This window comes from Arachis hypogaea, chromosome 8 (assembly GCF_003086295.3).
Source record: "Arachis hypogaea cultivar Tifrunner chromosome 8, arahy.Tifrunner.gnm2.J5K5, whole genome shotgun sequence".
Lineage (NCBI taxonomy): Eukaryota > Viridiplantae > Streptophyta > Magnoliopsida > Fabales > Fabaceae > Arachis > Arachis hypogaea.
The window spans coordinates 36,075,896-36,137,896 of NC_092043.1; the positions used below are offsets into that span (position 1 = coordinate 36,075,896).

At 30.8% G+C, this 62,001-nt stretch overlaps 2 protein-coding genes across 3 annotated transcripts; both read left to right on the forward strand.

Moving 5' to 3' along the window:
- Nucleotides 1–14,613: 14,613 nt before the first annotated feature.
- On the forward strand, nt 14,614–16,918 carry LOC112707249 (uncharacterized). Of its 2 annotated transcripts, XM_025758918.3 has the most exons (6): nt 14,673–14,859; nt 15,126–15,223; nt 15,382–15,481; nt 15,928–16,110; nt 16,306–16,352; nt 16,652–16,918. In XM_025758918.3, the coding sequence occupies exons 1-6, from the start codon at nt 14,803–14,805 to the stop codon at nt 16,659–16,661; spliced, it is 495 nt and encodes a 164-aa protein (XP_025614703.1). In that variant the 5' UTR covers nt 14,673–14,802; the 3' UTR covers nt 16,662–16,918. The 2 variants fall into 2 exon arrangements, with proteins under 2 accessions (XP_025614702.1, XP_025614703.1); XM_025758917.3 differs by lacking the exon at nt 16,306–16,352 and having other exon boundaries at nt 14,614–14,859.
- Nucleotides 16,919–40,070: 23,152 nt separating this feature from the next.
- LOC112707251 (gibberellin 2-beta-dioxygenase 8-like) lies at nt 40,071–45,161 on the forward strand. The gene is made up of 3 exons (XM_025758919.3): nt 40,071–40,557; nt 43,345–43,681; nt 44,812–45,161. Exons 1-3 carry the CDS (start codon nt 40,106–40,108, stop codon nt 45,046–45,048), a joined length of 1,026 nt encoding a protein of 341 aa, XP_025614704.1. The 5' UTR covers nt 40,071–40,105; the 3' UTR covers nt 45,049–45,161.
- Nucleotides 45,162–62,001: the final 16,840 nt, after the last annotated feature.

A 62,001-nucleotide genomic window follows, 5' to 3' on the forward strand; every position in this document is an offset into this window, starting at 1 on the left:
ATGTTATTTCAAATTAAATGACTTATATAATGGTGATATCATTTATTATTATAAATGCTAAATTGAATAAGTCATTATTACTTTTGATGTGAAATTAAATGACAATAAAATCAGATATTATCTTTTGTTCCTTAGATAATTATCTTTTGGATTTTAGATATATTATCTTTTGGACTTTGGATACTATTTTATTTGGACTTTAGGATTTAATGGGTGCCATGCTCAAATATAAATAGGTCTTCAGGGTTTCGGTTCCCAATATACCAAAGCCGCTTTTATTGCTTTTTTCCATCAAAAGAGTTATGATTCACCCTCCTAGGAATACACCACAAGACTGAGTCTTTCCATCAATTTCTAATTTCTATGAATAAAGGTACGCTTCCGCATTTTGATATATTTTTGATGATTCAATATGGATGATCTGGATTAATAAAATTATTTATTCCAACATTCCACGCACGGGGCGGTGTGTGACGGTTGTGCAACTGGGGCAGCAGCACAATGACAAGTAAGACACCAAGAGTAGGGTGTGAGTTGTGGGTTATAATTAGAACGCGATATGTCGCGGTGGCACAAGAGAGACGTCGCAGCAAGGGAGGGAATAGGAGGTTACGGTGTCGCAGCTTATGAATTGGAGTATAAGGCTTGGTATTTTAGCACAATTTTTTTTTAGAAAAGAACAAATAGGTCATTGACCTTTTAGTCTGCGGACATTTAACTCTCCGAAGATTTGAAAATATATTTAAGTTTCTGACCTTCTCAAAACCTAGACATATCGATCTCTGGGTCTAATTTATCTCATTTTAAAAACTTTTCTACGTGTGCATCTGTATATCAGCTAAATCAAGACAACGTGAGTCACATTTGATTTTTTCGTTGGATCTGACAGACCCAAGTGAATAGAAGGATCGATGTGTCCAGTTTTTGAGAAAATCAAGAACTTAAATATATTTTTAAATACTCAGAGACTTAAATGTCCATAAACCAAAAGATCAGACTTATTTGTCATTTTTCTTTTTTTTTTTAATTTTAAATTTAGAATTTCAGAAGTTAGTTGAATTAACGTGGAATGAATTGGTTACATAGATCAATTTTTAGCATCTATTGAATTGGTATTTACTAGTGTATTAGACAACAATATTTGAGCATAAAAATTTATTTATCTAATTATGTAAAATATTTTGCATTCTTTATTATTAATATTTGAATTTGAGTCTTATTTAACATGAATTCAATAAGTCTCTTAAAAACAATATATATTTCAATTTTTTTCTATTTTCAGATTGTTAGTTAGATTTTTTTATTAGTTTAATATTAGTTGTAATTAATTATAGTAAAAATAAATATAAAATACATAAGGTATAACCATCAAGCAATTAGTTTTAGTTTTTAGAATGTATAACTATTTATCCACCTTTCATCTATAAGCTACTTTTCGCACACTCAAAATAAATCACTGTAAAAACTGAATATAAATCTCTTGCTGATGCTACTTATAAAGCTAGCTGATTGTCTATCTTAATGAATTTCTTAATTTAATTTTTTAGTGGCAAATTAGAGCGGCAAAATTTCCGCTCAATTAAAACCGAAATCCATGGCGAATCTCCAAAACTACTACGCTCATGAATGGCCTTTTCCACCAGTGAGGAGCCAATATCCCCAACAAGAGTGCAATGGACTCCATCACGCTTGAGTGAGATTGTGAAATCACTATGGGTTTCAAGAGACTGATGAGTTTTTCGGTTGAACTGATAATCACTTTAAAAGTTTATCACTCTATTATGTGACAATTTGTTAATTTTTTTTACCAAAATTCTGTCATTATTTCTATTAATATTTGCAAATTAGGATAGTTAGATTTATATAATTATAGCTTGTGGGAGGGTGTCTAAGATCATTTTTTCTTAATTTAATATTCATTGTAATTAATTATAATAGGAGTATATAAGGAATACATCAAGCGTAACCACCAAACAATTAATTTTAGTTTTTTTATTCGTTTCAAAAAAATTTTGAATGAGAAGAAGTCATTTTTCTCCTCCTCTAAACTTTCACTTTTTCTCTCTCTCTTTTAGTTTATCAAACTATTAACATCACAGTTTGAATAGCTTAGAGTATAAAATTTTCACAAATCATACATGAAATTAAAATGTCCAATTAAAAAATCAAGAATACAGATATATAATTATAACTAATTCTACATTTAGTGATGAATCTAAAAAAATTTGACAATAGGGATAAAATATATATAAAATAATAATAATTTTTTAGTTTAGTATACTTAAACTAAAATACGTATTTTATTTTTTTTTCTAAGATAAAAGTGATTTTATTGCACTAGAAATGAAGTTCACAGTCCATATTTTGACAACAAACAAAGGATAGTATTAAAAATGTTTCACCAGCAAAAACAAATTATATTACAAGAAAAGGATAACGGTTTCAATAGAGAGAGATACATCTTCAATGTTGGATTTCATTGAAGACCCTGTGAGGTTGTTGTGCAACTAGGAGGGGGCTTCTATTTTTCTTCAAAAAGAAATGTATTTCTAGTCTTCCAATTCAACTAAGTTGTAATAGCTACCAAGTTCCTCTTCTTTTTCCAGTTACCGTCTCTGAACCGTTCAAGAAATTTCAACCATCACTGCCATAGGAGTTCCGTGAGAGATGGAATAGGGAGGCCGCTTGCATCCAAGCTTCAACCGCATCAAGGCACATCCAAAAACAATGAAAGACCGATTCTTTTTCACTGTCACATCTTGAACAAATCAGTACTACTGATTAAATTCTTTGTTCCAATTTATGGCTCATAGGTAAACCCTCGTGCATTACTTTTCACATAAAATTTTTAATCTTCGATTGACAATTGAGGTTCCAAATAGTTGTTCATAATTCTTTCTTTCTGCAGTGTTCAGGAAGAAAATCTATTGAAGGGTGAAAGAATTGAAAGACCACACCTTAACCAAAAGTTATTGTATATATTCCAGATTTTTTCTTCATCCAGGTAATTCTATCATCCTCTTGGTAAATTGTTGAATTTAGAATAGAATTTGCAATTGTTGGATTGAATGCCTCTCAAATTAGTGATTGGTTCCATGTGCTGTCCGGTAGCATCAAATTTGAGACCTATTTTAGTCTTCGATCCTTTATGGTATCTTAACAATAGGTCTTCCCGAATCCTAACAGTACTATTTCAACCTATTTTTCATAGAATTTCTTTTTCTAGCACTTTCTGACCCTTCAAAATACTTCACTAGCCCCAAGATGGGTTGTTTTCGACCTTCGCCTTTAAAAAATTTGAAAAAAATATTTACTCTTATACACCTTATAAATTGGAGTGTGGTTTAGTTATCAGTCTTTATCCTTGCTTTGCCAGCATTGCAAGGTTAAAGGCTTTAAGATCTTTGAAGTTAAGACCCCTTGAAATTTAGTTCTACAAGAAATTCTCCATCCTATCCATTGCATCCTTCTCTCCGAGTTTGTTGTCCCACCAAAATTGGAGTATGAGCTTTTGAATTTCATCAACAAACATCTCTAGTAGTTTAAAATAACTCAGAGCATATATTGGAACTATCTTTGCAACCACTTTTATTAGTACTTCTTTGTCGCTTGAGGATAGCAAATTCCTCTTCTAGTGCTGCAGTTTCTATGACACTTTATCCTTGATATACGCACATGTGGCTCTCTTAGATCTCTGAATTACCACTGATAGCCTAAAAACCTTGTTCTGGTTGCTAATGTGAGAAACATGTAAGATGTAAGATAGATGATCACGAATGTTCATAAGGGTATTTCTGCTAAAAAATACTGAGGACTTGTCCAAATTCTCTGCTTGACCACTAATATCTTCATAAACCTATAGGATCCGAAGCAAATTTTGGTACCCTTCTTCTGTAGCTTTGTTGAATAGAATTGAGTTATCTGCGAAAAATAAATGGCTGTCTTTAGGACACCGTGGGTTAGATCTTAACCCTGTAATCTCTAGTCTCTATTCTCCTCTATGGAGTAGATGGGACAATCCATCTACGCAAAATAAATAGATAGGGAAAAAAGAGAGTCACCTTGATACAACCTTTTACATGGCTTAAAAAAATCATGAGGCTGACCATCCACAGTAATAGAATATGAAGCCGTTATCACCGGTTCCTGATTCTATTCCATCTATCTCCTACAAAAATCCAACCTCCTCATAACCTCCCAAACGAAACTCTGCTCTACCCTGTCATACGCCTTATTCATGTCTAGTTTCAGCACTAATTCATAATCATCGTATCTCTTATTCTTAAAAAAATGCATAAATTCATGAGCAATTAAAACATTATCACTAATCAACCGCCCTTTAATAAAAGTACTTTGTGTGTCACTTATGAGTCTATTTATCACAAATCGAAGCCTTTGCACCATAATCTTTGATAAGACTTTATAAAAAATACTACTCAGGCTTTTAAGTCGAATCTGTTTCATAGATTTTGCATTTGGAACCTTTGGAATAAGTCAAATATGAGTGTGATTAAATGATTTCATAATTTTACTTCCCAAGAAAAAACTTCTAGTTGTCTGAAGAATATTTCCTTTAATCGTTTCCCAAAAAAAATGAAAGAATTTAGCAGTGAATTCATCTTCTCCCGGGGCCGAAAAGGCATTGATAAAAAACAACTTTCACTTTTTTCTGTGATTTGTCTAGTTAATACACGATTGGTAGCAGCATTAATTTTTGTTGGAATACTCTCAATTTTTGTTATCAGATCTCTTAGGTTATTTAATGTAAAAAACTCTTCAAAGTACCATTGTACAGTGGATGCAATGCCTTTAGCCTGGTGGCTACATTCCTTTCTACATCTTCTAACTCTTGCACTTTATTTCTTTTACTTCTAGTTTGAAATTTAGAATGAAAAAATTTTGTATTGCAATCTTCCCATTTTAGTCATTAGACTCAATATTTTTTCTTTCAATATCTTTCTTCTAATTTAAGTGCACCTTCTAATTCAGCCTCCCATATCTTTATAGTTGCTCCATTTGCTTGATTGCCCTTAACTGTCTTCCCTGTTCTTTCTCTAATTTCTTGAATTTTCTTTTTGAAATGAGAAGAAGAATTTCGCTGCCACTCTACTATACAGTGTCTAGTTTTCTTAAGCTTCTTAGCCAGTCTAAACATAGGTGAACCCCTAATGCCTAGCGCCCAAGTATGCTTAATTAATTTCACCACCTCTTCACTCTCACACCCTATGAAAATTAGAATCTTCTCTTCGTTCTCCTCACCTCCCTATCTGAATCAATAAGGAGTGGTTTGTGATCCAAACTCATTTCTTCTAGGTGCATAACATAGCCATTTGAAAATTCTACCCTATATTGTATTGACACAAACACTCTATCCAACCGTTCTTTGATAAAATTGCCTCCAAATTTCCTATTCGACCATATGAACTTATCAACTTCATAATCTAAATCCACCAGCCCTCTTGTATTAATAAAGTCACTAAAACTTCTTATAGATGATTATGATTTAGGTTTGTCCCCTTCCTTCTCATGGTAAGCTTTAATAGCATTAAAATCTCCCATAATCATAATCTGGTCTCCACCATTCTTAATCAGTTGTAGTAGCTTTGAGTATTGTTCCTCCCTAATAGCTTTATCCGTGTGCAAATAGACCTCTAAAACCTCCTACCTCAAGTTACTTTGCTGAATCTCTAGTTTAAAGTAAATCAAAAAATTCTCTTAGTTTAAAACCTGAATACTTACTCCCTCTTTTCATGCCAATGCTAAATTTTTAGATTGACCAATAGGATCCATCATGTAGACTGATTTAAATCCTACTCTCATTATAACTCCCTCCACTTTCAAGGTGCTATTTTTACTTTTGCACAAAAACAACACCTTGAGGAAATGGGATTTATTAATCCTTTTAATGTTGTGAACTGTCAGGAATTTTTCTAAACCCCAATAGTTCTACGATAGCATCTTCATACCTTTTTGGGTGCTCAATTTTAGGTGACACTCTCCTACATTGTATCTGTCTTCCGTCCTCCAAACACTGTTTTTTGGTTGCTAAATTTTCTTCCACCTCTATCGTAATTCATTTAGCACCCGTCACATGTTTGTGATTCTGCCATTCCTAGCTAATTTCTTCAAATTCAGCTTCTTCTCCAGAACTTCCCTTGTCCCTTCACACACCCCAATTGAAAAGATACCAAATGATTTATTATGATAAGAATGGTCTATTTCTTTCCCTTTTCCTCTCCTTATTTCCTCGAAAACTCCTCTAGCTTTAGATTTCGCTTTCCCTGAATCTCTTAACAGTAACGCCTTATTCACATTTTGGACTTCCTCTTCTTCTATCCTAGCTTGCGAGCTCCTATCATTTACTGAGAGATTGACAAAATCTCGTATGAGGCATGCCAGAGTTGGCTTTTTGTATCTAAGATCTCATGTGTCAGTGCTGGAATTATGATTTAGTTTGTTACTCTCCTTGTCTTCAACTCTTCGACCAAATTGATCTGCTCTAAACCATGTCCCTCATCCTTCCTCCTCTATTTTTCTTGCCACTGAATCCTCCAAATAACCATTGCAAGCTCTGATTTCATTACCAGTTCCTCCACAATAGTGGCCGAAATTGTCAATTTTTTCATATTTGAATTGCACCTCCAAAATCTGGTTATTATTGCTTGAAATCTTCATAATTGTACGCAAAAATTTGCTAACAACAAACTACACCAGTATCTTAATAATACAATCTTCTTTTTCCCTCTTCACAAACAAGTACGTATCTGTAACTTACCCTAACGATCCTCCAATTCTCCTCCCGAGTCTTTTATTTTTATATTTTTTAGTAAACCCCATAACTGGATCCATATCGGAACGCAAGAAATTCTTTTTCATCAATCGAAATATCCTTTCCCAACATTTGAGATGCAGAATATAGTTCTTAAACAACCATGGTCATCCTTTTTCTACCCTAAACATATCCATTTTACTGTTGAAAAAAGAATTGGAATAAGTTTTTCCTATGGTGCATCATCCGAAGGCCTTCTGGTTGCCTACATATTACATAGAGAGCTGCCTCCAACGTTCTAATACTAAATTTTCGATCCGCCAACAATCTCTCGATCAAATTCCTATTGTACTTCCCAATACTCTCCTGAACGTCCTCATCCTCAAACTTCAATACCTCATTCTCTTCTCTTTCTAATGCACATGTGCCACGCCTCAGAGAGACGGCATCCATTGTTGAAACAAAGTCACTCACAAAAGTTAAAAAAAATTATAATTAGAATTTCTCTTAACCTTAGTAGAGCAGAGTAAGACGGCAACCTTAAAAATAGAGCACAATGTTTAAGTACTTTATTAGTTCTTATACTTTATCAATTTTTTAGTTAAGTTCTTATAGTTTGAAAGTTTATAATTAAATCATATTAGATAAAAAAAATTAATTAGATCTTGTAGTTGTCATCTTTTAGAAAATATACACTAGTCCTAAAATATTTTGTTTTTAACTTATTTTATAATTCATCTTATATTAAATATAAAAATAAATTTTAAAAAAATATTTAAAAAAACTAATTGAAGAATTTTATTTAATATAGAGACTCAACTTAATGATAAATTTTTAAATTATAAAGATCTAAATAAAAATTTCATAAAATTATAAAAATTAATAAAATAATTAAACCTAATTTTTATAATTATATTCTATAATTGTAAAATATAATTAATTTTTAAATTTTTTAACTAACAAATTAAAATACTAAAATGATAATTTAAATAGTAAAATATACTTTAGAATTTGATTATTCTAAGTTTCATATTTAAAAAAATAGAATAATTTTTTATTGTCAATATACTTAAATATTTCTTTTGATATATGTTACCAAATAATTATTTAAAAATTCATCTCTTTTACCATCACAAAATCGGCTCTTTATAATATTCATAATTTAAAAAATTATTTCAACTGATATAGTTAGTTGTCACGACAAAATTAAAGCTAACTTAAAAAAATTATGTACAAATAATATTCTTTCAAGTTTTAATTAATTTTTTATAAAAAAACACCTATTTTATATAAGTTTAAAAATTAATAATAAAAATACATATTTAAAATAAAATTCTTAAGTTCACTATTAATTACTAAAAATTGAATAAAAAAATTCTAATAGAATTAAATTAATAAATTTAATAAGAACGTATAATTGTTATTATTATTATATATTATTTAAAAAATTTTAAAATTGTAATAAGGACACTTGTCCCATATCCTACTACATAAATGGTAATCTCTGGTGGCCATTCTTTTTCTATGGCTATAGTGGCTAGAGCCATTGAATTTGTCTCAACTTGACGCTTGGAATAGTGGAATGTTTGTTGACCAAGTTTTATGACCTGTTAACAATCGAAAGGCATTCTAGGTACTAACTTGAAAATGTCACCACCACTCCTCCCCATGCTGCCAAAGACCCGACCCAACCCGCATAACACCCAGAACCTCAATCTTAGGACACGCATCCCTGACCGTCATGGCGACTTAGACCCCGCGACGGTGGTTTGGCTGGAGCTTCATCACTCGCCGCTTTTATTATCTGATTTATGCTCCTCGAATTTTGCTTTATTCGGTGTCGCCAAAGTTGCGCTCTCTATTACTTTGGTTTTACATAACTTGTAGTATTCATTCTCTTCTCTTTTTCGCGTTCTCTATTAATTTCAACGATTGGCGCAAAATACGATCACATGTCCCAGAGCTGGTTCCTAAAAGAGCGCCCCTTTCTGACCTGATTTACCTTAGGTTCGAGGTATCAACAATGCTGCTCCATGGCCACTACTCTCAGAAATGCAATCTCCATCATTCCCATCATTTGATCACTTCACCTTGTCCATTGCCATGCCCATTTTTCGTTCGTCATTGCCTATCCTTGTTCGAGACACTTCTTCCCTCTACCACGCTGGCCAGGTTCTCATTTAATTTGGGCCTAACCCGATTTTGCATGCTAAACTCTTCATACCACTGATGAATAATAAGAATACTTACATCCAATGATGTCAGGTGTTGCTCTTTCATTTGCTAGTCAAATTGTGGCCACCTGTAATCACTGCTTGCAAATCCATCAGAGTCATAGCCTACATAAATTTTTCTCTGTCTACATTATTGTTATATATACAAATTTTCGTTGTACAAACCATTATTATTTTTAAAACAATATTAGATCACTAATAAAATTTATTATTTTTAGTTAATTAGGATTTAATATTTAAATTTTAAATTTTAATAATATTAAAAATAAAATATTAGCAAAAATAACCAGCAAAGCAACACAACCACCCCATCCAGAGTACCATCAACCACCTTACCCCCTACTTTCTCCAGGTACCTCACGTGCAAACCCTTCAGTATCAAATATCAATTCTTCTTATATAAAAGTATGCATGACAATGAATAAAATAGAGTAGAATAAGGTAGAATTTAGAGCTAATTCTAATTTTAGTTTTATTTGTGGATCAAAATTTTTGTATAAATTTAATCTTATTTTATAGTTAAAAATATCTCAATTCTAATTTTACCTGTTCTTAACCCATGAATACCTGACCTTAGGACCAATTTGATACCGATGGATAAAGTGTATATTGCCGCTCCTATATAAAACACCAAACTCAATACACCCTCACCCATTTTATCAATCATCCTCACATACCACACCATAAACATATGACCAAAGTTCACGGTTCTCCATGCCCTCTTGGTCACCCTCCTCCTGGCTACATACACCCCCTCGCCACACATGATCAGCATCAGGAGGAGTTGTGTGACTGCAAGAGGAAAGTGGAAACCACAAACCTGGGATCCTGTGGGTCCTATCAGGCAGATAGAAGAACCAACATGGGGGAAACCAAGACACGAGGCAGAGTTGTTGTAACGAGCTCGGTCGGTTCCAGAATAGCGACGCATGCATGTGCGCAGCGTGGCAGCGAATTTTTCACACCGAGGTGGAGAGGGTGATAATCAAGCCTCATGCAGTGCGACGTATATGGGCTTTGCTCCCACTTGTGGGTTTAGGGCCCCACGCACATGCCGACTCAGTGCCTGACACCTGTACTAGAGAGAAGTGTGGTCATAGCTTATAGTAAATTAAAGCTATCTATCACTCATTTAGGGATGACAAAACTCCTCGAGATGCGGGGATCCCTGTGGAGACTGTCCTGAATAGGGATTTGACTGTAGAGAATTTTTTCTGTGGGGATGGGGACGGGGGACAAAATTCTCCCGAGGTAGGCACGGGGACTCGAGCGGGAATCCCCGCCCCATCCCCGCTAATCCCCGAAGTTCATAAATTTACTAAATTGTCCTTAATAGTTTATTTTTCATATATATTTTTTAGTCATTTCACATGCATATATATATATATATATATATATATATAAACCCAAAACTCCTAATCCTCATTTGCATAACTCTTCTTCAATTCAGAAATCCCTAACCTCTAATGTTGTCCATACTCCATCCAACCTCTCTGTAGCCATCCTCTTGCCGCTCTCCCTTCTCACCACATCGTCACACCTCACCGTACCATGATCATCACTGCGTCGTGCTCTCTATTTGCGGCGTTTCTTTCCGTAACTTTGTCGTCGTGTCCATTCTCCTCTCTGTTGCCACGTCTCCCACTTTGTCCACTTCTCTATCCTCTGGTTTGCCGTTGCATTCCTCCTCTGCGTCATTTTGAAAGAAGTCACCATCTTATTGTTTAGATTTTTTGTATAAAATCTTGTTATTTTTGCATAGAATGGATACTTACACCTCTATTCATATGGAAATTAATAATTAGTTAGAACTATCAGATAGATAAGGAAGGGGTCTCCATGAAAAATGGAGTCCTATGAAGAATGGAGATGGGGAGCAATATTCCCCCACAATAGAGAACGAGGGCGGGGATGAAAAAAAAATCTGAGGGCGAGAATGGAGAGCAGGGAAGCATTTCCCGCCCCGCCCTCTCCCATTGACATCCCTACACTCATTAAGTATGGTTCGTAGTGATAATAGTAATAAGAATCATTATCATGGCTGTATAGATACATGGCTTACAAAAGTTTGTTTTATTTATTTATATTTCTACTTAGGAAAAAAAAAATACGTGTGTGTGTCAAACAGTAATAAGTGAAATGAGTGATATTCATATCAAAGTGTGTTAGTGATAGGTTTTTTGTCTTCTATGCACGTGCTATATTCTTAATGAATGCTTGAAATTTATTAACTTTTTTTAACGAGAAATGTATATAAACTTGTTCAGAAATATTTTATGACTTTTCGAATTGAGGAATTATCGAAATAGAATTATAAATAATAGGTTTAAAATACAAAATAATTACCATGATTCCTGTATTTCAAGGTTTTAATATTCCAAATTTGTCATTTCTATGGTGGAGATCTATGTTTAAGGATTTCAATGTTCAAATTAGGATGTCTTAAAAGATATTAAGTTAAAGAGTATTTCTGAATATATATATATATATATATATATATATATATATATATATATATATATATATATATATATATATATATTTAAAATAATGTACATATCATTGAGTTATGATATTATGAGTTCATCATTGTATCTTATGTAATTATGAGGTCATCTATGGTCTTTTAAATTTAGTTGATCTAAAATAATGAATTGTTCTTTTTATGACATATTAAATTCAATTTTTTTTTATGAAAATAATTGTTACAATATATCGAATTATTCAATATTAAGTTGAATGATAAAAAATTATTATTCTCTTTTATACTTCTTATATTTAACGACTTTTTACAATTCGAGATAATTCTTAATCATCAGACTAAATATTTAAAATTTTAAATATGAGTAGATATGTCATATAAACGTGTACCAGTGGGATTTTTTTTTCTATGCTTAATTAAAGCTTGAAATTAATAACAAATTTTTGGTAAGAATGAATGAATATTTTTAACGAGACAGAATTCAATTAGGAAGACGGTTCTTGTTTTTTTAGCAACAAGTTAGACTGGTTTGGAATCTAGCCCAGGTTCTGGAATGAGCTTTAGATGATTAGATCCAAGAACAAAAAGGCGTTTATTAGATCCAAAGCATTCCAAAAACGGAAGGGAAAAAAAAAAGAACAGAACAGAACGTAGCAATTAGGATTTTTTTTTCCGTTATAAAAAAAATATTTTCCAAAAAAATCATCTCAATTTTAATTTTTGAGATAAAATTTTTGTTTTTGACATTTACATTAAGATTTGGTTCGGTAAAACTTTTACTTTTTCGAAAATAGCTTATAAAAGTTATTTTTTAAAAGATAACTTTTTAAAAGCTGCAGCACTTTGTGTTTGGTAAAATCAAATTAAAAATGACTTTTAATAAATATAAGTACCACAATTATGTTTGGTGAAACAATTTTTAAAAATTAAAAAAATTATAATAAATATATTTATAATGAAGAGTAATTTCTTTTTTCAAATTATTTAAAATTTGATATAATATTTTGAAATAAAATAATTTTAAAATAAAAAATTTATAATAAACATAAACATAATAAATAAACTTTTTATTTTTTAACTTTAAAATTTTATATAAATATCATAAAAATTTATTTTATCTTAAACATCATCACTAAAAATACTAAATTACTTAAATTACTATAACCTAATTTTTTTCACCAATCAAACTTGATGCTATATTATTTCGGATCATCTGTATAGGATAAATTAATTATTACTTGAAAGAAAACTAAGAGAAACAATGAACTGATAATATGATCCATGAATCAAATTTTGAAGTTCTAATTGAATCAATTAAAACTTTATTTTGATACTAACTCAAATTTTAGAGACTAATAATTTAAATATTTACATGATTTACTGTCTATACTAATATAAATAGAGTTATAATTAGTCAATAATAAAATTTGTATGAAATTCAATATTTTACCCGCCTGTATATATTGGCTCACCTGATCACAAAAAATGGGACATATATCTCAAGTAAACCACATTTATGATTATATATCTATATTTATATATGTATATATATGTTATTATAATTTTAAATAGTGTTCATGCAGTTAAGGTAGGAAAATTTTATGATTAGTTCTCATAAACCAAACCAAGTCTCCCTCTTCACGTTTCAATCAACAGAAAAAAACAAATAAACATAATAAATCTACTAAAAAAATACAAAAATAAGGCATGAAAAATAATATAAATAGATAGAAGTTCATACTTAATATGTGATAGAGATGTATTTATGTTGGAATTTATCAAGATTAGAGTGAAAATAAAAAATATATACAAATTATGTTAGAATTTGTGAATGTTAAGGTGAAAAATTAGAAATATATGAGGATTCTAATGGTAATATAATAGCAGAAAATATGTGCGGAAAAATAAATAAAATTTGGTGTTAATAATTAATAAAGATAATTTTGTATATTTATTATTATATAAGGTTATATTAAATTTTTTAAATTTCGATAAGTACAAGCCAACTTTGAAAAGCTCCTTTTTAAGTGTTTTTAAAAGTACCCATAACTTTTTAAAAGCCACAAATATAAGCACTTGGACTTTTTAATTTATCAAATGCAAAATGAAGTGCTTGTACTTTTCAAAAGAACAAGCACCTCTTCAAAAAGCTTTACAAAATCCAACCTAAATTCACTGCTTGTACTTTTCAAAAGAACAAGCACATTTTTTAAAAGTTTTACCAAACCCAACCTAAGTTCACCGCACCCCCGATAAATCATATTATTTTAGAGTGTGGCAAACTTGATGTAAACAACAATAACAATAATAATGAAGTATTGTTTTACTAGATAGAGTCGACTATATTATTAATCTCTATCATATATCATATTTATAAAGACATTGTTTGTATGTAGATCTTATTTGATTACCTCATAGATAATCTTCTTAGATTTTTCTCTGTTTTTCTCTCTTTATCCATCTTCCATCTTATTTATTCTCTTAACTAGGTGTTCTTCTTCTCATATGTCCAAACCAGTTGAGACACAATTCTACCATATTTTTAACAGGTGTTACTCCAACCCTCTCTCTTATATATACGTTTCTTATTCTATCCAATCGCATATGAACATTCATTCATCTCAACATCTTCATCTCTACTACACTTAACTTATGTTTGTGCTCTTTTTTAGCCGTCCAATACTCTGTACCATAAAGCATAGCTGATAGTCGTGCAAAAAAAATTTAGACACTTTTTTGTTACATATAAGATCAAACGCACTTAGTCATTTTGACCAACATGCTTGGATGCTATGATTTACATCATGTTCAATCTCTCCATTATATTAGAATTTTTTTTCGGTGATCGAACTTACATCTCATATATTCCGTCCTGTTGCGATTTATGTGCAAACCAAAAAAATTGTATCTCAAAAATTAAAATTGAGATATTTTCTTTAGAAATAAAATTTTTTTTATTAGACTTTGTTAGGTAAACAATAACTTTTATGAATAATATGAACAAAAAATTTTAAAATTGGTCAAATAAAATAAAAATATGCTACACTCCAAATTATTCACCTAAATTTTAATATTAAAATAACCATCCACACATCTAATAAATTGAACATTTGACGTATCAATCAATTGTTCATGTTTTTTAATATTTTGATTTTTACATATACTTTTCCTTTTTTATTTTATAAGAAAAAAATCCTAGCAATTGGCATAGCACAAAACTTTCTAGAAGCTTCGGAACCCAAGAGCAGATCGCAGGCATCAGCTTAGATCGCACATTCTCACAGTGACAGGCAAAAGAAGCTCGGCGAGGTTCTACAATGCCGCCCGTTGCTCCTCGATCCGGCGACTCCATATTCGCTAACCTCGAGCACATGGTAACTAATCTGTTAACTCCCAAAATATTATTCGTGTTAGTGTAACGGATTCTCAATTCATTCTTCTTCTTTTTTTTTCTCTTCTTCAATTTCTTGTAATGTGAAATGTTTCCTACGTTTTCTGCCTATCTTAGAATCAGGATCCGCTTTGAATTTCGTTGAATCACCGTTTTCGTTCGCCGGCGTCGTTTTCTGAATTCGCAAATTGCATTCATAATTTGCAGTTACAAGCGCTTAATTAATTGTTTACTATTTGTTTTGTGCAGAACGCGGAGCTATTTACACTGACATATGGTGCGATCGTGCGTCAATTGATTACCGATCTGGAAGAGGTTGACGAGGTTAACAAGCAGCTTGATCAAATGTGCAATTTCACATTTTCCTTTTTTCTTTCTTCTTTTTTAATTCTTAAGTAAATTTTCATTCCATATCTGAAAGAATTTGCATTACGTTGTGGTGTCTTATTCTGTCAGGATTTATTTTATTTTTATTTATTTATGTTTGGTTGACTGGGTGTTTCAGGGGATATAACATTGGGGTGCGTTTAATTGATGAGTTCTTAGCCAAATCTAACATATCAAGATGCGTTGATTTCAAAGAGACTGCTGAAGTGATTGCTAAGGTATCCTAGTGCTTGATATCTAGAATTTTGATCCTTATTCGTCCTTAAAACTAAACCTGACATCTGTAATCTTATGTCATTTACTTGATTCGCGGTAGTTTCATATTGTCACGCTTTCCCTTCAAGAATTTGATGGTTACTGGGATCATTGTTGTGTCGTTTATATTCTCTTTGTTTATTATCTGAAGTAAGTTTATTATATGAAGTCTTGAAAGGTTTGTGAAGTGGCCAAACTTAAATGTTTATATTATAACTTTGACCATTCGAAACTAACTATTAGTAGCATTTTTATTGGAATGAATTTTGTAAGTGGGGTATAACACATTGGCTTACTAAAACAATATATATCAATTGATTATATATCTAGAAAAGCATATTTACTTATTTAGTGAACAAGTTAAAGTTTTATTTTTTAAGTATCAACCTTAATAATACTTTTTATACAGGTTGGTTTCAAAATGTTCCTTGGTGTTACTGCTTCTGTGATTAACTGGGATGCTGATGGAACATCTTGTAGTATTGTGTTGGAGGACAATCCCTTGGTAGACTTCGTTGAACTTCCTGATAACTGTCAAGGGCTACACTATTGCAACATCTTAAGTGGCGTTGTTAGAGGAGCTTTAGAGATGGTGAGTCTCTATTCTTAATTTTTAACCTGAGAAACCTCCATATTCTAGCCAACTTTAGCTGGCATATGCAGTTAAAATCCATCACTGAACTGCATCTAGTTAAGTTGGGAAACAAGTAACTGACAGTAAGAAAGTTCATTCTCCTGGAGGAAAATGATGCATGACATGCAATTGATAGTTTCCTTCTTTCTTAAGATGCATTTGGCAGCTGTAGCTGGACACAAATATAGAGATAAAAAGAGGTACAATGCGCCCTTAGACACATTTTCGGTTTTACTATTTTCTGTCATTCTATAAGGCAGAAACAGATGGGGGAAATCAAATTTCCTATTGAGAAAGTTTAGAAGACCAATACTTTTATTAAAATTTGGCCAGTACTTAACCAGCAAAAGAAAAATGAGTAATCTCACACTATTAAAAATACTAATGATGGCTAATTGATGGCTACAAATCACAAAATTTGCTGACTCCCTAGCACTCATCTTTTCTATTTATCAAATGTATTTATGTACTGTATAAATGATCAAATTTATAATTTCAGGTTTCAATGAAGACTGAGGTGACATGGGTCCGAGATATGCTCCGTGGAGATGAAGTGTATGAGTTGAATGTAAAACTTATCAAGCAAGTTCCAGAAGAGTATCCATACAAAGATGACGAGTAACATCTGAATTTTTTTTTAATACAATTTGATTCTTTTGTTATTTCAAGTTTCGGTTTTTTTTTTTCTTTTGGTGTATGCATGAGGAAACTTTATACACATTGTAATAAAAGTTTGAAGCATCGTAAGAGTGTTCTGATTTTACCATCCACAAGTTACACCAGTAAATTGCTCTGAGTATCTAAAGTTCCGTTTGGTTGATGTATAGAATGAGACATAGACACAAAGACATAGATACTAAAGACATAGACATAAAATATTTGTGTCTATGTATTATGTTTGGTAAAAATAATGAACAAGACACAGATATTTAAAAAAGTTTGAATTGCCCTTCATTTAACCACAAGATTTACCAACACCGCTACACACCCATCACCTCAAAGGCTACATGTCATAACCATTAAATTTTTATTTCTTTCCGTATTTTTTTTTCTTTTAATATCATCTCAAATTATCATTTAAATATTAAATATATAAATTTTTTTAGAAAAAATAGAAAATCAAAGTCTGAAATTTATCAAAGATTAATTAAATTCAAATAAATAAAAAATTAAATGTATAATTTTTTTTAAGAAAACAGAAAAATAAATTTGGTTGTAGATTTTAAAGGAGGAAGTAAAAAAAAAAAAGAAATATTTGAGGAGATAAGAGGATAAATTTTGAAAATTTACAAATTGAATAAGGGTAAAAGAGTAAAAAAGTAGTGTCTCACAAGTTGTGTCTCAGTGTCTCATTAAATTGGAAGTACACTAAATTAGTGTCTCCGTGTCCATCTGTGTCTTCCTGTGTCTATCAAAAATTTGTGTCTCATCAAACCAAACAGCAGATATGTGTCACCGTGTCCATGTCTTATTGAGACATGGACATCAACCAAACACTACCTAAGATCACGAGATAATCTTTTGACTAGATTTTCGTTATAATGTGTGTTGGGATTTCAAAAACAAAAATGATTATTGAGCAACCGGGACAAACTATCTGATGCTAAAATCTTACATAGTTGCATCCATCACCCGTTCCAACCGTCAGTAGAAGTGTTGAACCATGAATCGACAACAAATCCAGTTGATCCATTTCAAAAACCATCTAGTTCAAGAATCGGTTGACAACTAGAAAACTGGTCGAGAACCATGAATCGACAACAAATCCGGGTCAATATAAAAAGCATCTAGTTCAAGAATCGGTTGATAAATGGATAACTGGTTGATAGGAGCGGAGCTAGGTTGGTCAATATAAAAAAGCATCTAGTTCAAGAATCGGTTGATAAATGGATAACTGGTTGACATGGACGGAGCTAGATTAAATTTTAGGTAGAGGCCAAATAAAAATGTACAGTTAACAAAGAATAAAATAAAAAATTTTAAAGGAGGCCAACTAAAATTTATATATAACTTGTAAGAAAAACTTGATGATTAGGAGAGGCAATTGCACTCCTGTTGCTGGTTGAGAACATGCGAATTTGAACAATTCGAACCGAACTGGTTTTTAAGTTAGGACAAAAACTTCGTTTTGTATTCCAAAAAATAAAAAATAAACAAAAGAATGACGAAAAGAAAATCCTAAATCATTAAATCATCCATTCTTTTATTCCAGCTGCAGGTTTCATGTTTCATTGCTTCCACCCAACTGCCGCAAGTCCCACTCATTGTCATCTCCTTTCCACCGTCATCATTGGGGCTGGCGCCTTCTGGTCAGCATTGAGACTCTTTCTAGTCACTGTCATTGCCTTAGTTCCGGTTGGTCCTCTCTTTGATCCCTTGTGTTGCTCATTGTTGCTTATTGTTGCTGTCGTATTGTTGAATTTTTCCGCTATTGAATTTTTCACTTGTTGATCGTTACATTAATACATGAATAAAAAAGCAATGGGCTCAAGAAAATAACAAAAATATTATTGGTACACTAAAATAGTCAGCTCATTCGTCTACGGTTAGCGATAAATTTTTAAATGAAACTCAGATTTATGATAAATTAGTCTTTGACTCTTTGGCCTGTTAGGCTAGGGAATACTGTGAACAACCAAAAATAAAAATTAGTCATTACAATGTATTTGTGTATAAATATATATGTAATTTAATTTATTTTTAATTTATATTTATATTTTAATATATATTTTATACTGATAGCTAATTTTAATAGTTGATTTTAGTATAAACTTAGCATAATTGAAAAACTAAAAATGGTAAAAGCACACAATTTCTATGTTAAGAAATTATATTTTAAGTGTTGGAACTAATAATGTACTTCAGATCAAAATTGGTCACTCGCATGCATAGATTTGAGGAATTCAGACCCCCAAAGCAAGGGTAATTAATATTTTCAACAGTGTTGTATTTTTCATTAGTCTTTTTAAGATTCAGAATATATTTATATTTTTATATGTTTATGTATAATTTTATATATTATTTTATTATAAATCAATTATTATAATAGCCATAACAATTCCATGACTTGTTCGATTTACAAAACCTTAGCTGTAACATGTAGTTTTAAATTGTTTTGATTGGTTATGGCATAACTGTTTTCCAAACAGGATTTGGATCTATAATTTTAAAGTAAAAAATTAATTATTATATATTTATATATAAATACATATATTATTTAATAAAAATATTATATGTATATTAAAAATTAGTTATTAAATTAATTATTAAGTATTTGTGTATAAATACATAAATTATTTAACTTATTTTTAATATATATTTTATATTCTAAAATATATTTTATATGAATAATTAATTTAATTATTAATTTTTTGTGTATGTATAACATAGTTAATAATTTAATTTTTTTTAATGTGTATTTTATATTTAAACATGTATTTAATATAGATGGTTGTGACTAATATTTTATATATACAAATTACTATTGTTTTAAATTTGCGATGTGTAGTTTAGTTTTCTATACGCATGAATTTTTGACATATTTTTAGTCCAAAAATGCTATGTATTTATAAAAAATTAATCACTAACACTTTGTTTGGATGTTGGAAAGAAAATGAAAAGAAAGAAAATGGAAGAAAAAAAATAAAAGAAAAAGTTGAATTATTTGTATGTTTTTTGGATGAATAGAAAATAGATGAAAAGAAAATAGAGATAAAATTTTCCTTTGTTTGGATAAAAAAAAAGTGAAAAGAAAGAAAATCATAATTATATAAAATTATATTAATACCCTTATCATAAAATAAAGTATAAATATTTTTATTTATTCATATTTTATTATATTTTATAAATATTATAAAATATTATAATTTTATATATTTGATTTAAATTATTTATCTAATACATATAATGTTTAAATATAAATTTTTATTATAATAATATATTAAAACTAAATTTATATTAATATTTATCAATAATAATATAACTAAGAGTAATATTAGAAATACAAAACTATAACACTTTTTATCTTGTTTTTTTGCTTGTGATGGAAAGAAAATTTTTTTAGTAGACCCACACAAAAAAAAATTTTCTTCTTATTTTTTTTTTTGATAACCAAACAAAGAAAATATCATTTTTCATCCATTTTCTTTTCATTTATTTTTCATCAAATCAAACATAGTGTAAATCTATTATTATGTATTTGTATCTAAATATATATATTATTTAATTAATTTTTAATATATATTTTATATAAATAACTGATTTTTATGTAAACCTTATATCACTGTATTAACTTTTATTTGAGCACAAATTTCTCATTCTATTGTTGTTTTCAACAAGACCAATGTAAAAAATGGATAATGTAGGTGAAATAAGTTCCAGTTGTGTTAAAAAGAATAATAAAAATTACTAAAAAAATTGTAAATTTAAAATTTAAACAATATACATCTAAAATCCATATTAATGTTATGTTTTTGGTATTTATTGATGAATATTCGTAAAGCATTTTTATTTTTATCCACAACCATTGCCGTCTAACTCTAACCTGGGTTTCCCGCCTCGGCCCACTGCCACCAGTTGGCCGCTTGAAGATGCAACAAAGCCATCACTTCAATCAGGTAGTCGTCAGTAGTCACTAGTCACCTCACTCTTCGAGATGGACCACCACTTCACTACCCACCACCAATTTCATTGCATTGTGTCTGGCAAGATTTCAAGCTCAGTTACCGCGCCAGTCATGTGCATTGCCAAATTACCTGTGATCTTTGTAATTCAATTTTTTTATTAAATATATCATAAAATCACTTCTATTCAAAATTTAGATTAATATAAAAAAATATATAAATAATTATATCTGTAACATATTTTTTATATAATAATATTTTTATTTTATATAATTTTTTTATAGATTTTTTTTATTTTGTATTATGCTAATATTTTTTCTTTAGTATTCAACAAAAATTAAATTATAAATGTTTTAGTTATAAAAATTTTGTTAATATATCATAAAATTATTTATTCTAAAACTTAAGCCGATTATATTTCTAATAAAGTAGTAGTTCACTTTCATTGCATTTAGCGATACTTTTAGTTCATATACTTACGGTTTAAAAGTTTATTAAATTATAACTATGTTATTAAAATTAATTATTAGTATAGATCAATACATATTGAAATATAAAATATACATTAAAAATAAATTGAATTACATATATATTTATATAAAATATAGGGTTAACTACCAATTCAGTATCCGAAAGATTTAGTCGTTGACAAAAATATCAATAAAATATGTTATCGACAAAATACCTCTCGAATGATTTGAAAATATGACAAAAAGAATCAATAAACATTTTTTTTTGTAAGTAACAAACAAACTTTATATTTAGCAAACTCTTATCCATTATATCTAAATTTTTGTGGTAACATTTGAATAAATATTTAGAAGGTGCACAAAAAAATCGAGACAAAATATAATCTCTAAATTTTTTTTCAAAAAAATATAGTTATTCATAATAATTTTTTTTAAAAAAATTCATTTGACAAAAAATACCAAATTTTAAGGATAAAAATATCTTATTTTTTAATAATGATTACAAAAATTTACATCAAAATTTGATTTCTAAAATAATTTTTTAAAATATATTTAATATTTAATTTTTTATCGTAGTTTTTAATTTTTTAGAGATTTATTTATCATTAACATCTTTTAAAATTCTTTTTGTCAGTTCTACAAATTTTTTAATACTATTTTAGTAGTTTAATTTAAAAATATATAATAATTAATTTTAGTTATTAATTTTAATGTATAAATAACATTTTTTATTACATTATTATACGTAACTACTTGCAGTTGCATCTCAGCATCCTCCTGAAGAATGCATGATCTCAAATTAATTAATCACCTATAACTTATATTTGCTCGCCATTTGTTCATTTTGCATTTTCATTTTTATCATAAAAAACAACAGTCACTATTATTCTTCTTCACTTTTGTTTGTTGTTTTCTAAGAATATTTGATTTATGAAAAGAAAATATCACAATTATTCTTTTTCTTTTTGGATAAACAAAATTGAAGTTTTTGAATCTTAAATAAATTTGTGATGGGCATAAAATTTATAAAAAAAAATACTATATACATACTAAAATTAGTTCTTAAATAAGTTATTATTATTATTTATGTATAAAAATATGTATTATTTTATATATTTTTAATTTATATTTTATATTTAATAATATATATTTTATACAGATAATTAATATAAAATTATTTTTTGTCCACATAATATTACTGAAAATTTATTTTAGTATTTAAATTTAGTTTGCTTTAAATATTGATATATCAAATTAAAATATGATGTGATAAAGTATCACATTAATATTTAATCTGTCATATCAAATTTAATTGAATAAAAGAAAATAGACCATTTGAAAGTTTTACTTATTCAAGTTAAAAATTATTAGCGATTAAAACCAAAAAACAAATAACTTTTTATGAATAAAAAAATTATTTAAACCAAGCTTTAATTATAAAATGATTGATAAAATAAATTTAGAAATATGAAAAAATAAATTTAACTAACTTATGTTCTACGACACATTTTAAAAATATAATAATAAATCTTTTTTAATATTTTTAATATTTTTAATATATTCAAAATGTAAAAAAATTAATTTTTATAAAATATTTTTTTATAATATATTTACCTATGTCTTTAGGAGATAATTAGAAAAACAAAAAAAAATGATGATGCGAAATTGTTACATCAAGATATAACAGATGATGGATTGATTGATGAATTATTAATGTGAATTATTAGGAAGCTGAAATACATTGCTATAATGCTATTCACTGACAGGAACTTTTTGTTGCCGACCATGTCAAAGCAAAATCATGATTCTGAGGAATGCCGCCGTCGTGGCACCATTCAAGCGATGAAATCCACGGGGGCCTCTTCCATACTCCATAGTCCATAGGGCTTTCCAAATTTGGAGGCAAAAATATGACTTTAATAACGGTTAGCTGGAACTGGAAGAAAAATATAAATTGAATTCAGTCAATAAGGTTTGCGTATGCACTTTGTAAGATTTTAGAATATTTGTATCTTTTATAATATTTTATATTTTATCTTTAATAATAATATAAGTTGTGAATGAGTTATAGTTCAAATGACATAGTCTTTTATACTCAACTAATTAAGAGGTTGCGGGTTCGAGTCTTCCTATTTTTAATAATATATATATATATAAAAGACAATGCTGATTAATTATAAGTTAAGAAAAAAAATAAGTGTAATATTAATTATATTAATTAATTTTTTGGTAAAGACAATGCTGATTATACATATCTTTTTAGAGTAATAAGATAAGTATATTTTTGAGAATTTTTGGATGGTGTTTTAGACAAAATTAATACTCAAGATTATGATTAAATGAGAAAATTACGTTATTAGTTAACGTACATGTTACGTTACTAGTTAACGGGGTATGTTATTAAGTTTAATAAAGTCATAAAATTACGAAATCGTCAAATTATAGCATTAAACACATACATTAGAGATAGTAAATGTCTAAGCCGTTACCTCATAAAGTACAAATATAAGGAAAAAACAGAAACTTGGCAGGTAGCTTCTTCTCAATATACTATCACCTAAAATACTACTGACTTAAGCATTAGAGTGTTTTGCAGGTTGTCCTCACGGCCTTGTTCCAACATTGTCAGGATCTCTGAATCTCATTAGCTCGTCACCTCAGCAAAATATACGAGTATTTAGTATTGTCTGTGGGGATCTTACGCTGTTGGTTCTATGGCTAATCACAAAATACAATTAGTAATCAACCCAAATACTCCTTTCAAGGAACAACAAAATCAAGATGATAGACATGAAACTGATATCACCCCACTTACCAATTAGGAACTACAAGTTTTTTCAGGATCTGAAAATCGTGAGGTTCAGAACACTGGAGTTCGTCATTTCACTGGTTTGCTGGAAGGTGATTTTAAGAGATTCTTGACTTTCAAGGGTGTGAAGTTTATGGAGAAAATTCATTAGACTGCCTTGGAATATATGCGAGATGAAGAAGTTTTGAAGGTGGTTTCGACTAAAAGAAAAAATCCAGCTTCATCATCTAATGAGGCCGAAAGTTCGGGACAATCCTCAACCCCAAAATCATCAACACCACAAGTTGAAAAGGAAGACAATAGATGTAATTTTAAAGGACTCAACAACTTACAATATGATTGAAAAGGAAGATAATAATGACTTGTGAGTATTTATACCAACAAATTCTGTGATGAAGTCCTGATATCTGAAGATCGTGTAGCCACTATTCGAGGAGATCAGGTAGCTGCTGTTTATACTAACAAAGTTATGTGATGAAATCTTGACATCTGAAGGTTGTGTAGTCACTATTCGAAGAGATCGGATAGCTGTTGTTATACCAACAAAGTTATGTAATAAAGTTCTGACATCTGAAGGTCGTATAACTACTATACGAGGAGATCGGGTAGCTGTTGTTTATACCAACAAAATTATGTGATGAATTTCTAACATCTGAAGGTCGTGTAGTCACTACTCGAAAAAATCAAGTAGATGCTTTAAAGTGCAATAAAATAAGTTTGACCTTAAAGGATAAAGCCAAAGATTCCATTAGAGTATTTTTAGTGGATTTGGACTCGTCGAGACCAAAATCCAATAAAAATTTGGAGAACCTAGTTTGATATTGCTACTTAGGAATTCCGATCATTGTATGAATCTTGACCTTATTGATGAAATAAGGTTAGCAACCAATTTAGCTTAACAAACTTTAAAACAACGGATTATAAAGAGATATAACACTAAAGTAAGTCTAAAAAACTTTCAATTCGGAAACCTAATATTAACACAGGGTGACGTTAGTACTTCGAGAACTCAAGGAATGCTGGCCAGAATTGGAAGGGACCTTTTAGGGCGGAAAAGAAAAATCTCAGGAAAGGGACATACAAGTTAAAGAATCTTGATGATACTGAAGTCCCAAAAATGTAAAATGTTGTTCATCTCAAAAAATACTACTCTTAAGAAGTATCGATGAAAGAATAAAGTATATTCTTTTTTTATTAATTTAGATTTTTAACAAAGCCCCGAATTCTCATTATGTTTTCAATTATAATTCTCATTAAGTTATATTTGAATTTAGCATTTGATTTCATAACAACTTTATAATGCTAATTTATTTAAATGCTTTAATGTCATTATTTCAAACGTTTTTGCATAATTCAAAATGCGTTAATATAAAAAAAATGGTACAATAAATTAAAACACAATTATAACGAAGACAATAAAGTCTATTAGACTTAGCCTAAATAAAAAAAATAATCAAAGGCAACTAAGTTTATAAGATAAACTTACCTCATACAAAATAAAAAATTCAAAATATTAAGCACAATAAATGTTTTAAATACAAAATACTAAGAATAGAAAGTGTTTTAATCTCAAAGTATTAAGTTCAAAATACAAAAAAGTAAAAATAATTGAGTTCCATAAACTTAAAAAAATTTTTTACAAAAAGTAAACTAAATCGTTGAAATAATTTCTCTATTCTAAAAAGCATCAATCCTCAAATGGTGGTATTCCCTTCTTGTAAGGATGTAAGAGAAGTATTGTGTCTCTAAATCTAAGTTGTAGAGCTCTTAAACTCATTCTCTTTATTCACATACTCAAATAAAAAATTTGATATCTCTTTCTCAGTATCTCTGACATAAGTAGCTGAGCAAAGGAGCATCCTTTAAATTCGGGATAAAATATGCTAAAGAAGCAACTAAGCCAACCCAACTCATTTTTCTCGATCATTAAGTATTTATTGATAAACACGATAAGCTAAAACTTCCTCATCAAGAGAATACATCCAAAAAAGATTGGGATCTTGAGACGTTCCCACTAGTTGAGATCGGAATGTTGGAAGACGAAGCCAACCTCCTCTCTTATACAAGACCGCTTTGAGAATAAACTCGGTTTATCCAACGAATTTGGCTACTCTTGACTAAGTGAGAAAGTCACGAGATCCGAGTTGGTACTATTCTGGAAAATAATAAAATCCATTAAATGCTTGTAAAGTAAAATTATTATGTCGTGAGCTCGTTAAATTGAAAACTGTTCTGAACAAGAACAAAACTCATTAAATGCTCATTAAGTGAGGTCATGAAGTCATGATTCTGTTAATATAATATCGATTCAATGGTAATCACAAAAAATATTGTTAAATAAATAAGGGGAAAAGAGAAACTTGATAGGTAGTTTCTTCTTAATACACTATCACCTAAAACACTACTAATTTAAATATCAGAATATTTTGTAAATTATTCTTTCGACTTGGTTCTAATATTGTCAGATTAGAATCTCTAAATCTCATTAATTCGTCACCTCAATAAAAAGTATGAATAGATAGATATATAAATCCATACGAAAATTTTATATTCAATTTATAGATTTTTTATTTAAAAAATATTAATCTCAAAAAATTTGGAATACTTGTTGTTCCTACCTTATATCGAAATTACGAATTTAAAAGATCAGAACTCAGAAGGACTAGAGATCCTAATCTAAATAAAGTTGAAATCAGATAAAAAAACTAACTTGCAAGAGACCAAAATTTAAGTCAATAATTTTTTTTAGTCTTCGAGAATGTTCTGTTCATACCTCCTAAGCTCCCTTTCCTTTTATTCTCTTTTTTTCAGGGTAATGGTTTTTTATTTATTTAATGGGTTTAGTGTCTGTTTAAGGTTCTTGATTTAACGATTTCGTAGATTTACGCTTTTATTAGTCTTAATGACACATCTATTTGTTAGTAACATAATATTCTTACTTTATTATGATATGGGATGGTTAATCTTGTCCAAAACACTTGTTTTATATGTTTTTGAAAATTTGCAATATTTGGCTAGATTTATCTTAAAGAACTATAGGTAAGATTCTCGTTACAAAATTTTAAGGGTAAAAAATCAGAATCCGCCAATGGCAGGCCGGATATACGAATATAAGCCAAAACCAAACTCGTTTCAGTAATGAGCCAAACCATATATTAATATAAATCGAATCAGCCTGGTTCGAACTGCATCCATGAATAATTCGAACCAGTGCACTTCGAATTACAAGGAAAGCGAACCAAATAAATCGAACCTGGTAGGTTTGAACTAGCAACGCACGTAATTCGAACCAAGCTGGTTCGAATTAGAGAGAGAGAAGCTGCATCAAGTAATTCGAACCAGGCTGGTTCGAATTACAAAATCCCTAATTCGATGAAGGCTGGTTCGAATTAGTGGGAGACAGAGCAGTATATATATGGTTGTAAACGTGAGTTGCCCTCATTAGAGGGTGTAAGATGGCTAGTGAGGAGAGTTTTGTTGTTTTGGTTCACCACAGAGGATCCATTAAGAGAAAAACTCGTTCCGGTGTGAAGTTCACAGATAAGGATCCTCTCTGTATTGTCGTGAGTCCTACGACGAGCTATGATGACCTTGTTAGATCTGTGCTGATGAAACTTGGTCAGGAAGGTGCGAAGTGGGTTAAGAAGTTTTACTATCGCATTCCAGTCACGGTTCTCCAGGATACCGTGAAGTATGATTCTTTCACGATCAGTAGTGACGAGGACTTACATGTCATGTTTCTTTGTCAGCGGCAGTTTCCCGAGGTAAGGACACCAGAATTGTTGGCAAAGCTGCTTGATGTGGTATCCAGCTCAAGGGGTTCAAACCGGAATACCACAACTTTAGCCACGGCATCCGGTTCTAGTTCCAAGCCTGCCGTTGCTTCTACCTCTGTTCCTGAGTACGAGCCACCGGTCCAACCTGTCGCCTCCCCCTCTTTTGCTGTTGATCTCAATGGCAGTGGAGGGGACGAGGTAGGAGCATTTGATATTCTACCGAACGCTCTACAGGGCGTTGCATTGCTTGGCGTTGGAGACGGATTGTTGGGTGATGCAGAGGAGGATGACGTCGAGCCGGATATGATTGACGATGACAGCGGGGATGATATTGGAGCGAGTGACCCTGCATTGGCGGTAGGTGGGTCTAGCTCTGGCACACAGCAGTATCCACCACATTTTTCCACCTTGGACTTGGATGCCATGAGGCAGGAGGGGGTTGTTGGGCACTCTGTTGGATTTGGAGCTAGAGATGCGGAAGGGACTGCTGGTCTGACAGAGTTCCACGTTGGTCAGCAATTTCAGGATAAAGATGAGGCCCTGTTAAGTGTGAAGACTTACAGCATCCGGCGAGGGGTACAGTACAAGGTAGTGGAGTCTGATTATCGCCGGTATGTGGGCAAGTGTTCAGAGTTTGGGAATGGGTGCACATGGTTGATTTGACTGAGTCTCCGGCAGCGCAAGGGCATTTGGGAGGTCAAACGGTACAATGGACCTCACACTTGTCTTGCGACCTCCATCTCGAGTGACCACAGGAGTTTGGATTATCATGTGATATCGGCGTTCATTATGCCAATGGTTAGGGCTGATGCATCCGTCAGCATCAAGGTGCTCCTGAATGCCACGGCAGCACACTTTGGGTTTAGGCCGACTTACAGGAGGGTTTGGATGGCAAAGCAGAAGGTTGTTGCCCTCATCTACGGTGACTGGGATGAGTCATACAACGAGCTTCCTCGGTGGGTGTTGGGAGTCCAGCTGATGATGCCTGGAACTGTTGCAATCCTAAGGACGAGCCCCGTTCGAGTTTGAGGACAGGTGGACGAGTCTCAAGCGTATTTTCACAGACTTTTCTGGACTTTTCCTCCGTGCATCGAGGCATTCCGTCATTGCAAGCCGCTAGTCAGCATTGACGGCACACATCTGTATGGGAAGTATGGGAGAACGTTGCTCATCGCGATTGCACATGACGAGAACTCCAACATTCTACCTGTTGCATTCGCACTAGTAGAGGGTGAGAATGCAGAGTCCTGGACTTTCTTTCTCTCACACCTTTGACAGCACGTGACACCACAGCCGGGTCTGCTGGTTATATCGGACAGGCATAACGGCATCAAGGCTGCGCTTGAGGCTCCTGACGGAGGTTGGTTACCTCCATCTGCGTACCGTGCATTCTGCATTCGACACGTAGCTTATGAGCAACATCATGATGTACACACGGACATATCGCCGCACAGTCTCGTCATCGGCTCCATCGGGGCACTCACCAAAAGTCTCCTGAAACCAGCTGCAGTTCACTGCGTACTTCTGAACCTGGCTGGGAGGTGGAACCACTCCAAGCAACTCCTGGAATCACACCCATGCTGGACTGGCAAACCCAACTGGTATGCCACGTCCTGAAGTGTGATCGTGCACTCTCCGAACGGCATGTGAAACGTGTGCGTCTCCGGACGCCATCGCTCGACGAATGCACTGACAAGGGCCTCGTCTAACCGGAACCATCTATCGTTCAGCCTTGCAAGATGGTATAGTCCGGCCATCTGCAAGTACGGAACGTATCTGTCATCGAGTCACATGTTCTGCTGCCGCCGCATGCTCCTGATGCATTGCTGGGGCTGCACGTGACATGCACCGCATTGTTAGAACCAGCTTCATAACCAACAACAAAGATAACCAAAACAATAAAGCACCAACTAAACATCATACTAAATAAAACCGCACAAAATTCCATGAAGGAGAAGCACATGCGAAACAACTAACATGGACCACACAGCTAAACCACTAACATAAAACAAATAACACAAACCACTAACACAAAACAACTAACACAAACCACTAACACAAAACAACTAACACAAACCACTAACACAAACCACTAACACAAAATCACTAACATAAAACAGCTAATATAAAACAACTATACCATACCACTAACATAAACCAACTAACATAAACCTCTAACTAAACCACTAACATAAAACAACCAACACAAAACAAAACCACTAAGTCACATATACCGCTAGCATAAAAAATATTTCCGTACTAACCTCGTCGTTGATGACCCCGGCTATATGAGCAACTCCGTCCAGGCGATATAACCGTGCCGGATCGTCCCCCATCAGCAGAGTATTCTGTTCAGGTCTTCGTCGGAAAGAATCTGGGTCGTTTTCTCTGAGATTTGGTGGGATAGGGGAAAGGAAGAATGGTTCGAATGAGGCTGATTCGAACTCCTTATATAGCCGAATCACTAGTAATTCGAACCAGGTAGGTTCGAATTATGAAGGAGCCACGCTAAGGGTAATTCGAACCAGGTTGGTTCGAATTACATACGTTGCAAACTTGGCTATAGTTCGAACGAAGCTTGTTCGAATTACGTTGGATTGAAGTTCGAACCAGGTAGGTTCGAATTACATGCAAAGTTTTCTCAGCCTAATTCGAACTAAGCTGGTTCGATTTATTAAGAAGTCTATTTCGAACCATGCTGGTTCGAATTATATAAAGATAGGACTTGGCTCATTGCTGAAACGAATTTCACTTTGGCTTATTTAAGTAATTTGCAACTTACCTTGGCTTATTAAGGTTTTTTGCCCAAATTTTAATTTTAATAATTTATTTAGAAATTTATAAGTCTATTTAAAATTTTCTTAAAAGTTTGTATGATATTTTTTCTTTAAAAAAATTATAAATTTATCTCAAAAGTTCTCAGAACGTACCAGTATTAGTACTTGTTCTTTTGTCATTATGAATGTGTGTTTTTGTTTACTTGAACTGTGTGATTTTATTTTAACAATAATTTTGATCCAAAGACAGTCATTTTATACTTTAACAATGCAAGATATGCATATATCTACTATCATAAATTATGAACATCGTATCCGATTTTTAAAAGTACTGACAAAAATATTCTCTAATTTTGTATAACAATAAAAATATCTTTAGAATGTTATAAAATACAACAAAAATAATAAAAAATAATATTAATTTTGTATAAATATGGCTAAAAAATTTTGTATTTGGTCAATTGTTTATGTATTTAATCTAAAATTTTATAAAAATATTTATATAACTATTTAAAAAGTATATAAAAAAATTAGATAAAAATTCAATTTCTAAATCTTTTTTTGCCATTAACAAAAGTAAATTGCAAAAAACAATATACTTAATATAAAATTATTAAATTTTAAAAAAAAATTTAATTATACTTACAAAAAATCACATTAAAATTTTATCTCTAAAATATTTTTTAAAAATATATATTTAATATTAAAATTGTTGTCACATTTTAAAATATTTTTAGAATATTTTTTGTCGTTAATAAAAGTTAGAAATATTTTTGTTAACATGTTAAAAATTTGAAAACAATTTTAGTAGTTTATTCTATCTATCACCTTATATATTCTTCAACATTAAATTCTCGTAGAAACTATAACCTTCGCCATACCACTATGGATCCACAACTGTCATAGTAGTTTCTACAACAATTGAGATTTTTTTCATCTAGAGTTTGTATTTGCAATTGCAACAAGTGAACAAAAAATCATACAATACCATTGCTTCTAAATAAATAACTGAACTGAAAAATATCGAAGTATGCAATACATTGATTATAGAAATATATCTAAAAACTAAAAATATCTAAACTTATGGTTCCACATCATCTCATTAGCATTTACTATTTAATGGGGCTAAACTTTGACCAATAATACATTATTCATATGAACCCACGGTCAGTGATTTTTCAATTATTTTAGGAATACAACAAAAATTAATTATAAAAAATAAATTATTTATATAAAGTATATATTAAAATATATAACATATAATAAAAATAAATTTAAAAATATATATAATTATATACAAATATATATAATTTAGCAATTAATTCTTATATACACTTAATATTTTTATTAATTCCTACATCATTATATTGCTAATATAGTTGAAATTATGTTTAAGTGGCAATTTAAAATAAGGATTTAGTTAATATTTTAAGTTTTTTAATTGAGTTTTTAATAAACATTTTAAATTTTATTACAAATTAAAATAAAAATATTAAAATTTTATTAATAATAATCATAATATGTATGCTAGGAATAAATATTAACTAAATAGAAAAAATTGTTTATGGCTGATTTTAGATTATAGAACACTAATATATCAATATATATACACTAACATACCTATTGATTCATTTTTAAAATCCAATTCGACTCGTATCAATTTTTACAAAAGACACTACGATATCTTATAAAAAGAGAACATAATATTTTAATTCTCAGCATTTTTTGGAAACAATTCGTATCTTCTATTAAAAAATCTGTCAATTTTCATAAAAAATCACTTTTATAGTCGCCTTCATTTGTAATATGTAAAAAAGGGTTGAAGGTTGTGGTAGGCTTAGAGAAAGGGATTGAATTTACGCCTTCTTTTTAATTACTAAAATGACCCTTTGAAATAAATTTTTAATTCTGCTTCTGTTTGAACTTAGCAGCGAAAAATTTATGAGACAATTTATTTTTGTCTCATGAATATCAGAAAACAGAACACAGCAGAGAAGAGAGAAGCTAACACCAGCATGTATCCTGATTCGGTTGTCTTGTGCTATGCAACCTACATCCAGTCTCCTCCACAACTATGGAGGAATTTCCACAATAGTTAAAAGTATTACATACACTAATTCCACATGATTGACACAATTCTTTCACTTTCAAGTTCTAACCTAACTTGACATTGGCTATGCTAATACTTAACTCTTCACTCTTAGTGTTCACCCAACTAAGAAAGGGGGTACCTCACTGGTACTGGATACAAGACACGTACATACATAAAGAAATTTGAAAATAAATCTAGGCTTTTCTCTCAAGTGTATCACTCAGCCTTTTTCCACTCATGGCTTTTACTTGAGCTCTCTCAATATGCATTTTTCACACAAGAAATTACAGAAAAATAAACATAGAAAAGTACATTACAATCTGTAAAACATGAAGGAGATTGACTTCATCAATAACCTCTTTGCTATGTGATAAACCAGATTTGCAAGTCTCTGATTTAGTTTTTCAGTATTGGCCGAATGCTTTTTTGAAAGAAAATATTATCCAAGTAGAGGAACTTCTTCAGGGAACTCTTCACAGAACAAAACCTCAATAACACTGGTTTACTCTCCTTGGCTTCTGAATGAACAGCAAACCTCTTTTATCTCCTTGCATGTTGCTTGGTTTCTCTTCCTAGTTCAACTTCTTGAGCAGTGTGCTTCACCAACCCCATCCATTCACTTTCTCCCATTTTTACTTAAGTTTGGGACTTTGTTTCTGACCTCTTTGGTTGACCGAAAGCCACAAGTCACCATAAACAAAAGTTTCCAATGGTAAAACCTTATCTCAGTCCTTAAAAACTAACTTGGTCCCCAAGATATGTTTGAGACCGTGGATTTATAGCAGAGAAGAACAGACATCATCTTTCCCATGTATCTCATAATGGATAGGCAGAACGTTAAAGATGAAGAGAAGAAGATCTGATGCATGTAAAAGGAAATGAGTTACCTTTAATCTTTTCTTAAGCTTGATTTGGTTTGAACTCGCCGATTTGACATTTGCCTTTCAAGTCTGACCTTCTCTTTCTTTCCTCTTCTTTGATTAGCTTAGGAACTAAGGACTTTCTCTTACTTCTATGATTTGACTTGGACAGAGAAAAAGGAATGTTGCTTTGGAAGCAAGTTGGAGGGAATTGCTAAATTCAGATCGAGCTTGGATCGGGTTCTGCTCAAGTTCAGCGCATTGGTTCCTTACCTTTGCTTCTTGAAGAATTGAGCTTGAGATGGATGACTTGGACTTGGATTATTTTTACTTACCATTCAACCCATCAGCAGATTTCTTTTGTTTAATATTGGGCCGCTACAACACTTATTTTGGCCTACATCACTTAATTAAAATAATCAAAACTAATTGGGTGATTCCAATAATAAAATGTTTTGTCATCATCAATTATATTAATTAATTTCTTAACTCAACAGGGGTTAAGTGCTTGTTTGGGCTATTATTTTGAGAAATTGTTTTTATTAAAAAAAGAATTTTTTATTTTTTAGCATATTTGACAAATTTTTAATAGTAAAAGTAAAAGTACTAGAAAAATAAAAAATATCTTTTTTGAGAAGCTGTAATTTATATTTTTTTAAAAGATTTTTTTTTAAAAAAAGGATGTTCTTCATATAATAAATAAACAAAAAAGTACTTTTATATTATTATACCAAAATATAATTGATAAAAAAAGATTTTTTTATATAAGATATTCAAATATAAAATTATTTTTATTTTTTCATAAGATCTTTTAAAAAAAATAACTATTTTTTTTTTAAAAATTCATCTAAATAAGTCCTAAATCCCCACAAACGGTTAATAAATTATTTTTTTAAAAAAATTCACCGATAATAATCTAGTAAAAAAGGACCATTTTTGAAAATGATATCACAAGAAGAAATAAAAAATTACAGTATAAATATTTGTTAAAAAAGTAACATCGCACAAGAAATAAGAAAAGGGGATGATAATTTTGATAGTGTTGATGTTGGTGTAAAAGAGATAATAATAATAATAGTAATAAAGTATAGTAGCACAATACGAATAGTGGATTTTTTATTTTAATAAATAAATTAATTATAATAATTATTAAAATAAATAATTTAAAAAATATTTATTGAAATATATTTTTTTATTTCGTCTATACGGTAAACGAGATATATGTATTTGTAAATAAATAAATATAATTTTTGAAAAAATAAAAAATATTAATAATTTAAATTAGACCAAACTCTTAAAAATAGAATATTTCAAATAATAAAAAAGATAAATTATCTATTTTAAATGATAGAAAAGATAGACTGTATTTAAAATAAACACATTAATTCGTAATTGCCACTATTAACAACAGAGATGGACTAATGAGAATCATCCAACTAATTAATCCATTTTCATTGAGTTCTTTTTAGAATAATATTATTTAAATTAAATTTCAAATTTTTATGTAATTCCATGTGCAACAAACGAAATTTTTATGTATATATATATAATAAATGAAATTCTAAATTTTTATATAAATCCTAATAAAAAATTGTCAATGGATGGAAGAAACAATAGTATTATTAATGGGTAGTTAGAAAAAAGATAACAGTATTAATAGTGGGCAGTTTAACGGTGCACTTACATGTGCTTTCACTTGAAAACTTATTTCAACGGTTAAAAAAATAAATGTGATAACTTATGTTAAGTAGTCCATCTTCCCTCTTATTTAAAATAGACTATTAAATAGTCCATCTTCTCTCTTATTTTTTTTTTTGGTGACTCATCTTCTCTCTTATTTAAAATAGACTATTTACTTTCTCTTTCATTTTTTTATTATTTGAAACGTTCCATTCTTAAGAGTTTTGCACAATTTAAATCATTAATATTTTTTTATTATTTTTAAAAATTATATTTAATTATTTATGAATATATATATCTCGTGTAAAGAAGATAATATGTATCTATGAAAATTAAAAAACTATACATATCTCATTTATAATATAAACGACATACATACAAAATTATCTCATTTATAATATAAATGAGATAAGAAAGGAGTATTTATTTCGATAAATATTTTTTAAATTATTTATTTCAGTAATTGTTATAATTAATTTATTTATTAAAAAAATAATAGAAATAAAAATTATATAATAAAAATGAGAAAAATGATAATAATAATAGTAGTAGTAGTTAATTTTTTTTACTAAATAAAAATTTATAAAAGTATAAAATTCCCACATATTACTCCGCAACAAAATTAAATTTTTAAATATTTAATATATTTTGTAACGAAGGATTTGCATTATTTTAAAATAATAATGTTGAGATCTTTGTGTCTCCTGTTGTTTTGTGTGAAAATAGATAAATATCAGATTGAGTGTTTACTCTTTCCATTTATTAAATATGTATAAAAGTAATTATAGTAAAATTAGTTGAAATGGCAAGTGACTTATAACTTTAATATATATTTTATACAAATAATTGGTTTAGTTACTAATATTTTGTATAGATGTAATATAAATGTAGATAAGAATAAATGATATTATATATACAAGTATTTTTATAATCAAGTCTAATTAAATTGTGTAAAATTTAGAGAAAGAATGCGTGCATATATTACTATTTCTTTTTTTTTGCGATTTTCGTAGCACACAAGTTTTTGTTGGAGAGCACAAAAACTTATTAATATAACACACAAATTTTCAAAGCATAACACATAAAATTTTGAACATAACACAAATTTAATTATCGATATAGTATAAAATTTTTTATTTATAGCACACATATTTTTACAAATAGCACATAAATCTTTGCACATAGCACAAATTTTTACTGTGAATGTATTTTGTTAGTTGGATGACTCAATATTTTGAGTATGTAATCCTCCAAAAATATTTACACTGCACATAAAAAATTATATACTATGTAACAATATTTTTGTGTTATTTACAAAAATTTATGTGTATGTTGTGCATATTTTATTGGTTGGGTGTGGACATGTGGTCCTTAAAAATTTTTTGTACTGTATACTAAAATTTGTGTGATGTGCATTAAAATTTATATTTTGTACATCAAAATTTTTGTATTCTAGTTTTCTGAACATTTATAAGAGAAAAAGAAAATTAAGACGATAAGGATAATGATAATGCTAATAAACTAAGAGAAAATGAGGAGGAAAAAAGAGAAAAAAAAACAATAACATTAAGAAGAAGAAAATAGCGATGGTAACAGTAACGATGACGACGACAGTAGCGACGTAACAACGATAATTACGTTGAAGAAGGAAGAAGGAACGTAAGAAGAAGAATAATTATCGATAATTGTTAAAAAAGAGAAAAGTATTTGCATACCAACAATTTATTGGAATTAATGAACCGTTGCAAAATTAAATCTCCACTTCCTAATAAACAACGTTTATAGAACCGTTGAAATTTCGTTTAGCAATAGTTTAAAATCGTCACAAATTTTTAAATAAACCGTCACAAAATACCAATTTTATTGTAGTGATTGGCATATGAATATATATTTTTTAAATAATTTAGTTAAACTTAGTTATTCAAAATACCTAGACACTTAACTTTTTTTTATAAAAGTACAGATATTTGTTTGGACAAAAGAAATGCAATTTTTATTCTGTGAACAAATTTATCTTAAATTTTTAACAATATATTTTCTTGCGTTATATAAATAATTTAGATTTATAAGATTGAATTTTTGTTCTAATTATTGACCACATTTTTTAAATATAATACTTTTTATAATAAAAACTTAAATAGTATTATCTATTAAAATTTGAATATTTAATTTGCATATAAATATTTACGTACTATATAAATATAAAGAATATTACCGTCCTTACTTTTCTAGAGCGAGCACATTAAATATTTCACATATTATAATTGCTCATCGCATTTTTATTGATTATATTTTATTTAAAACAATAAACACACACAAAAATAGAATTAATGATTAAAGAATTTGTAAGGAATAGAACTTGAGAAAACAAAAAATTCTGATTTTTTTTATAAATAAGTATAGATAAAGTTTTAATAGAAAAGGCAAATGTAAAAAATATATTAATATAATAAAATTTATTTTTCCTATTTTTATTGTTTTGATCAGCATTCTTAAAATATTTATTTATTAGCTAAATTCTAAAGATAATTAAGTTGGAGAATGATAAATTTTAGGTCTTAGGATAAAGAAAAAAAAAAAGTCGCCTGTGGATAGATAATGGAGTAAAGGACCCGTGACGGCGTGACCACCACAATCAAATCCACGATGAAAAGAAGTGAAAAGATGGATTTTTTTCCCCTTAAAAAAACCACACAACCAGCACCTCCTCAACCCCGGAATAAATAATACACAAGTATTTTAAATACAACAAAAACCCAAAATTAGCCATTGTTGCTTTGTTTTTAATTTTTTTATGATTATATTAATGAACTCATACATTTAAAAATAGAAAAATTATTGTAAAAAAATACAATTATTAACTTTTTTTATAATTAGAATATTCATCTCCAACTAATTTAAATTGGTCCAATAATCATAGACTCGTAGCTTATTTTACTTATATTTTATCGTGTTTTGATTTTTAAAAATACACTTTAATATTATGCTCAGATAATAAACACTTGCACCTTAATTCGTCTTTGCAGATACATACTTCACCTCTATAAGTACCCTACCCCATCTCTATTTATTATTCCGATAATCCGGTCACTTTTAAAATTTAATATACAAAATTAGAACTTAAAATTTATAAAACAATAATAAAAAATTAGGATTCAAACAATATTTTACAAAAAATCAATGTCTAGTTACTAAATAAATGATCACAATATTCAAAAAATGATAATATTACAATAAATTAAAAAATATATAAAAAATGAATAGGAACAAATTCACCTTAAATCCGAACTTGACCTATCTTTCATAAGAGAACCCATCCTAATCGAATGGGGATAAAACTTGTATCCACATATATGAATAAAAATATCATTCCTAACAAAATACTATTCCTAGTTAGCTTGTAAATCTCTTAATAAATAAGACATCTGATTTAATAATAAAAAATATTATATTAATATGAGAAAAGGAGTTGGTTAATATTTATTCAAACATAAGACAAAAATAAATAAAAAATATTTATCACCTAATGTTATTTTAATTTATTATTTTCAACAATACTTTAATAAAAGGGAGTTCTCTTCATTTACCTATCTCAGCAATTTAACTTACACAAAATCATTTGGCATATTGCAGTGTTGCAATATTATTATTGTGTGTCCCTTCTTTCTCTGTTTCTATGGCTGGCCGCGTGTTCTCGTCTTTAGCCATATACTTGTTAGCTTTACTATATAGTGCCATTCCATGCTTCATGGTTTCATGCCTATAAATAATAATGGAGTAATGTATGCAAATGCAACTACATTCACATTCACAATCTAGCATATATACTTGATTATATTATTCTATTTCATTACTATTCAAATTTAGAATCCCTTCTCTTGATCACTTTATTCTGCATATGAAGCTTGTTAACGTACCGTAATAATCAATTATTTCAGACTCAAGCACTTACAGGTAATTTGGTCTCTTGTCATTGTTGAAGTTTTATATATATATATATATATATATATATATATATATATATATATATATATATATATATATATATATATATTGGAATGTGAATAAACAGAACACTGATAGGTATGTATTTATCCATTTAAATAAGTGTTAAAGATTCAAGTTCGGCTTTAGTAAGTTGAAGAATAATGAATAGAACACTGATAGCTATGTAACGCTTATAATTTATTACTAAAAATGTTGTTCTCTAACATTCTCCTCCGAATTTTTTAACTTATATCAGATATTGATTTAGCATGCATTGAGCCTAATGTCTCACAAACGAATATAAAGTTGAGGACATGTTTGGCTATTTTTAATTTAATTTAAGATTCTCATAACATCACTGAATAGATATATATGGGGATTATTATAATATTGGCCTAAGTGGCGGTTCCAAATTATTATATAGTAGATATACACTTATTTGAAAGACAGACGAGACAGCTAGCACTAGCCGACGTTATGTCCTGTGCTTTTTTCAGGCCAACAACATATATAGAGAATATAAATATGTCGGCAATCTTACACAAATTTCTTATAAATAATAATCCCAACGGTTCATGCAAAACCCAACTTAATTAAACAGCATTTAATCTCAATTAAATGGACAGTAATTATATTAGTAATTGTTGTGATAAACATTAAGTGCTTGTAGCACCAAGCATGCATCAAAAGTTTGTTTCTAGAACTTACTAGTATGTTGTATTGTATTTGTTGCAATTAATTAAACTAGTGATATAACTATTTCACTCTTTTCTATATATATATATATATATATATATATATATATATATATATATATATATATATATATATATATATATATTACTACTCCACAGAGTAATACATAACTCCAAAAAGAAAAATGGATTATGAACCTCCATTCCTAGAAACCTACAAGACCCTTTTGCAAGAAGAAGATTCAAACCGCAATAATGACTTGTTACTGGTGGAGAATTTTGATGATGAGATAGAGCTACCTTTGATTGATCTTAACCGGTTGAATGAAAATAATCTTGATGAGAGAGATGAGTGCATGGAAGAGATAAGTGATGCTGCAAGGAGATGGGGTTTCTTTCAGATTGTGAATCATGGTATTTCAAAGGATCTTCTTGGTATGATGCTGTTTGAGCAAATGAAACTGTTCTATCAACCTTTTGTGAAAAAATCTTCAGATAATTTTCTTGGTTTGCCTCCAAGAACTTATAGATGGGGAAACCCATCTGCTACTAATTTGAAGCAATTGTTATGGTCCGAAGCATTTCATTTTCCTATTTCAGATATATCAATGATGGACAACCAGCACAAAAGTCTCAGGTATATGTTTTTTTTTTTTTTTTGAAAAAAGCTATTTATCTTTTAAATTTTTTAGTCAATATTTTAATTTAAATAATATTATTTAATTAGTTTAAATATTTTTTTATAGAAAATTATTTGTTTTTTATGAGAAGTTATTTATTTTTTAGTTTTTTTTTAAAGTTGAATAATAAATAAATTTTAAAAGATATTCAATTATACTAATTTTTTATAAAAAATAAATATTGTCACTTTTATTTGGATGATGTCATTTCTTTTTATAAATGAATATAAATATATAATATAAAAAAATTATGTGTGAATTGACATTATTATTTTCTTTTATTATGATGTTATATATAGAAATAATCTTAGATTACTCTACTCTATCTATACAGTGTTTATTTGAAATTAATTTGATTAGTAAATTGGCTCTTTCTCTCTCTCTATATATATATATATACATACATACAGATGAAGTAACGTTCTATGTACAAAAATTAATTATTAAATTAGTTATTAGTATAAAATATATATTAAAATATAAATATACATTAAAAATAAATTAAATTATACATATATTTATATATAAATATATTAATAATTAATTTTAGTAATTAATTTTAATATAAATAATATTTTTAATATATATAAAATAAGGGTTTCTTAATAAATAATGAAAATAACACTTGCTAAGATTTTCATTTTTAACATGCGTTTGATATATTTTTGTCTATTTTTTTAATATTTTATGTTCTCAAATCAAACTTTTATAAAAGATAATAAAAATAATAAATTTTCTTATTTATTGTTATTGATTTTATCTGCAGAAAATTCTAACAAAATTACAATCACATTGCATTTACATTTTTTAGAGTATATATTATTTTGATACTAGTATTTTTTAACAACTAATATTTTTTATTTTATTAATTAAAAGTAATTTATATAACTAATTAATAATAATTATATTTTAATATAAATATAAAAAATACTTGTTATATGAATAATAGTTTTAATATAAAAAATACTAAGATTAAAAAAAAAATTAATCAAATATTTTATCTTCTAGGCAAATTTAAAAATGTATTTCAATTTATAAAAATTACTACTTTTAATAATTTTACTGTTATAAGTATTGTCATTTATCCACAAAACTCATATTAAAAGTACTCTGGACTTTTTCATAACTACTAATTAGAATTTACACTGTCTAATTATTACTTAGTTTATTCTTATGAGTACTCATTAATTAATTAAAAAAATAAAATTAATATTTTTTATTAATATTAATTAATATTTAATTAATATTTTATATATTAAATTTAAAATTTAAAATATAACATTAAAATTTAAAAGATTAATTAAATATTATTTACAAATAATAAATTTTATTACTCATATAGTATTTTGTTATTAACCAATGAAATATATGGCATCTTACCAAATTTTTCTTTGTACTTCAGTTACATAGCATAGATGTTTAGACGATGCATGTATATATTAACCTAACTATTTAGTGAACATTAAAGGTGAAAAGTAGTATTTTTCATAATTGTTGGAACAGTATAATTAATGCGACAGTATGATTGACCAATTATATGAATAATCAATTAATCAGTGACTCCACTGTCTTATATCTTTAATAATTTCATACTTTTGACTAATTTGTCACAAATATTCCTATTAAATATTCTGATTGCATACCTAGGATTGTTGAAGTCATAAATTAAAAAAATTAAAGTTGAATATACTAATTAAATTTTATTGAACATTTTTTCTTCCCTACTAGCTCAAATATTTTTTCCATTCTCTTCTCTTTTTATGTCTGAAATAATTAGAAAGGTTGATGAATTAATTATACATAAATTATCTCCAATTGTCTTGCTCTTTTTTATTTTTTATTTTTTATTTTCAATGCCTATTTTAAATCCACTCTTTAATCTATTATAACTATAATAAGAAGAAAAGAAAAATAAAAATTATTAGTATAAATAACTAATCTAAAAGAAGCACGAGACAACAGACCAAGGGAAAACAACTTGAGGAGTCATTTTATAGAAATTTGCTACATGTAATATTTATAATATAACATTTTTTTATTAGTAGAAGTTTATTGAATTAACAATATGACAATATTAAACTACTTTTAAAATGTTGAACTATTGCATTTATATGATATGACTATTTTTTATATAAGATTAGTATTTTTTAAATTCAAATAAAGTAAATTTTACATTAAAAAAATTGGTTCCATGTAAAGATGTTTTTCTTATAATCATTTTTTGTCACTATAATTGAGGCTTATATTCCACTCCAAATAAAAAAAAAAATTAACACTTATAAAAAATGTAAAAGAATCTAATAAAACAAGACATGTATAGAAAATAAAATAAATATTAAAAAAAGCATAACTTGTATCATTTTTCCATTTTTCATCATTTTTCTCTTTTTATAATTGAGAAATAATCTGTTTTATTATTTTTTATACACTTTGTTGATATGTATATATATTTTTTTCTTTTTAGAGATAAGGATACATTTTTTATTGTATACTCATTCTATTTTTTTATATTAAAATAATTAAACAAAATCTTTTATATCAAAAATAAAGAAATTTGAATCTACGATCTTTTCAATGAGTATAGAAAAATTATGTCATTTGAGATATAACTCATTGGTTTATTATTATTATTATTATTATTATTATTATTATTATTATTATTATTATTATTATTATTATGCATTTTTATTTTTTATTAATTTATACATAATTAATAAGTACATTTTTCATTAAATTTAATGTAGATGGAACATTGAAGCCTTTGAAGCAGCAGTTACCCCACTAGCCCAATGCTTGGCAGAAATTTTGGCGTGCAAAATGAACATGATTATGAAATCCAAGAATTATTTCAAAGAGAATTGCTTTCAAAAAAGTTCTATAATTAGACTGAATAGATATCCTCCATGTCCAAAACTACTATCTTCAAAGTTATATGGACTTATGCCCCACAACGACTCAAGTTTTATTAGCATTGTTTATCAGGACCATGTAGGAGGATTGGAATTATTAAAAGATGGAAAATGGATTCATGTGAAGCCTAATCCAGGAGCTCTGGTTATCAACATTGGAGATTTATTTCAGGTGATTCATGATTTAATTAATTAATTGTTCTCAGAATATTTTTTATATATGTGCATGCCAGACCTAATTTTTTTAAGACTTTTGAAAGAGTTTAATATAAAACTCAATAAAAACATACTCAAAATAAAAATGTATTCATGATATATTCTACAAAATATTATTATTTTTTTTAATATTTATATTTTTTATTAATCTTTTCTGTTAACAATCAATTAAAAAAGAAGTTCAGAAATTTTATCTGGTTTATCAGTTCAAATTTATATAGTGATTATTTTTAAAATAATTGTGATGACTGACAAAGAGAGTTATAATAATGTCCATTGGATATACTTTGTTGTTTCATTACCAATTATTAGCACCACTTCATTGTTAGTATTTATGTTTAAAAGTTGACCTAAATTGACTCAAAGATTTGAAATATATATGATTGTAACAGTACCCTTGAACAAGGCAATAAAAATAAATACGCTATTACATGACCTAATAATTGATAATGTTAAGTGTTTTTTTTGTTTTTCTTAAAAAAAATTTCTAATATTTAGGCACAATGCTACTTTCTTGTTGCCCATGATTACTTACCTTTAAATTTGTAACAGTGGACTTCATCAATACAATAATCTATCTTTTCAAACTATCATCTTATAAATATTTTTTTTTTATTTTTAAAAATATAAACAATACTATATAACTAACAAAAATTTATTAATTTTTTGTCAATATTTAATTAACAATTTAAATACTAAATATTAAATTTTAAATCTTAAATTCTAATAATAAAAAATAAAATATTAATTCAAAATAACCAACCTAATATTAATAATTTTTTAAAAAATATTTTTTTTATATTTTTAAGATAATAATACATTTAAATCTTATTATATATTTGAAGATGAAGAGGTATAATTTAGAAATGATTAAAATAGTGTATCATTGTTCTTTAATTCATAGTTTAAATTCCAAGAATTTCTTACTCATATGACATATGGATTAAGAATTTCTTTGGCATAGAACATGTAAAAATATCTTTCTCTTTCTCTTGCCGAAATATTTTTCTTAACTAAGCACGACACCTTAGCTTCAATAATTCTGCAAGAATATAATAATTTAATAGTTTGCTTCCATTCTCACAGGCATTGAGCAATGGCATATACAAAAGTATAAAACACAGAGTGGTAGTTTCGCAAAAGGAAGAGAGGTATTCAGTAGCATTCTTCTATTGCCCTTTGTTGGAGACATTGATACAAAGTCATAGCCATACCAAGCCAGCTATGTACAAAAATTTCACTTTTAGAGAATATAGAGAGCAAAATGAGAAAGCTGTAAAGCAAACCGGTGATAAGATCGGCCTCTCTAAGTTTCTTCTATAGACAAATATACCCTCAATATATCATAGCTAGACTTGTAGTAATCTATTACAGTGATGACATATCTATGTATTTTTTCTTTTTAATTAGTATATATATTATTATAGATGAAATAATTAAGGTGCCTATGTACTCACATAAAAATAACTAAATTATTGACATGTAATATATTAAATAACTTAATTAAATATATTAAATTATTCAATAATTTTTAGTTATCATTTTTATATAAATACCAACTCATAATTATATTAAGATATGTATATATCATGCAGTTTTAAGTAATTATCTTCAAAATTTATGTGTTATGTTTATTAATGGACAGATCTAAACAGTTAATTTTGTGGTGACATTTAAATTTGTCAATGATATATTTTTTTGCAATGATAAGTAAAACATAATTCATTTATAATATATTTGAAATATTTTAAATTAAAAAAATATGTATGTATGTAATGTAATTATTTTTTTTTAAGATTTATCTTCATTAATCATACAAAATTCATGTTAAAAATTTTATGAAAAAATTACATTGATAAAATTATTTAATTAATTTCATATTAGAAATTTTAGAAAAAATTTTGCAGTTAATATAATATACAGTAAAATTTAAATTGATTCTCAAAATTCTAAATCAATACTTAGTTCTCAAGCAAATTTATAGAGCACTATATTATTGAGAATTTTTTATTTAGATAGATTTGTGCCTCGTGTGATTTTGAAAGGAACTAAGTTGCCCTATAATAATATATTGAGACTTAATTGTATTATAATAAAATTTATTAAAAATTTATTTATCTGAGTATATTAAAATTTTGATTGAAAATATTAAAAAACCAATTTGTTTGGAGTAATTAATTCTTGAATACTTTTAAACAATAAAAATTTGTTTGAAGAACAAAATATTGGATCTGAAACTTGAGCGTTTAGTTTTTAATTAATATATAAAAGTTGAATAATCAAAATTTGAACGAAAAAACTATCATTTGTCAAGAAATAGTAAATTATGTATAGTATGAATTTTTAAAAAACTTAATCTAATATACTTAATATCTAAAAATCATGTTGTCTCTAAATAATAAATTTCAATAAAACATATGTCCTTCAATATATTAAAAAGGGAAAGCACTTCAAAATATATAGAGCTTCTCTGCCTCTCTCAAAGTCCTTATCATTTGAATAATTTGTTATTTTTTTTTTTTTTTTAATAGTTTCTATCATTCTCATGTGTTGTGTTAAAGTGAAGCATATGTTATTGCAAAAGAAACAACATTTATTGGCTTTAAAAAGTGAGAGGTAACTTGCATTCAAACTTTTGACAAAATAAAGAAATTAAAAATTAAAATAAAATAAAATATAACATAATAGATTTGATTTTAAATTGAGTACAAATTTGTTAGAGTATACACCAATGATCAAGAAAATCAAGAACTTCGAGTAAAGAAATAATTTCTGTTTTAGTTTGGTATTGTTTTTTCTAGGAGTCCCCTCATTTATTTTTGTTGCATTTGCTTATCCCTGATTTTGTGAGAATTGTAATCCAACCATTTGATTACAATAAAGGTATTAACTTTGAGGGGAAAAAAAAATAATTTCTGTTATAACTAACTAAGGTTACCTGTTGTAGCAAGTTAGTTCAACTCTGGTTTAATCTTTCTGTTATAACTAAGTTTTGCTTTCATGTATATAAATAGACTGATATACATATTATGCAGAAGCAATGTATCTAGAGCTGAGGTTCAAGATCCATGGCTGCATTGATTCTCTTTTCTTCATCTTCTTCAAATTCTCCTTCTTTTTCTGCTCCTACCATTGATAAACTCAATGAAAACAATTTTAAAATCTGGCAGCATCTAGCTCTTTATGTCATCAATGATAACAAATTGGGAGATCACCTTCTTCAATCTAAAGTCTCACCACAATTCAAAAATGAAGTTGTACAAGTTTCTGGCACTGAATCCACTGCATCTACATAACGGAGAGTTGAAGATCATTGCCTTATGACTTAGCTCCTCAGTGCTATTGATACTTATTTCAACAATCAGGTTTTGGATTGTGAATATGCTCATCAGGTATGGTCAAGAATTCAAGATTATTTTGCTAAAGCTTCAAATATTAAAATTCAACAACTTAGGTCTGAACTCAAAAGCATCAGCAAGCAAGGAATTTCAGCATCAGATTAATTACTTGAAGAAAATAAGAAATGTGGTAGATTCTCTTGCAGCACTTGGTCATGTTCTTTCATTGGAAGATCATCTTACTGAAATTGTTGATGGCCTAACTAAGGACTATGCTATGTACATTTCTTCTATCATGACTAAGTTTGATTCTCTCTCTTTAATTGAGATTGAGACATTGTTACTAGCACACGAAAATATGTTCAATAGATTCAGAAAAACTGAATCAGGATCCATACATGCAAACTACACTCAAGCTCCATCACAATTTGCACGTGATAGCTCAAGACCTCCGTTTGGTGGAAGAAGAGGGTGTGGTGGTAGATTCTTTAGAGGGAGCAGAAATTCTGTAGTAGACACCAGACCTCAATGTCAAGTCTGTGCACATTTTGGCCACACTACCCTAAATTGCTTCCATAGATTTCATAATACATATCAAAGCTCTAACAATTCTACTCAGAATTTCAACTCCCAATCTCAACCACCACCATCTACTATCACAATTCAAAGGCCTATCTTGCCACTCCCTCAACATTTCTGGACAATTCTTGGCTACCTGATACAGAAGCCAGTCATCATATTACTGATGATCCTCAAAATGTGCTTTCAATCACTGAATACAATGGCCCAGATCGAATAATGTTAATGTTAGGTAATGGTAAAGGTGGTTGTATTTCTCATTATGGCCATTCATTCTTGGTTAATCTTAAAACCAAAAAAGCTTTTCTTCTTGATAAATTACTACATTCTCCAGATATTGTTCATAATCTTGTTAGTGTACAAAAATTTGTAGCTGATAATAATTGTTTCTTTGAGTTCCATGCTAATGTTTGTTATGTAAAATAACAGAAAACTTAACAGATTCTACTCCAAGGAAACCCTAATATAGAGGTGAAGATTGGATAAAACATTCTACCAAAAGTTAAAAGTTTTAAGCATTTTGGGTGCATCATACAGGATAACAGAGAGATTGAACAGGATGTAAATCATAGGATCCAGTTAGGGTGGTCAAAATGGCGGAATGCATCTGGTTTTATATGCTTTATGGTACGGAGTATTGGGCGGCCAAAGGGGATGACGAACATAATTTGAGTGTGACAGAGATGAAGATGTTGAGATGGATGAGTGATGATACGTGATTGGATAAAATAAAGAACGAAGATATAAGTGAGAGAGTTGGAATAGCACCCATTGTAGAAAAGATGGTTGAATTGCGTCTCAGGTGGTTTGGACATGTGAGAAGAAGACCGACAGAACACCTAGTCAGGAGGGTGGATGAGATGGAAGATGAATAAGGGGTGAAAGGCAAAAGAAGACCTAAGAAGACCATCCATGAGGTGGTCAAACGAGATCTACATGTAAACGGTCTCTCTATAGACATAATACATAACAGGACACAATAGTATTGTTTAATTCATGTAGCCGACCCCACCTAGTAGGATAAGGCTTTGTTGTTATTGTTGTTGATTCTGTTACTGTTACCAAAAATACTTCTAATTGTGATAATAGTGTTAATACTTCTATCTCTCATTCTTCAAATTCTAGTCCAGGTGTACCTGGGGCCTTAATTACAGCTAAAGATTCCTACAAACTATGGCACAACAGACTTGGACATTGTGCATCCAAGACTATTTTGAATGTGATGAATAAATGCAATCTTCGTACTTCCTTTAATATTGTTCCTTCCAATCTTTGTGAAGTATGTTGTGTTGGAAATAAATAATATGATCACAATTCAATTAATTATATGTCTAATAATTTATTATTGTTATTATATTAAAGAGAAAAGTTCTGCATTCATGTATTTTTTACATGGTTGTTAATCAAGTAATTTTCTCCACACGCGTGTCTTCCACCCTTCACTCGTTTGTCATACACGCGTTACATATAACGTGCTGCAACCTAAAGCTTTGCTCAACGTAAACCTTCAGCTACAATGTAAACCTTCTTCTTCTTCTTCTTCTTCTTCTTCTTCTTCTTCTTCTTCTTCTTCTTCTTCTTCTTCTTCTTCTTCTTCTTCTTCTTCTTCTTCTTCTTCTTCTTCTCTGCTCGCATTCTTCCTTATTGATCTGCATTGCCTTCGCGTTCATTTTCTCGTTTTCTTATTTCGATCTGGTTACATTGCATTTATCTTCTTCCTATTCTTCTTCGTTTTCTTCCTCGATCTGCACTTCTAAATCGAAACAATAAATGATTCAACTTCAAATCAAGAGAGCGATTTGGATTACTCTTGTGAAACGAATTAAACTGACAAAGTTTGGATTATTCAATTTTGAATCGAATTGAATGGAATGCAATTACTAATTTGAATTGAATTAAATTGACGGAGGTGTATTGTAGAATAATATAATGATATAATAATGTATAAATAAGGGATAGATATTATAAGAGTATCTACTCAGATAGCTTCCTAATAAATTTTACAATGGAGGCTTTTTGTTCTTAAAATTTTTTATTACATTGAGGTCTCTAAATTTTGTAAAAGTAAGATATATAAGTTTTTTTTTAGTCAAACTTATTATTTTTATTTATACAAATAAATTCTTAAAAGTGTGACGAAAGACTTATATATCTTACTTTTATAAAATTCAGAACCTCAACGTAATAAAAAATTTTAAAAAATGAAAATATCTTACGTAAAATTTTTAAGGATCTATTATTTGAACATAAACTCACATTATAATACTTGTTCCTGTGTGAAAGTGAGCTCCGAAGTATAGCTCGTTCTGCCGGCACTTGAACTAGCTTTTCTTGGAGTGATCTGAACAGAACGTTGTCTTCTTATGGAGAGGCGACGTTGGGTACCTGCAAAGGGACTCCAACGCTCAAGTAAGTATGAGTATGAGAGAGTTCAGATTAAGACTGAAGTGGATTGCGTACCTTTTTACTAGTTACATACTAGTATATGTATTTGATTGTTTGTTGTGTACTCCGTTATTTGTATCGAGTCTGTTATTGGTTTGACGGAGTCCATGGTGATTGTTATCTGAGTTTATTGGGATAGTGGTGATAAACCCCAATTTTTTGGTTTATCTTGTACTTATTTTGGGGGATTTTATCACCTTTTCTCACATTTATTCAATGAAATAGCATGATTTTGTAACTCTCCCTTGATTTGTGCTTAAATGTGAAAACATGCTTTTTAGGCCCTAAAATAGCTAAATTTAATTCACTTTAATTCTATTCGATGCCTTGATATGTTTGCTGAGTGATCTCATGTTCATAAGGCAAGTATTGGATGGAAGAAGTGAGGAGAAAAGAATGCAAAGTGGGAGAACTCATGAAGAAATAAAGAAACTGTAAAGCTGTCAAGTCTGACCTCTTCACACTCAATCGACCATAACTTGAGCTACAGAGGTCCAAATGAGGCAGTTTTAGTTGCGTTAGAAAGCTAACATCCGGGGCTTTGAAATGATATAAAATTTGCCATATTTTGCTTTGTGTTTAGGGGCGCGCACGCGCCATGTACGCGTGCGCGCCGATGCTGCTCGTGGCCCATTTAAGTGAAATCGCCCCCAGCGATTTCTGAAGCATTATGGGCCCAACCCAACTCATTTCTAATGCTATTTCATGCAGAATTCAAGCTTGGACAAAGGGGAAGCAATTGTTTGGTAGCTTAGCATCATGTAGGTTAGTTTCTAGAGAGAGAAGCTCCCTCTTCTCTCTAGAATTAGGTTAGGTTAGCTTAATTCTATCTTAGATCTAGGTTTTGATTATTGTTCTCATCTTGTTTCTTCTACAATTTCTTGTTTCTACTACTCTATTCTTCTTAGTTCTCTTGATAATTTTACTTTTATGTCTCTTATATGTTGATGAACACTCATGTTGGATTTGGATTTTCTTTTAATGAGATTTGATGTTTGATGTTCTTTCATTGATGATTTGAGTTGTGAATTTACTTTTTTTGCAATTGGTAGTTGGTAGATTTACTATTCTTGCACTTTTATTATGCTTTCCTTGTATACCCACCAAGTATTTGACAAAATGCTTGGTTGGGTTTTAGAGTAGACTTTGAGCATTCTTGGCTTGGAAAGAGTAATTAGGCAATCTTGAGTCATGAATACCTAACTAATGTTGGTGATTTAGTGTTGTTAGTTAATATGAATTCCATTGACTCTAATCTTTTGCTAATTCTATTAGTGAGTTGATTAGTACATTTGGATTGAGGTTAACTAGTCTTGTTTGACTTTCTCTCATGGAAGATAATGTGATACCTTCTTCCAATATTGGAGATGACGAAATGAGATAGATTCTTGTTATTATTGTGATATGATTGATCAGTCTTGTTTGACATTCTCCTTATGTGAAGATAACATGATACCTTCTTCCATTTGTTGGAGTTGACTAAATAAGATGAATTAATCATTGTATGACTAGGATAGAAAGCCTATGATCTCAATTCTTGCCATAAATGTCTCTCTTTATTACTTGCTTTCTTTAATTGCTTGTTTGATTTACTCTTCTTACCATTTTATAAACAAAACCCCTTGATCCCCGTAGCCAATAATTAAGCATTTCAAGTGGAAGCTTGAGTGGAGCAGTTATTTTAGAGAAGTTATCTCTGTCAGCTATACTAGGTTCCGAGATTGTTGTTGTGGGCCAGGTTTGGGTATATAACGGATCATAGCCCCCAAGCTTGACCTATTTTTCAAGGCCAAGCTATAACAGGTCGAGCTTATGTATAGCTCGGGACCGAGTATAGTGGCAGCCCCTAAGGTCGACTTGTTTGCTCGTGGAGGGGGGGTTTTGAAAAATTTGGCAAGGTTGAAATTTTAGGCGGTAAATTAATTGTATAGGAGAGAGATTGTTGGGAAACGTGCATTATAATTGTGTGTTGGGAATGGGAATGGTTGGAGATCAGAATCGTTGATGTTAGAGTTAGTAATCACGATCAACGGTTGTAATTTGGTTGGGGGTTTTGATTTTTCACCTGGAGATGTGGCTTAGTGGACTAGTAAATTTTTTGGACTCTTGGCTTACTATTTTTGGTCTACGCCTTATCTGCGTTGTTTTCGGAATGAGCAAAAAAGTTTAGTGATTGTTGCTTTTCGTTTTCGTTTCTCTTCTCCTAGTTTTGCTTTGAATTTGCTTATGGATAAAGGGAAGGGTGTAATGATTGATAAGAGGGCTAAGGGTAAGAGAAAGAACGAACTGGTTGAAACAACTGATAGGATTGTAGAAGAGATTTTTGTTTGGAATCCTGTGAATCCATACGGGTGGGTTGTTGACTCGGTGTGAAGGGTTGGGCTTCAAGTTTTGATGATGAGATTAGCGTGTCTCAATTAGGTTCGCCGTCGTCCTGGGTAAGGGAGGGTTGTGAGATAAACCTTAAGTTTATGCCATGCAATGCCGATGATCGGGTTTTTCATCGGGGTGAAGGTTTTGAATACTTTTATATGTATAGTGCTATGTTTGTGGAGTTAGGGTTTAGGTTTCTGTTTTCTGAGTTTGAATGTGGAGTTTTGATGCAATTGAAGTGTGCTCCATCTCAATTGCATCCAAACTCTTGGGCGTTTGTTAGGGCTTTTGAGATTTTGATGGGTGTTTTGGAGATGGAACCGTCCTTAGAAGTGTTTTTTGCTCTGTTTCAATGTAAAGGTGTGAAAAGGGGGTGTTGGCTAAATCTTGCTGGTGCTCCTGGGCGAGCGATTTTCAGTCTTTATCGTTCTTCGTTCAAATGTTTTAAATCCATGTTTTTGAAAATCGGTGTGGTTGAGAGTGAATTTCCCTGGTATGTTGATCATTGCCTGTTAGAAAAATTTCCCGTGTTTTGGTTCTGATGGCAAATTCTAGGGATGGATGTGATGGAGTATAAAAATGAAATAGTTGTTGAGTTTTTAGTGAATCATGTATCGTCTTCTTCTCTGCTCTCTGTTGTGGATATGCTTGATCTTGAGTCTGATAAAGATGCTTTGTCTGAGTATATAGGTAAATAATTGTTGGTTTTCTTGTCTGTTTTGATATGTTGTTATTTCCTGGTCTCTTATCTGTCTTGTATTTTTGCAGTGGAAAAGGCTCCTAAGGTGACTTCTACTAGCTTGTGTGCATTCTTTTGGTCGAAGAATGTTGAGAGGCAAGGCTCGAGTAGTCAGGTTGCTGCTGAAGTGGGGGCCGAGGTGAACCAGGGTTCCCCGGTGAAGAAGAATAGCTACAAGAGGAAAAAGGTGGAGAAGAAAGAGAAAGAGACTGATTGGGCCGAGGATATCCTCGGTGAAAAAAGTATTGATTTGGAACAGTTGAAACGATTTGCTGATAATCAGAGGGCTTTGCATGGTTATAGGGAAAGTGAGGACTTGACGTCTGTATGGGGGGAGCACTTCTCTTATTTTGCTGTTGCCGATGAGCATGCCCAGAATCCCTCTGATGTGAAAATTGTTCATGATGTTGGTGATGTTGGCATGGCTCAGTTTTTGCAGGTATTGTTAAGTATTGTTTTTATTTTAGTTCCTTTTTTGGTTGCTTGCTTTGTTAGAGTGACATTGTCTGTGTGGATTTCAGGTGGTAGGAATACGTTTGATATGTATTGGTCGGTCCCAGGAGCTGAAACATGCTGGGACTCCTTTGATAAGGCTTCCATGGCTCAACTGATGCAAGAAAATGTGGAGAAGTCGAGCAAGCTTTATGATGCTCTTGACTTGGTTAATACACTGCAAGAGAAATTGATGACTTGTGAGAAGGCTGAGAAAGAATTGAAGGAGAGGAACTTGGCTCTGGAGGCGAGACTGGTGGCTCTTGGAGTGGAGAAAAAGCAGGCTGAAACTGAGAAAGAGGATCATGACTTGGAGATGTTCTCGGCTAGATTTGAGAGGGCTGTCGAGCAGGCCAAGTTTCTTGCTCCTGCTGCTGATCTTTCGAAAATGGATCCTTGTAAGGTTGTGGTTGGGGATGAATTGGTTGAGGATGAGGATGGCGTTGAGGGTGAGGGGGAGAACCCTGATGTTTAAATTTGTAATAGATAGTTCTTTAAACTTGTTTGACTTAGTTTCTTTTGACTGTTTGTGGTGAACTTATGTCATTTAGCCAAATATTGTGGTATTGAGGATTTGATGTTGCTATTTCATGTTTGCGTTGTTTGGAAAATGTTTGCATATGTATTTTTGTTTGCTTGTGAGAATCGAATGATTGGGGTTTAAAGTATAGTTGTGAGAGTTTTGTTGTTTGTCTGCGGTATATACCTCGTTTGGGTTTTGACTTTGTGCGCGAAAAAATTTATGCACGGGGTATATGTTATTAGCGTTACTTTGACCTGTAGGCATTTGGACTTGTTCATTCTGAACTGTACATGTTTGATCGACCAAGTTTGATGATGTTAGAATTGGTTTTGCAGGAATTTGTTTGGTCACATTTCGTTAGATATGCTTGAATGTATCGCATAATTAGTATTGTTTGTTTTGAAGTTGTTGACGTAATTTGAATACTAGGCATAGCTAGCTGTGTTTTGTTGTAGTAGAATGAATTGTGAAAATGCGGGATGGTGTGCCTCATTAAAACCTCTCCAGCAAAATCCTCCTTAGGGATAAAATCTGGCAGTAGGAAAAAGAGTGCATCACCATGTCCGACATATATATTAGCTAAAGTACATTTTCAGAGATGATACATTCCAAGTGTTTGGTAGGGTGGTTCCATTGAGCTTTTATATCTTGTATGCTCCTTTGTCGATAACTTGTTGGATTCAGTATGGGCCTTCCCAGTTGGCACTTAGTTTACCATGCCCCTGTGGTTTTTGTACGTCTTCGACCTTTCTCAGTACGAGGTCTCCTTCTGTGAAGGTCCTCGGTTTAAGTTTTCAATTGTATTTCCGAGCCATAGCTCGCTTGGATGCTAGTTGGTGTAATGATGATTTGTTTTATTCCTCCTCTATGAAGTCTAGCTCGGCTTTCCTGGTTTCAACGTTGTCGCTTTCATTTGTGTTTGTTGTTCTGGTATTTGGTAGAGATACTTTGATAGGTATCATGGCATCGCTTCCGTAGACGAGCTTGAAGGGGGTTTCCCTTGTTGATGATTGTTCTGTTGTGTTATAGCTCCACAGCGCTTCAGGAATAAGCTCGGCTCGTTCTCTTTTTGAGTCGTCGAGCTTCTTTCTGAGGTCTTGCAAAATTATCTTATTGGCGGCCTCGGCTAAACTGTTAGTTTACGGATGTTCAACAGAGAAAAATTGTTGGATTATTTTGAAATTTTGTAAGAAGTTTGTGAATTTTTTATCTATAAACTGTCTACCGTTGTCGGTTATAATGAATTGAGAAATACCAAAGCGGCATAGTATATTTTTCCATACGAAAAAAATTATTTTTTCGGAAGTGATTTTTGCCAATGGTGTAGCCTCTATCCATTTTGTAAAGTAATCTATGGTGACAATTAAGAATTTAACCTGACCTGGAGCGGGTGGAAATGGGCCGAGGATATCGAGCCCCCATTTGTTAAACGGCCAACATATTTCGGATGTATGCAACTGCTCGGCCGGGTTGTAGGTGATTGGTGCGTGGCGTTGACACTGGTCACAGTGTTTAACTTTACTCATGTAGTCTTGTTTTAGCGTCGGCCAGTAGTAGCCTGCTCGTAGTATTTTGGCGGCTAGGCCTTGGCCGCCGATGTGTGTTCCACAGACTCTTTCATGCACTTCATCTACTGCCAATTTGGCTTCTGCCGAGTTTAGACATCGTAGAAGAGGTCTTGTAAATCCTCTTTTATATAGTTCGGTTCCGAGCATGGTGTAGAAACTTGCTCTTCTTTCGAATTTTCGATGATTTTGGATGCTGTTTGGGATGATACCTATTTTCAAGTAAGCTATAAAGGGTGATCTCCAGTCGTCTTCCTGCAAGATACTCAAAATAGTTGTTAGCATAATGCTGGGCTCATCTATTGTTAGTTGAGATAATATAGGTGTTATTGTTTGGTTTCTTGTTGTTGCTAATTTTGAAAGGATGTCTGCTCTGTTATTTTCTTCACGAGGTATATGGGAAATATTAAATTTCTGGAAGGTAGTAATGAGGTTGTTGACTGTTTTGTTGTACTTTTCTAATAGTGGGTCTTTTACCTGGAAGTTACCTATTACCTGTTGTACCACCAGGAGAGCATCGCATTTGACGTTTATTTGTGTGATACCCAAGGTGTGAGCCAGCCGCAGTCCTTCTATTAAAGCTTCATACTCTGCTTGATTGTTACTTGCATGGAAAGTGAATTGTAATGATTGTTCGAATTGCATTCCGTGATCTCCTTCGAGGAGTATTCCTGCTCCAGAGCCTTTGCTGTTTGAGGCTCCGTCAACGTACAGTGTCCACATGATATCTTCAGGAGCTTGTTCTTCCGTAGTGAGTTCTGCAATGAAGTCGGCTAGTCCTTGTGACCTGATGGCTCCTTTGGATTGGTATTGGATGTCGTATTCTGACAATTCGATTGACCATTTGATTAGTCTTCTAGCTAGTTCAGGTTTCGACAGTATTTGTCTTAAGGGTTGCTCTGTTCTGATCACGATGTTGTGGCTTTGGAAATAGTGTCGCAGTCGCCTGACTGTCGTAACTAGAGCTAGGGCTAATTTTTCTAGCTTTCGGTAGCGAGTTTCGGCATTCTTGAGTGATTTGCTGATGAAGTATACTGGGTGCTGTTGCTTTTCTGTTTCTGTTACGAATATAGAACTGATAGCATGGTTAGTAATAGATAAGTATAGATAAAGTGGTTTACCTACTTCTGGGGTTTGGAGGATTGGGGGAGCTAAAAGTATGGCTTTCAGTTCTGTAAAAGTTGTTTCACACTCGTCGATCCATTGGAACTCCTCTTGTTTCCTTAAGTTTTTGAAAAAGTGGTATGCTTGGTGGGCTATACGAGGCAGGAACCTGGCCAATGCTGCTAGTCGACCAGTCAGTTATTGGATCTCTTTGACCATCCTTAGACTTCGCATGTTTAAGATCGCTTGGCACTTCTCGGGATTTGCTTCAATACCTCGGCAAGTGAGCATGAAATCGAGGAACTTTCCACTCTGTACCCCTAAAGCGCATTTTTCTGGGTTTAGCCTCATATTGTATTTTCAAAGTTGTTGGAATATCTCTGTTAGGTCTTCGACATGGTTTGCCGTGTGTATTGATTTTGCCACCATATCGTCGACATAGACTTCTATATTTCGTCCGATTTGATTTGTGAAAATTTTGTCCATGAGCCGTTGGTAGGTTGCACCTGCATTTTTTAGTCCGAATGGCATAATGTTATAACAGAAATTACCATTGTCAGTGATAAAAGCAGTATTGTCTTGATCAGCCTCATGCATTAAGATTTGATTATAACCGGAATAGGCATCCATAAAACTTAGGCATGGGAAACTAGAGGAATTATCAACAAGTTTATCAATGCATGGGAGGGGGTATGCGTTCTTTAGGCATGCCTTATTAAGGTCTGTATAGTCCACACACATCCTCCACTTACCGTTGCTTTTTCTTACCATTACCACATTGGCTAGCCAGGTGGAGTATCTGAGCTCTTTGATGAATTCGGCATTGAGTAGTTTTGTAGTTTCCTCGAGGGAGGCCATTCTTTTGTCGACGTCGAGGTGCCTCTTTTTCTGGGCTATAGGTTGGGCTGATGGATTGATGGCCAACTTGTGGCAAATGACATTGGGATCTATTCCTAGCATATCTGCTGGTGTCCAAGCGAACAAATCAACATTTCGTCTTAATAAATCGGCCACCTGACCTCGTTCGGCGTCTCTTAGCGCGTTGCCGAGGTATGTGTATTTGTCTGTGTCGCATGTCAGCTGAATTTTAGTAAGACGTCTGTTGGCATTGGTCACTCTTGATGGTTGGTCCTTGGGTCCAACTCGGCCAGGGGTGGTAGTTGCTCCGAGTTATATACCGATTGGACATATTGTCGGTCTGGCTGTTTTGGTTGTTCGTTCTTCAAGTTGGCATTATAGCACTTCCTGGCTTCCCTTTGGTCTATGTGGATGGTGACTACCTTGTTATCCTGTGAAAGGAACTTGACACACAAATGTACAGTAGAGACAATAGCATTGAATGCATTCAAAGAGGGTCTACCCAAAATAATATTATATGGACTTTTACAGTCTACGATAAGGTATTGTATATCTATTGTTTTACTGTTAGGATATTCTCCGAAAGTAGTTTGTAACCAGATATAACCTCGGATTGAGACGCGCTCACCTGAGAAATCTACCAGTTCTCCGGATGAGGGTTGGAGATTCTTGTCGCTTAGTTTCATCTTTTGGAACGTTGAGTAGAACAGCACATCCGCACTGCTTCTGGGGACTATGAGGATTTTCTTTGCCAATGGTTCTCTGACCTGCGCGGTAATGACGATGGGGTCGTCTAGGTTCTGATCATTTGCCTCATAGTCTTTAGGGACAAATGAGATCTCTGGTTTGTCTCTGTTAACAGGTTGGGATGGAGTTGATTTTGTCATTGTCATCATAGCTCAATATGATCTTTTCCTTGCTGAGTTTGTGCATCTGCCGCCTGTAAAACCGCCAAAAATACAGTTTATTATTCTGCGAGGTGGGTTGATATCGTTATCTACCTTTTTCCCCTTATCTCAGGAATTGTCAGTTGTTTTGGGTTGTTGGCCGAGATCGTCTATGCTTCGCTTCCTTCCTCGGCTGTCAATGTATTTGTCCAGCAGTCCTTGGCGGGTGATGATCGGATAATTTATACGCTTTTTGGCATTGTTTTTAGGTAGTTTTTAGTAAGTTTAAGCTACTTTCAGGGATGTTTTCATTAGTTTTTATGTTAAATTCACATTTCTGGACTTTACTATGAGTTTGTGTATTTTTCTGTGATTTCAGGTAATTTTTGGCTGAAATTGAGGGACTTGAGCAAAACTCTGATAGGAGGCTGACAAAGGACTGCTGATGCTGTTGGAATCTGACCTCCCTGCACTCAAAATGAATTTTCTGGAGCTACAGAACTCCAAATGGCGTGATCTCAACGGCGTTGGAAAGTAGACATCCAGAGCTTTCCAGCAATATATAATAGTCCATACTTTATTCGGGAATTGACGACGTAAAGTGGCGCTTAACGCCAAGTATATACTGCTGTCTGGAGTTAAACGCCAGAAACACGTCACAACCCGGAGTTGAACGCCCAAAACACGTTATAACTTGGCGTTCAACTCCAAGAGAAGCCTCAGCTCGTGGATAGATCAAGCTCAGCCCAAACATACACCAAGTGGGCCCCAGAAGTGAATTTATGCATCAATTACTTACTCATGTAAACCCTAGTAGCTAGTCTAGTATATATAGGACATTTAACTATTGTATTAGAAATCTTTTGATCACTTTAGATCTAAGGAACATCTGGGGGCACATAGTCCTTAGACCATGGGGGCTGGCCATTCGGCCATGCCTGAACCTTTCACTTATGTATTTTCAACGGTGGAGTTTCTGCACACCATAGATTAAGGGTGTGGAGCTCTGCTGTACCTCAAGTTTCAATACAATTATTATTACTTTCTATTCAATTCTCTTTTATTCTTATTCCAAGATATACGTTGCACAACACTTTGATGAATGTGATGATCCGTGACACTCATCATCATTCTCACCTATGAACGCGCGTGATTGACAACCACTTCCGTTCTACTCTAGGCCGGGCGCATATCTCTTAGATTCCCCAACAGAATCTTCATGGTATAAGCTAGATAGATGGCGGCATTCATGGAAATCCAGAAAGTCTAACCTTGTCTGTGGTATTCCGATTAAGATTCCAGGAATCCGGAAAGTCTAACCTTGTCCGTGGTATTCCGAGTAGGATTCCGATATTGAATGACTGTGACGAGCTTCAAACTCCTGAAGGCTGGGCGTGATGACAAACGCAAAAGAATCAATGGATTCTACTCCAACCTGATTGAGAACCGACAGATGATTAGCCGTGCTGTGACAGAGCATTTGGATCATTTTCACTGAGAGGATGGGATGTAGCTATCAACAAGGGTGATGCCTCCAGACGATTAGCCGTGCAGTGACAGCGCATAGGACCATTTTCCCGAGAGGATTGAAAGTAGCCATTGATGATGGTGATGCCCTACATACAGCTTGCCATGGAAAGGAGTAAGAAGGATTGAATGAATGTAATAAGAAAAGTAGAGATTCGAAAGGATTCTAGCATCTCCACACGCCTATCTGAAATTTCCACTATTAATTTACATAAGTATTTCTATCCTATTTTATTTTCTGTTTATTTATTATTTTTGAAATCATCATAAATCAATTAATCTTCCTAACGGAGATTTACAAGGTGACCATAGCTTGCTTCATACCAACAATCTCTGTGGGATCGACCCTTACTCACGTAAGGTATTACTTGGATGACCCAGTACACTTGCTGGTTAAGTTGAACGGAGTTGTGAGCTTCTCTAACAGTGCCTGGAACTCTTTTATCACAATTTCGTCAACCAAGTTTTTGGCGCCGTTGCCGGGGATTGTTCTAATTACAATTACGTGCAACTACAGTGCCAAGTTCTCTTTTGATCCGGCAACAGCACCAAGTTTTTGGCGCCGTTGCCGGGGATTGTTCGAGTTTGGACAACTAACGGTTCATCTTGTTGCTCAGATTAGGTAATTTTCTTTTCAAAATTTTTCAAAAATCTTTTTCAAAATTTTCTTTTCTTTTTCGTTTTTCCAAAAATATTTTCGGAAAAAAAAATTAATAAAAATCCAAAAAAATCACAAAATCATAAAAATAAAAAATATTTGGTGTTTCTTGTTTGAGACTTAAGTCAATTTCTAAGTTTGGTGTCAATTGCATGCTTTAAAAAAATTTTCTTGCATTTTTCGAAAATTCATGCATTCATAAGTGTTCTTCATGATCTTCAAGTTGTTTTTGACAAGTCTTCTTGTTTGATCTTGATGTTTTCTTGTTTTGTGTTGTTTGTTGTTTTTCATATGCATTTTTCGTTTGTTAGAGTCCATGCATTAAAGATTTCTAAGTTTGGTGTCTTGCATATTTTCTTTGCATCAAAAATTTTTCAAAATTATGTTCTTGATGTTCATCATGATCTTCAAAGTGTTCTTGGTGTTCATCTTGACATTCATAGTGTTCTTGCATGCATTATGTGTTTGATCCAAAATTTTCATATTTTGGGTCATTTTTATGTTTTTCTCTCTCATCTTTAAAATTTCAAAAATCAAAAAAATATCTTTTCCTTATTTCCCTCCAAATTTTCGAAATTTTGGGTTGACTTGGTCAAAAATTTTTAAAAAATTAGTTGTTTCTCACAAGTCAAGTCAAATTTTCAATTTTAAAAAAATCTTATCTTTTTAAAATCTTTTTCAAAAATCATATCTTTTCAATTTTATCTTTGTTTTTCGAAAATTTTCAAAAATCTTTTTTAAATTATTTTCAAAATCTTTTTCTTATCTTTATATCATATTTTCAAAATTACACTAACAATTAATGTGATTGATTCAAAAATTTGAAGTTTGTTACTTTCTTGTTAAGAAAGGTTCAATCTTTAAGTTCTAGAATCTTATCTTGAAGTTTCTTGTTAGTGAAGTAAATAATTTTAAATTTAAAAATTAAATCTTTTCATCTTTTATCTTATCTTTTTCAAAAAATTTATCTTTTTCAAAATTTGATTTCAAAATATCTTATCTAACCTCTTATCTTCTTATCTTTTCAAATTTGATTTTAATATCTTTTTCAACTAACTATTTGAATTTTTGTTTGTTTCTTATCTTTTTCAAAATCACCTAACTACTCTTTCCTCTCTAATTTTCGAAAATATCTCACCCCTTTTTCAAAAAAATTCTTTTTAATTAACTAATTGTTTCAAATTTTAA

Coding starts and splice junctions, on each gene's coding strand:
- LOC112707249 (XM_025758917.3), top strand. CDS start 14,803: ATGCCGCCCGTTGCTCCTCGATCCGGCGACTCCATATTCGCTAACCTC. Junction 14,860..15,125: donor TCGCTAACCTCGAGCACATG/GTAACTAATCTG, acceptor TGTTTTGTGCAG/AACGCGGAGCTATTTACACT. Junction 15,482..15,927: donor CTGCTGAAGTGATTGCTAAG/GTATCCTAGTGC, acceptor CTTTTTATACAG/GTTGGTTTCAAAATGTTCCT.
- LOC112707251 (XM_025758919.3), top strand. CDS start 40,106: ATGGATTATGAACCTCCATTCCTAGAAACCTACAAGACCCTTTTGCAA. Junction 40,558..43,344: donor AACCAGCACAAAAGTCTCAG/GTATATGTTTTT, acceptor AATTTAATGTAG/ATGGAACATTGAAGCCTTTG. Junction 43,682..44,811: donor ACATTGGAGATTTATTTCAG/GTGATTCATGAT, acceptor CCATTCTCACAG/GCATTGAGCAATGGCATATA.